At 30.7% G+C, this 65,165-nt stretch overlaps 4 protein-coding genes across 7 annotated transcripts; 3 read left to right on the forward strand and 1 right to left on the reverse strand.

Annotated features, from left to right (window-relative positions):
* Positions 1 to 19,539: 19,539 nt before the first annotated feature.
* LOC137814358 (uncharacterized) lies at positions 19,540 to 25,156 on the forward strand. 4 transcript variants are annotated; one of them, XM_068617054.1, is made up of 6 exons: positions 19,540 to 19,925; positions 20,560 to 20,746; positions 21,242 to 21,321; positions 21,484 to 23,325; positions 24,048 to 24,177; positions 24,302 to 25,156. In XM_068617054.1, the coding sequence occupies exons 2-6, from the start codon at positions 20,608 to 20,610 to the stop codon at positions 25,024 to 25,026; spliced, it is 2,916 nt and encodes a 971-aa protein (XP_068473155.1). In that variant the 5' UTR covers positions 19,540 to 19,925; positions 20,560 to 20,607; the 3' UTR covers positions 25,027 to 25,156. The 4 variants fall into 4 exon arrangements, with proteins under 4 accessions (XP_068473155.1, XP_068473153.1, XP_068473156.1 ...); XM_068617052.1 differs by having other exon boundaries at positions 19,629 to 19,925; positions 24,048 to 24,195; XM_068617055.1 differs by having other exon boundaries at positions 19,706 to 19,925; positions 20,600 to 20,746.
* Positions 25,157 to 34,077: 8,921 nt separating this feature from the next.
* LOC137816200 (GDSL esterase/lipase At4g28780-like) lies at positions 34,078 to 35,976 on the forward strand. Its single transcript, XM_068619281.1, has 5 exons — positions 34,078 to 34,518; positions 34,654 to 34,781; positions 34,897 to 35,139; positions 35,228 to 35,480; positions 35,637 to 35,976. Exons 1-5 carry the CDS (start codon positions 34,194 to 34,196, stop codon positions 35,867 to 35,869), a joined length of 1,182 nt encoding a protein of 393 aa, XP_068475382.1. The 5' UTR covers positions 34,078 to 34,193; the 3' UTR covers positions 35,870 to 35,976.
* Positions 35,977 to 38,172: 2,196 nt separating this feature from the next.
* LOC137816067 (protein MAINTENANCE OF MERISTEMS-like) lies at positions 38,173 to 39,949 on the reverse strand. Its single transcript, XM_068619165.1, has 5 exons — positions 39,716 to 39,949; positions 38,988 to 39,643; positions 38,826 to 38,903; positions 38,414 to 38,753; positions 38,173 to 38,340 (listed from the first exon to the last, which is right to left on the reverse strand). Exons 1-5 carry the CDS (start codon positions 39,947 to 39,949, stop codon positions 38,173 to 38,175), a joined length of 1,476 nt encoding a protein of 491 aa, XP_068475266.1.
* Positions 39,950 to 42,857: 2,908 nt separating this feature from the next.
* LOC137814359 (uncharacterized) lies at positions 42,858 to 52,894 on the forward strand. The gene is made up of 15 exons (XM_068617056.1): positions 42,858 to 43,148; positions 43,237 to 43,296; positions 43,373 to 43,489; positions 43,839 to 43,912; positions 44,502 to 44,604; positions 46,517 to 46,559; positions 46,955 to 47,017; positions 47,701 to 47,930; positions 50,727 to 50,847; positions 50,931 to 51,034; positions 51,236 to 51,349; positions 51,430 to 51,600; positions 51,677 to 51,820; positions 51,901 to 52,046; positions 52,385 to 52,894. The coding sequence occupies exons 1-15, from the start codon at positions 42,976 to 42,978 to the stop codon at positions 52,534 to 52,536; spliced, it is 1,815 nt and encodes a 604-aa protein (XP_068473157.1). The 5' UTR covers positions 42,858 to 42,975; the 3' UTR covers positions 52,537 to 52,894.
* Positions 52,895 to 65,165: the final 12,271 nt, after the last annotated feature.

The following is a 65,165-nucleotide window of genomic DNA, read 5'->3' on the forward strand; positions in this document are numbered from 1 at the left end:
AAACATTAGACGTTTATCGTAACGAATAATATATACAACCATAAAAGCTGACTTCTACTAATCTATGGAAAATATGTATATTAATCACATGTATAATTAATTAGAAGTACACCATACATACCCTAAACTAATAAATAGAAAAGGTCATTGTTTTCTTTGAAATATCATCAACACAATCTAATCAATGAGGGAGTGTTTTCTACTCATGAACCACTAGGACCAATTTTATTGCAAATATATTAAGGTTTCAAAATGTCAAACAACTCAATGAATGTTACACGTCAAGAAATAACCAACAATAATTGAAAATATACACTAATTTAAAATCATGTTTTGATTGTGAAGTAACAATTACCTTCCTCCGATATCCATGTAGCTTATATATTCCAATGGTACTCGATCACCCCTAGATAGCTTAGAAATAACTGTTATTAGTTCCTCAAGATAAGATATTTCTTCCCCAACAAATCATATTTCTTCATTCAAACAGCCACCACCTCCACCCTTTGAAACCGTAAGTCAAATCATATTCAACTAAATTGTCTCTAGACAAGAGTATAAAAAACAGTGCACATTCCAATTTCTGAGTAAAGTCCAACTAACCTGCTGATAAGAAAAGGCAAAACTTGTCATACAAAAGAGAAGGAATTTTAGAGAAGAAAAGTGAAAAGTGGCCATCGACGATCAAATGACATAAGAATATTATCTGAATTGAAGAGTTGTATTATTTTAACATGGCAATTGTTGACTTCTTAAATTGCTAAAAAAGGAGAAGTATTACTTTCAATATTTAAGTTTACTAGTTGAAGCAATTCCCACAAAGTTTTTAAATCAAGGTTGCTAAGAGAATGTGGTATTAGCATTTCTATCTCACTAAATGATATTTATAGTGGAATGATTTATGATGCATTAAGCTTATTGCAACACTTATTCTATTGGTTGACTCAATAGAATGGTAACAATTAAAGTATGGGTTGTTTTGGCTTTTAACAGATCTCCAACTTCTTTACAAGTCTCTTATTGAGTGTTGTAAACAACTTTGGGATCAGCTCTATGTACTTGGGTTTCTCACCTATTTTTCCTGTAAACAAGAGAGGTATGAGCACAAAGAAACAATTGAAAATGAACAGGCTATCATTTACATTCCACTCAGCAAAATCTTTTGTCACACTTTTGGATGAAAAGTGTAATGCCAATAATGCCACAAAAAATTCTTACTGGTTCTTCTATCATACACTTATACATAGAGAACAATAATATCATTTATCAGTAAAATATATTTTCATCTACATCCACGCTTTTAACAGAATAAACGAAAGTGTTTACCATTTCCCCCATTTACACGACATAAAGAAACAGTAATAAATCTTTACCCACCACTTTCACCTTTTCTCTTATCCCCCATATCTCATACCAACTACCAAGCAAACCCCAAAAAAGGCAATGACAACGCAATCTTATATGGTAGCATTCTTGTCTTCATTTACAAGTTCCAAAAATAATTGATGCACAAGTTAGTTAATGGGGTGACGTTGGCTATAGATTAACAACAGAGCAACTATAAAGCAATCTTCTTGAGAAATAAGGTTTAAGAACAAAATGGGGGAACAAAATGCAGACCTTCATTTGTGCCCCTGTTCACGCCTTTGCTCACACCTCCGCTCTCCTTCGTTCGCGTCTCTGTTCGTCTCTGCTCGGGCCTCCGTTCCGGTCTCCATTTGTCTCCGTTCGCGCCTCCGTTCCCGTCTCCGTTTGCGGCGACGCCTTCCACCCGCAGCTTCCTCCTCCTCCTCTCGCACCTTCACCTTCGTTCGCACCACAACCACGACCTGCAGCTTCCTCCTTCTTCTCCAATGGTTCTTTGTTTCAATGCCCTAAAAGCAAACACTAACTCTCTGAAGCTTGAAGAAGAACAGAGTGAGAAAACTTTTTTAAAACAATAATAATAATATTCAAGAATTTATTGTAAGAAATTATGTAAATTAATTTCTATAAAGTGACTCACATGACTTAGAGTTTGGGCTTTGGGCCCAAATATGATTTAATAATAATAATAGAATTAAAGGCCCATTGGTTAATGTGAGAAATATATATATGATGATATACCTAATGAAAACCTACATCTGATGGAGATTGGGTACTAAAAGCTATAGGGTTCTGTCTCTGCAAATAATAGTTGTCTCACTGTTAACCATCACGAAAGTGTGTGACAAGAACGGAATTGCAAGAGATAGATTGGGATAAAGGAGATAAAGTAACTGCTCAATTAGGATCACCCATGGATCAAGGTAAGTGCCTATTCCTCCTTGATTGTATGATTGTGTGAGAATCATGATATGATAAGATCTATTTGTGAACATAAATTGTATGTGTTCAATTTACGTTTATTCATGTTTTGACTTACAAGTGGTATCAGAGCCTTGTTGCTCATTTTTGTGATTCTCCATTAATGTTTTTCCAAAATTCAAAGAACCCTAATTTTAAAATATTCCCAATTTAAGAACACTAATTTTAAAATTAGGATTTATAGATTAAGGTTTCCATTCCTCTATAATAGATCCCTAATTGTCCTAAACCATCAAAATTAAAGAACCCTAATTTTAATTAATCCCAATTAAAGAACCCTAATTTTAATTAATCCCAATTGAAGAACCCTAATTTTAAAATTAGGGTTTATGGATCAACGCCATTAACGGCGTAAAACCTTTTGAACCCAAACGCAAGAACGGTGGCTGCTGCGACGCGGTGGTTCGCACAGAACGGTGGCTGCTGCTGCTGCGGCACGGTGACTCATTGTGAGAGGGGTGGTTAACGGCATCCCTGCAGCTTAAGCAATTTTGCTTCATGAAAAAGAAGCAAATTTGATTTACTGTGCCTTAGGTTATCAATTTTATTAATATTATATTATAATATAATATAATAAAATGCATGAAAAGAATCCAATTAGTGAATCCATGTATGAATTATTCTCTGCCATCATGAAATGCATGAATTCTTTGTTGCACCCCATATTAAAGTTTAATCGATTGTTACTTTTCTGTAATTTAGGTTATGTTATAATGTAATTAAATTTACATTTAAATTAAACTTTAATTAATTAATTAAAAGTGAGTAACGAAAAAAATTATTTTCTGTTTTATGTATCATGTTTTAATGTAATTTTATTTGCATTAAATTAAAGTTTAATTAAAGTTTTAATGAAATTTTATTATGTTTTAATGTAATTTTATTTGCATTAAATTAAAGTTTAATTAAAGTTTTAATGAAATTTTATTATGTTTATTAAATTAAATTTTAATTAATTGACTGAAAGTGAGGAATGAAAAATTATAATTCCGCTTTATGTATTTAATTTTAAATTGAAATTTTGAAATTATTTGTATGATAGATTTGTAATCACCAAAGTGATCAAATCTTTAAGTTTTATTTAATTCCAAATTATGGATGAAATTTTATTTCATATAATGATATTATTTATGGAATTATTTGTATGATAGATTTGTAATCACCAAAGTGATCAAATCTCTAAGTTTTATTTAATTCCAAATTATGGATGATGAAATTTTATTTCAATTAATGATATTATTTATGAAATTATTTGTATGATACATTTGTAATCACCAAAGTGATCAAATCTTTATGTTTTATTTAATTCCAAATTATGGATGATGAAATTTTATTTCAATTAATGATATTATTTATGGAATTATTTGTATGATAGATTTGTAATCACCAAAGTGATCAAATCTTTAAGTTTTATTTAATTCCAGATTACTGATAAATTTTATTCCAATTACCTATAGAATGGATGCTAAATTATTTATATATATGGGTAAATGGAAATTCATTATTATAGGGCATTATGGATCACCCAAAGGTTGATTAGTTGTCCTTATAATTAATGGATATAATTGTTGGTAGTGAGTATGTGTTATTAGTTTTGCTTGTATATCCAAAGATAACAAGTGTTTCTAGTTAATGCATACATCTTGCCAAATAAAGTTAATACTATTAGCATCATTATGTTTTGTGTATTAATGAATCTCCCAAAGGAGAACATTAGTATACATAGAATGTTTTCTGAATCTGTATAGTATGTTTAGTTTATAACTCAAAGTATTAATGTTAAGCATGTGTAATCAAGTATTGTTCCTGTATCTTTATGCGAATGAGCATAGCAAGTAATATTAAGTCTGCTCTTCCCAAAACTAATGGTGCAAAAGAATTTATGAAATTTGTGGAAGAGCGCTCCCAAACTACTGATAAGTCTCTTGTTGGGACATTAATGAGTATATTAACCACCATGGAATTTGATGGTTCTCGTACTATGCACGAACATGTCATTGAAATGACTAATATTGCGGCAAAACTTAAGTTTATTGGATCTGGTACTCTTTATGATGGATTATATAGATTGAATCTCGATAAACTATATGCTGAAACTCTTATGACCTCGCATCATAATGTTGGCACTAAACGAAGTTTGGTGAATGAATGTTTTGCTTTCTTGTGGCACAAACGTTTGGGACATATTTCCAAGGAAAGAATGGAGAGATTGGTAAAGTATGAAATACTTCCAAGTTTGGATTTTACTGATCTGAATGTATGTGTGGATTGTATTAAAGTCAAACAAACAAAACACACAAAGAAGGGAGCCACAAGAAGTACTCAGCTTCTTGAAATTATACACACTGATATATGTGGACCTTTTGATGCAAGTTCTTTCAATAAAGAAAGGTATTTTATCACCTTCATTGATGATTTTTCACGTTATGGTTATGTCTATTTACTGCATGAAAAATCGCAAGCAGTGAATGTCTTGGAAGTTTATATAAATGAAGTGGAAAGGCAATTAGACAGAAAGGTGAAAATTGTCAGGTCAGATAGAGGTGGTGAATATTATGGAAAATATGATGAAAGTGGACAACACCCTGGTCCGTTTGTTAAGTTCCTTGAGAGACGTGGTATTTATGCTCAATACACAATGTCAGGTACACCACAACAAAATGGTGTTTCAGAAAGGCGTAATCGAACCTTAATGGATATGGTTAGGAGCATGTTAAGTAAGTCAACTGTACCTATTTCATTGTGGATGTATGCTTTAAAAACGGTCATGTATCTGTTGAACAGAGTTCCTAGTAAGGCAGTTCAAAAGACACCTTTTGAATTGTGGACAGGAAGGAAACCCAGTTTGAGATACCTGCATGTTTGGGGATGTCAGGCAGAAGTTAGAATATACAATCCGCAAGAAAAGAAATTGGATGCAAGAACAATCAGTGGATATTTCATTGGTTATCCGGCAAAGTCAAAAGGGTATATGTTTTACTGTCCTACCCATAGCACAAGAATTGTTGAATCTGGAAATGCACGGTTCATTGAAAATGGTGAAACCAGTGAGAGTGATACTTCACAAAATGTGGAGATTAAGGAAGTTAGAGTACAAGTTCCTTTAACTAGTACCTTTACTTCAAGTATTGTTGTTCCTAATGTAGTTGAGTCACTCAACAATGAAGAAGAACAACAAATTAATGATCATGAAGAGAACAATGAACCTGTAGTAGAACAACCACAAGAAATAGTATTAAGAAGATCTCAAAGAGAAAGAAATTCTGCTGTTTCAAATGATTATGTGGTTTATCTACAAGAGTCAGAAAATGACTTAAGTATTGATAATGATCCAGTTTCATTTTCAGACGCCGTCAATGATGATAATTCTGATAAGTGGTTAGATGCCATGAAAGATGAGCTTAAATCAATGGCACAGAATGATGTATGGGACCTTATAGAATTGCCAGAAGGATGCAAGAGAGTCGGGTGTAAATGGGTCTTTAAGACTAAACGTGACTCTCATGGCAATATCGAACGTTACAAGGCCCGACTTGTTGCCAAAGGTTTTACTCAAAAGGATGGCATTGATTATAAGGAAACATTTTCACCTGTTTCTAAGAAAGATTCCTTTAGAATTATCATGACATTAATAGCTCAATATGATCTTGAGTTGCATAAGATGGATGTCAAAACTGCTTTTCTGAATGGGGATTTAGAAGAGGATGTTTATATGGACCAACCAGTGGGGTTCATTGAAGAAGGAAAGGAACACATTGTGTGTAAACTTAAGAAATCAATATACGGGCTTAAACAGGCTTTTAGGCAATGGTATCTTAAGTTCAATAATACTATTGTGTCCTTTGGGTTTAAGGAAAACATCGTTGATCGGTGTATATACCTGAAGGTCAGTGGGAGCAAGTTTATATTCCTGATTCTGTATGTTGATGATATCTTGCTTGCAACTAATGATCTTGGTCTATTAAGTGAGACTAAGAAGTTTCTCTCTAATAACTTTGAGATGAAAGATATGGGTGAGGCATACTATGTGATAGGAATTGAAATATTCCGTGACAGATCACAAGGACTGTTAGGTTTGTCTCAGAAAGCATATATTAATAAAGTTTTAGAGAGATTCAGAATGGATAAATGTTCATCTCCTGTTCCAATACAGAAAGGAGACAAATTTAGTCTCATGCAATGTCCAAAGAATGACTTGGAATGGAAACAGATGGAGAATATACCTTATGCATCTATTGTTGGGAGTTTAATGTATGCTCAAACTTGTACACGACCAGATATTAGTTTTGCAGTTGGTATGCTTGGTAGATACCAAAGTAATCTAGGATTGGATCATTGGAAAGCTGCAAAGAAAGTTTTAAGATACTTGCAAGGAACGAAGGATCACATGATTACTTATAAAAGATCTGATCATCTTGAGGTGATTGGATATACAAATTCAGATTTTGCTGGCTGTGTGGATACACGAAAGTCTACATTTGGTTATGTGTATCTTTTAGCTGGAGGAGCGATTTCATGGAAAAGTGCGAAGCAGTCAGTCATCGCTGCGTCCACTATGGAGGCTGAATTTGTGGCATGCTTTGAGGCCACAGTTCAGGCTAATTGGTTGCGGAATTTTATTTCAGGACTTGGAATTGTTGACAGTATTGCCAAGCCGCTGAAAATTTATTGTGATAACTCCGCAGCAGTCTTCTTTTCTAAAAACGACAAGTATTCCAAAGGTGCTAAACGTATGGAATTGAAATACTGCCGTTAAAGAATAAGTTCAGAAACATAGAGTGTCAATAGAACATATTAGCATTGATCTTATGATTGTTGACCCTTTAACAAAAGGGTTACCGCCCAAAACATTTACTGGTCATGTTGTAAATATGGGCATTATGTCTACTAGTGAATGATGAATGTTGTTATTAATGCTTATTTGACACTCTGAGCTCATTGATAAATAAAGTTTCTGAAATTTATGTTGTTTTCTACTTTATGTATATGCATGCAAATTATGTTATTATGGTGTGGAAAATAAATTATGTTGTTATTGATGACAATGACATTATGTTTGAACCTATTATGGATTTCTCACTATAAAGTCATATTAATGAGAAAGAATGATATAGTAGTACATGGAAGGAAATGTGTTGATTCAAATGACATGTAACCGCCATGACTCTTATCATTTATGTATTCTTGATTATGAATAATGATAGAACCAATTTATGTAAGGCATTTTAAATGCGCATTTATGTCATTATTAAATCATGAAAGTATTATAACTCATATGAGTCAAGTGGGAGAATGTAAGAAATTATGTAAATTAATTTCTATAAAGTGACTCACATGACTTAGAGTTTGGGCTTTGGGCCCAAATATGATTTAATAATAATAATAGAATTAAAGGCCCATTGGTTAATGTGAGAAATATATATCTGATGATATACCTAATGAAAACCTACATCTGATGGAGATTGAGTACTAAAAGCTATAGGGTTCTGTCTCTGCAAATAATAGTTGTCTCATTGTTAACCATCACGAAAGTGTGTGACAAGAACGGAATTGCAAGAGATAGATTGGGATAAAGGAGATAAAGTAACTCCTCAATTAGGATCACCCATGGATCAAGGTAAGTGCTTATTCCTCCTTGATTGTATGATTGTGTGAGAATCATGATATGATAAGATCTATTTGTGAACATAAATTGTATGTGTTCAATTTACGTTTATTCATGTTTTGACTTACATTTATGACATACAAATTTTTCAATAAATAAAATAAAATTGATTTTGAATCAACATCCCAATGTTTTATCTAATTACATTATTTACTTTTTCAATACGTAAAATAAAATTGATTTTGAATCAACATCTCAATATTTTATCTAATTACATTATTTATTATTAGAAATGAATAAAACTAGATAGCCATACACATTAAAAAAATAAATATTAAATAAGTATTTAAATACTCATAATAATAAATATGGATATTTTAATCATTTAATTATTTTTCATATTAATACAAATTTCATAGTTTCTAACTTGCATATACTTATTATCTCTATTAATAATTTTTATTTAAACAACTTTTTTTTTATAGAAACAAGTGATAAAAGTGCTATTAATAAAAAATATTAATAATTAAAAAATTATTTACAATTTAATTATGAAAATATATTTATTTTTATAAAACTAAAGTTATTTTGAAGAAATAGTTTTATTTAAATTTAATTATGTGGCGTAATTTTTTTTTAAAGAATTAATTTTATTAATAATAATTTTTTGTTACGTAATTTTATTTATAATTTTCATTTGAGCTGATATTTTAAAAATAATATTTAATTAATTTTATTTAAATTTAAGAAATTACAAACTCATGACCACTCATGAATATATAGAGTGTGATCCTTATATAGTTTTTTAAAATAAAAATGAATTATTATTATTATTAATAGTAGTAGTAGTAATAAAATAAACAATTATATTTAGCGACCAAAAGAAATTCGGTGACTACGAAATATATGTATTTGGTAGCTGATTTGGTGAACAAAATAAACAATTATATTTAGCGATCACAAACAAATCGGTGGCTAAAAAATAAATAAATTTGGTGGCTGATTTAGTGACAAAAATAAACAATTATATTTAGCAACCAAAGAAAAATCGGTGGCTAAACAATAAACATATTCGGTGACTAATTCGGTGGCAGAAAATAAGCAATAATATTTAGCGACCGAATTAAAATCGGTGGCTAAAAAAGAAACATAATCGGTGGCTAATTCGGTGCAGATATATTTTTCCAAATTATTCAAAACAGTCACCACTTCAGCGACCAATTATTTTGTCACTCTCAATTTCGGTCGCAAAACTAACTAACATCATTAATAATTCAGTTAGTCACTATTTCGGTCGCAGATTTGACACTACGGGTATTCGGTGGCTATTTCGGTTGCAAATTGCGACCACTTATTTTCGATCGCTAAATTCGGTGACTAAATTGCTATTTTCTTGTAATGTATACTTAAAGAAAAAAATGGGTTCCTTACCTAAATCAATTATATATCCATCAAATAGAATAAATATAGGGACAAACATAATAGTGAGGTTAGAGACACCTCCCTCGACAAGAAGAATATAATAGTTTATATATAATAATTGTTTCATTCACTCACTTTATTATTTTTGAAGATGAATGTATTGATCTGGTGTTGCTATTATCTTTTATGATCTCGTCATTTCTCTTGTAATAGTGTGTACTCATCTTACAATGACGCTTTTATTTACAGTGTAACTTTGTAATGATTACACTTTTCTCAATTTGAATTCTATTTTTTGTATTTTTGTTCCAATTGAATCATGACTTCAATGGTTAGTTTGTAAAAGATAAATCATTCATGTCATTGGTAGAAAGATAATTCATCAAATTACTCCTAGAGAATTTTTAATGGGGTAGAATATTTTTGCATTTACATTAAAGTTGTCATATCATAAACAATAATTTTTATTCTTACTCTAATAAGTGAATTTTGTAATAAAGATTCTAAGTTATATTTCATCTTATTCATTTGTGATATTAGATTATTTGTAATGATTAGTTAAGACTATGATAGTCTTATTATATTTTGATACTTAAATCAAATAATCAAGTTCAAATAAGGATAATTTTCATGATAATTTATTTTTTTACATTATTTGTTTTTATTATATAATTTTTTTATTTATTTTATGTATAAGGGTTGAGTCTCACCTCTTTAATGATTTATATTTATTTATTGTTTCTTATTGATAAAAAAAAAAAATTGTTTCTTCAATCTAATTTGTTTTATGTTATAGTTTATTCAGAGTGTAATAAAACATTTAATGTACCGAATCAAACTCAATATTTTCAATGAACTTGTACTCTTCTAGTTTATTCTCGAAATATTAAATTCTCTCGCTTGTAAAATATTAAATATTTTATCGTAAAAAAAATAATTTTAGAATTTTGATAAGGTTGCAATGCTGACTTTATAGGTTCGCCTACATGTTTACGTAGCCCTTAACAAAACCGCGATTAGAATGATAAAAAAGTTTGGCAGTGGAAAGTTGTTAGGCAGAAACCTTTGTTGTATTATTAAAATTGTCGACTGAAATTAATAGTTGTTGTGTTGTTTTTCTTTTTCCTCAGTGTTAAGGTTTTACAGTTATGGAAATTGAAAGTGTGAAGAGAAAGAGGATGACGAAGTCCACCTCATTATGGTCATGAAAAGGTGCTAGTAGTTGGTGGTAGGTCGCTACCATGCGAACACATATACTATTCTTTTTCACATTTTAACTACCCTAATTTCTTTCACAAAAACTATTACCAAACTCCTCCTATTTCAACTTCCTGCTTCAATCACCACGTGAGAGTTCCTTAACTTGTATAAAAAAAAAAACATGTTAATCGACATTTGAAATAAATACCTAAAAAAATATTCATTTTGGACAAATCTGCACTTTCTTTAATAGTTTTTACTATATTAATGGGATTGATTCATTTCAAACACTTTACGAGTAATAATATTCATGATGATTTAAAAAAAAAAAACTAATAATAATATTCAAAAAAAATTTACATAAACAGAAATTGTTTTTTTTTAAAGAAAATAACTAACAAGCGTATTCATGGATACACACTGTGGGTTTGGTTGGTTTGGTTTTTAGTTTTTAACCTATACGTATATTGGGAGATGGAAGAGAGTTAGAAATATTAGTTGGTTCTTTTTCATTTTGAATTGTTACTTATATCATAAGAGAATATGTCCGAATTTAGTTATAGTGAAAAAAACTAATTTAAATTTAAGAAATTACTATTTTAAGAGGATAAGATAATTAATTTTGTAGATTCTCTTGAAGATATTAGACTGATTAGAGATAAAAATGTTTCGTAGTATATAACTGTTGCAAATCTCACATTTTGAACCAGTTTTATAAGTTTTGATTAAGTTTAAAGTACATTTCTTAATATGTTATCAAAAGTTCTATAGAGTTTATCCTAACAAAAGTTGGTTCGATAGATTAGGAAATCATCCATAAATATATAGTCTCACACACAACTTGGTAGGTGTCATTGTAAGATGTTGTATTGGAGATTTCACATCAATTAGAGATAAAAATGTTTCATAATATATAAATGGGTGCAAACTTCATCTTATAAACTGGTTTTCTAAAATTGAATTAACTTTAAAGTTTACTTTTAACTATCTTTGTCTAAACAATATTTAAGTAAAAGGACATAGTGATTTAATGTTGGTGGTGTTTGATGATAATTTGAAGAAGAACCATTTTTCATATATGAGGAGGAGTTTGGTAGCTAATGTGAGTTAATGCAGCAATTCCAAATGTTAAATGACATCATATAATTTCCATGGGTCAATAATGGCTTATATAAATTCAGCTGGCACATTCCTCATTTAAATATGAAAAACATTTGCGAACGAAGTAGAGTTATAATAAATGATAAATAAGTAGTAAAATTTTATTCAAATATTCAGGTTCGAAAAAGGAGAGGTTAATCACTTTTTAAAATGTTATGTTTATTTTATATTTGATAAGGTGCTCATAACTTCATCTTGTTTATTTATTGTGTATCCTTTCTTAATATAATGATTTCATGTAATGTTTTTAAATATTATCAAGTAAATATAAATGTAGCAAGTAATCATTTTATATATATATATATACTCAATGAAATAGGAAATTTATTTTATAATTTATTTTACATTGTAAACTAAGGTATGGATAATTTATAATATTTCTATTAAAATTTGTATTAAATTTAGTTGAAGGTTTTTTACTTGTAATAAATTTACCATCTAGTAGAAAAAGTTCATTGTACACGTCATAAACAATAATCTATATTTGTATCTCAATCATTCTCCAACTATAAATTCAAGTTTCCACCCACACATCATTTTGAAATCATTTAGCTAACACAATATATATACAAATTTTCCTTTCTTTACAAAATTTTTGTTTTCATCTTCAAATGGACTATAGTTGCATAACATACCATGAGAATTTTACAATTATAATCTTGTTGTCTTTGCAAATGGTCAGATAATACAAAATGATGAAGGCGTCCACCTCCTAAATTTGTTCGCATCCCTCATAATAATAATTCTACCTTCTCCCATTTAAAGGTTAAATTTTGTGGCGCTTTGGGAGTTGTACTGTCGCCAACCTCAACTAACTACACAAGGGCAAATTAGGTACAATGTTGTTCAGATAATAACAGATGAAAATGTTTATGAATTGTTAACTTGGAAGTCTCAATTTTCATTTCCTACAATGATTGAAGTGTATGTCAAGTTAACAAGATCTATCGAGAAAAAGTTACATATTCTAAACGCATTGAATGCTTCAAACTCTACCATAAATAAAGACTCCATCAATTCAATTGAAACAATAATCTATTGTGGATGACTTATTCAACGGGTCACCATAATATAAAGTTCAAATGGTTATGGTCTAACCTACACATGTGTCAACCCTAAGAGAATGTCAATCCTACATAACTACTATTTTAATAAATTATTTCACAATATATAAAAAATACTACAATATGGAGATAAAAAAAAAGTTACAAAAATAAATTACTATCATCCAACTAGAGTTTTCAATCAGAAAACTTGTACACGACACCATACAAATACAAAATGATGTTGACGTCCAATAAATGATTAGCCATTGAAGAAGTACTCAACTTCTTAATCTAATTTATGCAACTTGAAGATTCAACTACAAAAATAAATTGTTTGTCTAAACTAAAAATTTACACAATAGAAGACTTAAAGAATTAGCTCTCAAAATAGTACATCAATTCATTATAATTTTTTAGTCAATTTAAAGTTTATTAAAAAATAATAGTTACAAATTTATTATAATTTATTCTCCCCAATTCAAATTTGTTATAAAAATACAAAATCAAAATAACTTTTCATTCCCATTATAATTAGTTAGTTTGAAATATCTATAAAATATTTCATTTCATTCTCTTTGTATTAATATTATTATTTATAGTTTTAATATTTTATATTTTTTTCTATTTTCAATTTTATAAATATTTTAATTTTCTACACAAACAATTCCAAAAATATTTTTGTTGTGGAAATGAAAAACATTGATGAGAATTCACTTTCATGGCAACTGGTCTCACCTGGCACATGCACAGTAATCAATTATAATATAAAAATAAAGATTCCACGGTTCCAGTTGGGAGATTAATTTCCATGTCCGTAGTTAATTCTGAAGTCCTGTGTGAAATGTCTTTTTCTAGCTTTTTATCCAACGGTATCACTTGTCAATTTTTTTATTTTTGATATAAAGTATCATGTTAAATATTATAACATTTTAATTAGACTAATATTTTAAATAACAACAATCAGAAAAAAAATATTATTAAAAATATCATTTGTCAATTTTATACTTCTTTTCTTTTAAGACGCTTTTCAGATTTTTTTATATTAGATCCATAATCATATACAACGTAATGTGTTCCTTTCATTAGATAATTAACATGGTAAGTGTTAAAATAATAAATAAAGTAACGAATTATCTCAAAAATTGGTGTAAATGAATATAATTATTGTTCTTTTGTAAATTTTCTGACGCATCTTTTGATGACTGGAGTCCACACGTTCTTTTAACAAGATAACCTTTTTCCGTTAGGTGTGATTTGTGTAGTACAATTATCAAGATAGGAGAGAATATTTTATTAATTATCGAAATAAGAAATAAGGTTAGAAAATGAAGAAAAAAAAAGTATTTTGTAGTCAGAGGGAATATATTGAAAAAGTAAAACTTGTAAAAAAATAATAATATATAGTTGTAAATTGAAGATGTGTATTATAAATTATTATTATATACTGAAATTGTCAAAATATTGATTTTCTGTTTGATCTGGACCAAAACATTCCCTGGTTTACATAGGCTCCAGCTGTTTATAGGATAATAAATTATCTTCATTTTTCTATTCCTTCTAATAATGAAAATCAGGCTTTCAATAATTATAATTGGACTAAATACTGTAAAGGGAGACTATACCTTTTTATATAATTTTATTTATTTATTCTTTTATCTTCAACAATTTTCTGTTTTTATATTAAGTGTTTGTGGCATGACTCATGCAATATCTGTATTTGGAGTATATTAATCCCAAAAGCTCCGATTCAGATGATATGACTTAGTATTTATTTTATTGTGAGGTGTCAACTATTTTTTTTTTAGTTTGTTCCTTATTTATTATAAAAAAGGTTTGACAAATTATTATACTTCACATTATTATTGTAGGTCTATACAGTATCCAAAAATCGTTACATTTAAAATATATTTAATATTAATAACAAGATTAAAATATAAATTAAAATGTTAAAATTGAATATATATATTAAAGTAACGTCATAAAATTTAAAATTCATGCATAAACAAATAAAAATAGATTATAAAATTCTCATCATGGCACACTATTATACAAGGAAACGTATAAAAAGTTACTAATAACTTATTAGAGAAATTACTAGTAACATATAAAAATATAAACTTATTTAATTAAAAAAATAAGCAAAAATGAAAAGTGTTTATTAGAAATAAAGAATTATAATTTGACTACGCAGGACTTAGCATTAATATTTATGGTGAAAAAAAATATTATTTAAAGAAATAAACGGCAAATAAAAAAACCTTATATAAGAATGCATATAAAAATAACTTAATATTTTTTTATAGATAAATTATAAAATAAATTATCTGCCTCATAAAAAAATATATTGATTATTATTCATAAATAATATAAAAATGTTCATATATTTCATTAATTTTCTCTAAAACCAATATAGAAAATATCATATATATTTTATATAAATTTTGACCATAACGGGTATAGTATTTATTGTTTTTATCAAACAAATAATTTGACTTAGATGTTTTCACAATTTGTAATTGAAAAAAAAAAACATTGTGAAACAATAGGTATATATATAGTTAAATAAATTAAAAAAATATTAAAATTCAATAATAATTATTTTATTCTTTTAGAGTTAAATATAAAACATAGAAGTAATATTTTGGTTTACTCTCTTTTATCTATATAATGTACAATATATATTTTTAAAGAAAATTTTAATATTTGTTAATCTTATATTATAGTTTAAATTATTTTTTAATATTTAAAATACAATTTATAATCCAAATGCATTAATTTGTATTAAGTTTTGATTAATATAATTTATATTTAAACTATTTACAAACTTTAATTATAATATAAGTTAAATATTAAAAAATATTTCTAATAATTTGATTAGAAAAAAAAATCAATTATCACTTGTAGTGGAATACAAATATCAACTAGTTAACATTGTCTTCAGTACATCCTTTTTCATAATTTAAATTTCCATTTTTTATATTTTTCTCTTTTACCAAACAAGTAATTAACCATATTATTATTATTATTATTTGTTTTGATCTCACTTCCTTTCCTTTAATAGTGTTTTATAAAACAAAATACAATGTCTGTGCTTACCTAAACTTTGGTTAGGGTATTTGTTATCCTCACCCATAAGTCTGATATTTAGTGTATACCTTTGTCATTCTCTCATTGCCTGTAAATAAACAAGGTAAATACTAATTAGGACATTGGTAAAAAGTTATTTTTTAAAAAATTTATAAAAATTATTTTCTATAATCTTTTAATATGTTTTGATGTGACCTATAATACAAACTTTTACAATAATACTGGTTACCAAGAGCCAATTAATAAATAGGAATGAAAAAAAAACCTACCATTGCAACTCTCCAGTTAGTGGTTGTAGCTACAACAATCCCTTTGCACATTTGAAATTGTTGTCCTTCAATCAATCTAATTTCAAGTGAACACTACAAAACATTAACATAGATTGTCCTTTCATGAGACAACATTTGAATTTGGTGTTTCCGAGTCTGCTTTACTTACCTACCTCAACAATAATTAACAGACATTTTTACAAATGCTCAACTGCAACATTCAGTTTTGGTTTATTGTCTGCGTTTGGTGTTTTGAATATTTACTCCCTGAAATGTTTGGATTGGTGTTTTCAATATTTACTCCTGAAACGTGAAATGTTCTGGAGAGAATAGTTAAGGAAGTTGATTTGAAGTAATCTGAAAAGAAAGAAAAAGGGGAGTTGTTTGGATGGTGATTTCTTATAATAGATTTGTAGATAGTTGATTAGAATAGGTTTGTAAGTGATTTGATATTGTGATTTTTTTTTTAAATGTATATAAATTTGATAAATAATAAATTTTTAAAAAATTATAAAATAATTTATAAATATAGATTGGAATTTAAATAAATTCAAATTAAAAAATTAATATTAAATATTAAAAAATACGTATTAATAATTATAATTAAAATTAATCTTTTATTTATTATTTATTTTATTATAATATGAAAATTAATATTAATAATTAATAAATAATAAATAAATGTTATATATATATATTAAAATATAATTTGTATATATAATTAGTATATATTTTATTAATTTTTATAAAAAATAATATATAATTATCTTTCTCTGCAAATCTCTTTCATAAATCTCTTTATGAAAGAGAATAATTTTTAAAAAAAAATCTCATCGTTTTCTATATTTTTATCTTTGTTTTTCCAACTTTGATTGCACTCCCTTTTTTTTCGCCATTCTATGCTTGGATACAATTATAAAAGTTAGTTGAAGTCTGATATTACAATTGAACTTAGTTAAGATGTCTTCTACATTATTTAAATAATTTCTTTGTTATATTCTTAGATTATCAATTTCCAATGAATCAGAAAGTTTTCCGCTTTCTTTTATCTCTCACCTAACACTTTTACTATTTTCATAAGTTATTTTGATCAATTTATTGAAATAAGCAAATTTGCCATATATTGTTCTTATAAACGAAACTTTTCTTCTAGTCTTCTCGCTAGGATTTTTGCAATTTTTCAATGATATTTTAAAGTTCAAGTTAATATTAAAGTAGGAGTATTGTATATTAGGATAAGAGTTTTATGAAGTAATTTTCTATTTATAGTTTTAGGTTTTAGGATGTTATGAACTAATGCGACCTAATTGAGTCTAATTTGTCCATTAATAATAATTTCTATGTAATTATCATGTAATGTCTATCTGCTAATGTGTTGCTAATTACTGATGTGCAGTTGTGCTAAAACATGTGTATGTTGACTGGTGTCTAAAACCTTTTAGGTGTTTGGATGTTTGGCAAAGTGATGGTAGATTTAAAGAGTTAATGAGTTTGAAGTGGTCTAGCTACGAAGTCTATGATTCACAATGATCTTGTGTATAATTTTTTTCAGCTCGGGATGTGCAATGCTTCAGATTTGGTTAATAATTTTTGGAGAACAATTTGGGTTGGATTTGTGAGTGAAATTTGAAAACACAAGAACAAAGTCATTTTTAAAAGGAAAGTGACTGATGTGTCAGAAGTGTTCGCAATGGTTCAAGTCAAAGTTTGGACTTGAATTTATTCAAAGTTTCACTTCGTTCTCTTATGCTAACTGGTGTTTGGACCTTATGACTTGCATGAAATTGATTTTTTGATGTTATTTTTGAAATTTTGTTTCGTTAGTATTTTTAGTTTCGCCTATTTAATAGTAGGAAGAAGATTAAAATGGAAAGATATTTGATCACGTGAAGTAATTCATATTTATTAATTATTTATTACTTATAAAAAACAGTAACTAGGTGCTTGTGTGTATGGGGTAGGTAATACATATTAAAATTATTTCAATAAAATTTTCTGAAATACTAACCTATGTTTTTTTCTGTTATAAAATATGTCTTTTTATAATCAAAGAAAACTTAATCATTTCTCCATATGAAGTCAAAATGGTTTTGTATTCAAAACTAAATACTAATTTTTGGAAGGTAATTTTCTCCATAATAATTGCATAATATTTGTTTTATCCTCTAAATCGTGTTTTCAGTGGATCTCCAAATCATCACAGTACCCTCGGATTTCATAAAATAAAGACAAACAAAAACTAGAGCATTTTTAATAGTGAATATTGTCGGAAACTTTTAACTTTTTTTTATGAATCCTAATAATTAACTTTACCACGGGTAAAATTTATGTCTCTCCTCTATTTAGGTTGTTCAGTTTAAGAATCCATGTAAAATTACTGATATATGCCTTTATTTTTGGACAATTCATTGTAAGGTAAATGTTTTATCTACACTGTGGATGATAACATGGCACAATCATGCAACAACAAAACTGGACCCTAATCATATACACAACAACCAAATATGAACCTAATAGAGGAAATCCTACCAGATCAACCATGCATGTCACATATCCCAGGAAGAGGAACCTAATGAAAAATTAACAAATATAAATAAATTTGCATAATAAAAACTTCATAATCTTCCTGAATTTTAATTTGTTCTGTCACCATAAAATTAGGTATGAAGTGTTTAAGAATTATGTGTCAGGGTACAATCTATATTTTATAAATTTTAACAATTTAAGTGTTAATTTTTTTTTCTAACTAATTTTATTGTCACAAAATAAAAATAAAAATAACTTGATGAGATTTGAGAAGATCTCATATTATTTAGATATATAATTAAATTATATATAGGTAGAAACTTCATCTTATCAAGTCATGTTTATGAAGTTGAATTAGATTATAGTTTAATTTATTAGACTCATATTATAATATATTGATGTCGATTTTAATAAAATTTATTAGGTCTATTGATTTCTTATAAAGATATGATTAAATAAATGATTTTTTTTATTAAATCAGTTATACCAAATTATAAATTAGATTTAAATTCTTTTTATTAAAAGACAAAAAATTATAATACGATGATTAAGTGTAGATATTTCATATTAACTTGTTTTAATGAATTTGAGAATGTTAAAACTTGTTATGATATGGATGGATACTATGTGAAGTTTTGAATATTCTTTTAAATTAGAGAGATACTTAATAAGAACAAAGATCACGATAGTAAAAGAAAAAAAATTGCTAAGGAAAAAAAAACATTATATAAAATAAAATTAGACTAGTAATTATTGAAATTAAAAAAAATATTGTGTTTTTAAGTAATTAAAAAGAAAACCCTTGTCATGGATAAAGTGTATAATTGGTGAAAAGGTGGATAGTAGAAATAAATATGGATAATATAAAATCTTAAATGAAGTGAGTAATATAAGGTGGACTTTCCTGAAAAATACTTTAGAAAGAATGAATCTTCCTTTATACTCCAAAAAAGGAATTAAAAAAGAGAAAGGAGAAGTGATTAATTTGTTATTAATAATTAATGTTAATTAATTAAGTTAAGGAGAGGAAGAGGAAGGTGATTATTATTCTGCGTGTTACTCGTAATCCAAATATGATATATTACCAATCGTAGTTCAGAAGAAAGGCTTTGAAGTCCGACAAAGAGAGTCGGTGGACGACGCGCATACCTAAACCACGCCACTCCACTCACCAACGCCATTTCCCTCTTTCACTTTCTCTCGCCGTCGCTTCCGCCACCGTCTCAGCCGGGAATGCCACCGTCGCCGGTCACCGCTCGCCAGGTCCGTTCTCTCTCACCTTTTCTGCGCTATCCAGCCACTTTCTTCTCATTTTCGCGCCGTCTCGATCTCGCCGTTCTCGATTCCTCTGCGTTTCTCTTTCCAGATTTGCTTTTCTAGCAGCTTTTCAATTTCTCCGACCGAGATTCCGCTTTCATCATTTCTCTCTTTTTCGCTGTTCGGGATTCGGGAAGAGGAACTACCTCCTCTTTCCGGGAGCAAGCACTGTTAATATAGGACCTATCATGGCTGTGTCGTGTGTGTTTCTGTTTTAACAATTTTTTTTGTTTTATTCTACTGCTGACGCACGAGGTGATTTAGTTTTTCATGTGAATTCACTATAGTGTTTGAGCAATACTGGTTATTGTGTTTCGAGATAGTCGTGTCTGTGTTCTCTACTCACCCTCTCTTTCGCGCATGTTTCTATTTATGGATATTTATTGAAAATCACCTCAAGTTCACACTCATCAATTTTATAACACTTGTTCTAGTTGTCTTATAGGTACCCGAAATTCTTCGCATTAGTGTTTGGATCTTGTGATTTTCTGTTGATTGCATCTTAGTCTACTTTAATGCATTTGGTTATGTCTTATTTTATTACGCCCGTGCTTACTCTTTATGGAATGTTGTGTTTCAGTGCCCTTCGGCTTACAGATCTAGGTGATTTGTACTTGCAGCTGTTGAAATGAATGGGGCTCAGAATAGGAAGGTTCACAATATTGAGAAACCTTTTCCAGGATGCTTGGGAAGAATGGTGAACCTCTTTGATTTGACTGGGGGTGTCAATGGAAACAAGCTACTCACGGACAGGCCTCACCGCGATGGTAATCCCTCTCTTTCTCTATCTGTGTTAACTCTTTTTGGTTTTTCACTTCGCCTTGGGTTGTTTTCTTTTTTTAACCCCCAAAATCATCGCCTTGCTTGCTAGGGAAATTTTTGGATGATCTGCTATTTTACCATATTGACTCTCTGTTTGGAGTTGTCTCTGATGGTTATCTTAAACTTGGTTTTTGTCTATTTTTTGTTGTTAGTTTTGGGGTTTGGTGGAGTGCTGCTAGTTTTCATTTGGAGCTTGCTTCCTTTTGTTTTTTTTTTATCGAACTTCAGATAGACATATCTCTCTTCATGATCTGTCTGGTTTTATATATTCTTGGGCATTATGAAACCCAGATGGAGGTTTCTCTAAACTGTCAATTGCTTTTCTTTATTTTCAATCTGACTGGAATGATTTTACTTACTATTTTCAGTGTTGAAGTTTTTCTATGCCATTATTTTATTATAAAAATCTCATTCTCAGTAAATTGTACCTGGATTTACAGCATCATCACTTTCAAGAAGTCAATCAGATGTTGCAAGGATCACAAGTCCTACTTTGGGTGACCAGATAGAGGATAAGCTGGTAATTTTGGAGAGGCATTATTTTTTTTATTGTCATTCAAGCTAACTGAATCCAAATTAATCGAATGTCATATGGAGTGTTCTTCACTTTTTCAATTTATGATGTGCTTTCTGTACTTGTTTTTACTTATCTATATATATTCCTTTTTCACGAACTTTGCAGATTGTTTCTGACTCAATGAGAGCTTTGTCAAATAAGAAAATAAATGGAACACCCATTAAGATGCTCATAGACCAAGAAATGTCCAAAGAAGTTGTTTCAAAGCACAACCCACCACCAAATGTAGTTGCAAAATTGATGGGGCTTGAAGCCCTTCCACGGGGCGATCCTAATTTGTCTGTGGAGAGAAACCATAGAGGAGATTATTCTCAACATATGTGTGATCATTCAGGGACACCATTCAAACACTGGCAGATGGATGATAGGTTTATGGACAAGGAAATGCTTCATGAAGTTCATCTGAACACAGAACAGATTGCTTACAAGGATATTTATGAAATATGGCTGCAATCACAAAGAACAGGCAATGTAAGAGACAAGACACCGGAGAGAGAAAGGTGGACTGAAGATGCTAATGGGAAGAAAATGGCTCTCATTCGTCAGAAGTTTATGGAAGCTAAACGTCTGTCTACAGATGAGAGACTACGCCAGTCCAAGGAGTTTGACGATGCCTTGGAAGTTTTAAGTTCAAATAATGATCTGTTAATCAGGTTATTGGATTCTCAAAATCTTTATGAACTTCAGTCTACTCCAGTAGCAGAGACTAAGCGCATTACTGTTCTTAAGCCTTCGAAGATGGTTGACAACGAAAATTCTGTTGGAAAGGGGAAGAAAAATGACAAGCAGATTAGGAAACCGGCAAATGTTGGTGCTGCATGGGAGAGATACAGTCCTGGATACACTCCTCCCTCTCAGAAAGTGGATGAGTTTCCAGTACAACCTACTCGTATAGTGGTATTGAAGCCCAGCCCTGGGAAGACACATGAGATTAAGGCTGTGGTTTCTCCAACAATGTTATCACCTCGGAATTTGCCAAGTGGAAATTTCTACCAGGAACCTGAGGATGATGTACATGAATCAAGAAAAATGGATAGTGAAATTACACAGCAAATGCATGAAGATATGAGGAGCCATCAAAGAGATGAAACATTCTATTCTTCAGTATTTTCCAATGGCTATACTGGCGATGAGAGTTCATTCAACAAATCGGATCATGAGTGTAATGCAGGGAACTTTAGTGATTTGGAAGTTATGTCACCATCTCCAAGGCATTCTTGGGATTACATTAATCGCTGTGGCAGTCCTTTTTCTTCGTCATCCTTTAGCCGTGCATCCTGTTCTCCTGAGTCGTCTGTATGCAGAGAGGCCAAGAAACGACTTTCGGAAAGATGGGCTATGATGGCATCAAATAAAGGTCTTCAAGAACAAAGGCACATGCGCAGAAGCTCTACCTTAGGTGAGATGCTTGCTCTTTCGGATATAAAGAAATCTGAAATATCTGAGCTTGAGGGTATTCATAAACAACAGGAACAAAGTGAATCTGTTTCTTGTAGTCGAAATTTTAATGCTGAAACATGTATGGATGGTTCTCCTAGAAACCTTTCCAGGTCAAAATCTGTTCCGACATCTTCCACTGTCTTTGATGATGCTCTCAGTGTTGGAGTTTGTGATAATGATGCTGGCAAAACACACGTGTCTGGGGAGCTGACAAAGTCAAAGAGTATGAAATCATCATTTAAAGGGAAAGTCACCAGTTTCTTCTCAAGGAGCAAGAAACCAACCAGGGAAAAATCTTGTCTATCTCAATCTAAAAATGAGTCCCAATCCACACTCACTGTAGCATCAGATTCTCCAGTACATTTATTTGGAGTCCTTAGGGATGATGTCTCTCAAAGCTTCAAAAGTGGATCCATTGGAGAGTGTTCTCTTCCAGCACCATATGAATCATCAGGCAAAATTTTCTCAGATTCTATCTCTAATGGACAAGGTGCTATACCTCTCGAGGTAATAGCTTCTATTTTTCGGTATATTATGATCCACTTTTTGTTTGTGCGTTATACACATTTTCTTTCTATCTATTGGCTTAAGATACATCAATGCTTTATAAATTTTCCACCAACTCTCAGTCCCTTACTTCTCTCTTTCCTCTTGCAAAGGGAGGAAAGAATGGAAACCACAACAAAAAAGGGAAAAAAGTATTGAATATCTATTGATTCTTATTGTGAAGCATGTGGTTGGGTTGTACTGCTGTTTTCCTTTCTTTATTATCTATATATATCTTGCTAAGTAACTAGATAAAAACTGTCTTTTAATTCCAGTTGTGCCTTCTCTACCTAACTAATGAAATTAGTCCCTTGAAACTTATGCATGAGTTGGAGGCTGCTTGGTGTGGTGGCATGGCAGGTTCTATTTAAGCATAGTCTATATGCTTGACCAATTTTTTAGGTTTTCTGCTACCGCTGGAATGGTGGAACAAATGAAAATTTCACCTGCCTATGGACGTCATTGAGTCCTAAGAGCTACTTGATAGATAATAGAACCGGCTTTTTTCAGTCAGCATAACTAGTACACACAACCTCTATGATTTCTTGTTATTGCAGATTGTGGAATTGTAAACTGAATTCCTTATGTATGTCGTAGGATCATAAATTAAAATCTTATATATGTACTGAAAGTTGGTAAATAAATAGATTGGAGGATTCTGAGACAGTTGTGTTTGTTTTCAGTCTGGATTGGCACTGTCAAAGCCCGTGGTGCCTTGGATTTCAAGTGAAAACCAGGGTCAGCCGAGTCCAATATCAGTTTTAGAGCCTCCATTTGAAGATGATAATGGTGCTAACGAGTCCTTGGGCTGTGGTAAGGGTCGTCACCTGGGTATTGCTTAGTCCTTTCTCTCACTATTTCTTCTATTTCAGGAAGTTCTTATTGGATATTCCTTGTCTTCACTGTTTTTTTTACCTGACTTCGATTTTTTTTGTAGGATTACGGGGCTCTCTGAAGTCTAATTTAATTGACAAATCACCACCTATAGAATCAATAGCTCGGACCCTCTCATGGGATGATTCTTGTGCAGAGGTGGCAAATCCATACCAATTAAAGCCCTCGTTGGGTTCCTTAGATACCAAGGTAGAGGATCAAGACTGGCTTGTCTTTGTCGAGAAACTTCTATCAGCTGCTGGAATTGATGATCAAGTGCAGTCTGACTCCTTTTACTCTAGATGGCATTCCCTCGAAAGCCCATTGGATCCATCATTGAGGGACAATTATGCCAATCTGAATGACAAGGAGCCTCAGCAACTCCATGAGGCCAAGCGAAGGCAGAGGAGATCTAATCAGAAGCTTGTATTCGAGTGTGTTAATTTGTCACTGATAGAAATTACTGGTTATGGATCACAGAGTTACTTGATGGGTAGGTTATGGAGTGGCAGCCACAGCAGATTCCAAGTCCCAGAGGGTGCACCTCCCCCTTTGGTAGACCTTGTTGTGGCCCAGATGAAGGAGTTAATATCCGGTGCTGTGAGGTCTGTTTGGGGGGACTGTGGGGACAGTAACAGCCTGGGGGTAGAGAGTGTTGTCAGGAAAGAGGTTGTGGGAAAAGGGTGGGTTGAGCTTATGGCATTAGAGATGGATATTTTGGTGAAGGAAGTAGAGGGGAAGTTGCTAGAAGAACTTGTGGAGGATGCGGTAGTTGATTTGAATGGTTGAAACCCTGACATGGCTTTTCCGCTTTGGCTTCGCTTTTTTAATATTGTAACTCTATTATTGTTGTATTCGATTATCAACACACGGCCCTACTTACCTAATTTTATTAAATGCTTCTGGAAAATTATTTCAACTTGCAGCTATTTCACATCACTGAATCTGTAATAAATTAATCACCTATTCGACTGCTCAAAGAAAGAATAAAATGAATTTCACAGGTGATCAAAGGTCGTGCAACAGACACACAAATGCAATTCGGTTCAAGTTCAAGACGTTTCACAAGATTGTTCTATAACTGAACAGGAGATGTCTTTTCTCCTTGAAAAAAAGATTTTGTTCTATGGAATTTGGCTAGTCCAGAAGAAGTCTATCAGTGTGACGTCTGAGGTTGCCACCACTCCAAACTTTAACCCAGAAAAGGAAATTCAGATTTTGGAAATGGCTATCCTGAAAAGCAGGAAGAAGAAAGAAACATCAAAAGTAGATCGATACGCTGTAACAATCCACTTTGCAATAAGTGAGTAATCTAATTCAGTTCTGACAGTAGAATAAATTAGTAATACACGCTCGGTGTTGAGTATTGAATGATGAAGAGTGTATATGGAGTTTCGTAATTTTGTCAGCGTAGACATATATGTGGGCCTATGGTGCTGCACCATTTGTACAACCTGTATGGAACAAGGACCCACCATAGCCCCAAACAGGTCAATCCTCTATTTCCTGTCTCCCCCTTGCAATGATCTGCTGGCAATCACAATGCATGATGAATGATAGAATGGATTCACGAGTCACACTAACAATAATGCTTTTTCCCTGATCTTCTTAATTATAATTTCCCAAAACCACAGAACAAACCTAAACTCAGACCAAGTTCAATTTGCCTGCTCTAAAACAGTTCATACACACCTTTTTTGTGATCACTGATTCACTATACTAGCAGTAAGTTACAAAAAACATCATACAATAGCCACACTGTCTAATCAACATTCCCTTTTGGCCTAATAGTTCTCTCCCATCTTGTCATTAATGAAAGAAAAATGTGACACTCTTCCAAAAAGTTACATTCATTAACAACCCACTTTAATAATATAATAATATATTTTAGAATTTTAAATTAAAAAATAAAGTAAATATTATTATTACAGATGTCAAAGATATGTTTTTTATTTGGTGGGTTATAAATTATCATCAGCCAAAATAATAATTTATTGGATTGTGTAATAATAATAAGAGGAATGATAGGATGTGAGATTATAATAATCTCTGGTTATGTTATTCTACTGTTATAATTACTCTCCTCTGTATTATATTTTGTGCTCAAACTACAATACAAGAGATTCTGTATATGCAAATTTCGAGCTTGTGAAATGCTTGTGCAGCACAATAAAATAAAACAACACAAGAGAATTGTTAATTGTTTTATTCATAGTATTATATAACTATCTACTCGGCTTCCAATGTATATTTTCTTTTAGCTATACCTTAATCAGATTCTCCTATAGCCCTATAACTCATGGAGTGTACTAAGAAAAGTATGTGGTCCATGAAACAGGTCACAAATTGAAATAACCATGTCCTTTTATCTCTTTCTCTGTTTTAATCTTCTGTCATATTTGAGGAAAAGGGGTTATTCAGGATCAAACTGATCAAAACAGGAGTAGATATTTTATTGTATATGATAAAATGAGCACCAATTAGAGTCAACAATTGAAATCAATACAATAATGACATATTGGTGTAAAATCTTGCTTGACAAGAAGGCAAATTGCAGAACATTCTTTAAAAATAATGATAGCTGATCTAACTCTGAGGGATAATGAGGAGATAGAAGTGGTCAACTTGTATTATTTTTCAGTGGTGGAATGCAAAGAAAGAGAAATAGAGGAAAAAGATTCTGGGGTGCATGCATATGATAGGAGCCAGGTAATAGTCACAAGCAGCTGAGTCTGAAACAGAATCAGAAAAGGACAAATATTTTCAAAATGTAAAAGGGTAGCAAGAGGAGTTTGTCAACACTGTAGAAAAGTGAGTAAAAGAAAGAGAATATTCGCTGATGACAGCCAATGGCAGGTGTTGTGTTGTTAGTATGCAAATTCTAACAAAACTAGAAGCCAAAAATGTGGCATCTTCTACTTCAAAATTGAAGCTTGCACAACCCAGAAAACCCGTGACAGCTTTATCTATTACACTGTGTTCAACACACACAAGATAAGGTTTTAATATGATCAGCATGGCATACATGTAGAATAATCAACTTGAGGCCATTCTTGAGATCCCAAAACTACTGCACAACCCAGAGTAAGCATGATTCTTGAAAGGGACTAAGGTTTCTCTCTTGCTTGTCATTTCACTATCAAATTCAAAAAGAAAAAAGATACAAAGATGCCTCTGGGTCATACTGTTATAAAAAGCTTTTGCTTTTTGTTCATTTTAATGACCTATGATGGCTTTAGTCTCTTGCATGAACTTGAGCAATGACTTGTCTTCATGGAATCTAAGGCTTCACAAGATGTTAAGCACAACACCCCTTTGTGTCCCCAACCATTTTCAGTTGGAAACTAAGTATCATTATGCAACTTACTTCAAAGACTCCACCAATGACAGTTTAAACTTTCATTCAATCATAAATCATCCTTTGAAAAGTCTCCTAGAAGTAGTTATTATAAAGTCAACAAACTTATTATAATTTCAAATTCAATTGAATCTTTTTTCTGTCAAACTTTTGCTATTATTGTTTTTCATTTTCAATTAAATTGTAAAACTTAATTTTAATAGTCATGAAATATATTATGAGTTTTATTATTAACAATAAGCTCTACAAAAATCTTTTATAAGAAAATTATTACCATTGGTAATGAAAGACAATAAGGATGAAGTTTGAGCATGTTAAGTTATCACAAAAAAGTTTCATCTAATCAATCATTTTGTCATGCAAATCTTATTTTAGTTAAGTTATAAATATTAGGTTTTAAGTATTTTTTTGTTATTTTTATGGTTAACATTGTAATATCTTAGTACATTTACACAATTTTAAAGGAATTTGATTTGTTTTTTTATTTATTTTGACTCTGGATTTTATTATTTGTATAAATTATTATTTTTTCACTAATTTATAAATAAAATGTAGTTCAAATCTGTTAGAGAGTAATGCAGCATTTCATAAAATAAGTGAAATGATTAAATGTTTCATCTAATTCGTCTTTATTTTGGAAAATTCTTTTCATAATACACTATGAAAAAAAATTATTTCAGAAAATACATTCTAGGATATGAAAAAAATATATTCTGAAACGTATTATATAAGTTCTGGAAAATTTATTTTGAAAATTTTGATCTAGAAAATGTTTCCAAAAAAATGTTTTTTGAAAATTCTGAAAAAACATTTTCCAAAAAATATTTCATGAATTCCATAAAATATGTTCCTGACAGCTTCCAGAAAAATAATCTAAAAGTCATTAAAAAAATGGTAAAACATTTTTTTAATTGATAGGGTGTAAGAAGAATTTTGATAGGGTGCTATAAGAAACACCAACATCAAAACAAGGAAGTTGGGCTCAGTGGTTCAGTACACAGTGGAAGATGGGAAACTATTATTTATATGTCTCATTTTTTATTAATATACATTCTATTTGTATTTTCTTCAAAAAAATATTTTCCAAATATGTTAAATATTTAAAACTTCTGAAAATCTTTCCAGATTTAAAAAAAAAAAATATATACTACAAGAAAATTATTAAATAAAAATCAATTTTATAGATAAAAATAAGTAGTTGCTATATTAACTAAATTAGAGAATATTTTATAGATTAAAAAAATTATTTATTCTTAAATTAGTTTCTATTATTATAAATAATTTATAAATTATTATTTAATTAGGTATCTAAGTTTTTTTTACCAAATTTAGAATATAAATAATTGGTACTTAAAATCTTAGTAACTAATTAGATACTAATTTAGAAACTATTTATCAATAAAAAAACTAATTTAGAAATCAATAATTTTTGTAGTCTCTAAAATGATTTCTAATTTGGTCAATATAGCAACTAATTATTTTTTGTCTCTAAAATTTGTTTTTATTTAATGATTTTATTGTAAATAAGAATATCTTTTAAAAGAATATTTTTAACATAAAAAATATATCTATCCAATTTAAATTATATATTTTTTAAAACTAAATTAGAAAACCGATCTAATAAAAATAATTTATAATTTCTTTTAATTGTAAGGTTTCAGGCTTTCCCAAATGATTAGCTATAAACAACTTTTTTAATGAGAGCAATGTTTATGAATGTGATTGATAAAAATATCAAAATGTATTAAAGTATGAAAGAAAGTATAAAATCATTATTTTAGTCTTATTTTAAAATTTTAATTGATTGTGCTATAAATATTATACTCATAAATTTTATTTTCATTTTTTAACGGTGAGACGTAGTGATTCTCATTATTATTTCTTGCCACAAATACTTTCTTTTTTTAAATAAAAAAAAATCAATTTCTTGTTATTTACTTATGCACCTAGAGAAAAAAAATAATAATTAAAATAATGGTATAATTGAGAAATAAGTAATAAATTGTGATTTTTTTAAAACGGCAAATAAATAAGAAATAAAAATTTCTTTGAAATGATGAATTTTATAAAATACAAGTTTTATGGTAAAATAAATATGATAATATCATGAAGATAATATATCAAAGGGCAGTCATTAAAACTCTGTCAAAAAATTTGACCTAAATTTATACAAACTAGTCAGTTTCTAATCATAAGCTTCGGTTTATGGAAATAAACAGCTAGTATTCTCGAAGTCTTAATGCAAAATCCACATTATTTGTTTAATGGATATTTAATGCTGTGCATGTGAAAAGTGATATATATATATATATATATATATATATATGTATGGAACCTTATTTCCATTTTTTAAAATTTGAACACGTGGCATGAACTTGGATTTCAAAACTTGTATGTATCACAATCTTTATGTATTTATAAACATTTTTTAGAATATCATAGCTTCTATAAAACATTCATGAAAAGATTGACAATTTTATCGTTTTTTTTAAGTTTCACCAAGAAAGTGAAATCTACAACTTTAATCACATTCTTTATTACAGAGGATAAAATTCAGCGTGAAAAATATAATATATATATATATATATATATATTCATTTACACATTTATAATTTAATTTTCTTCAACTAAAAGTTAAATCCTAAATCTTAAACAATTTATGTAGATATCATTTGTTTATTGTGCTACAAGAATTCATTAAGATGTCGAAATTCATTAGTTAAGGTTTTGTTTAAATGAAAGCGATAATATAAAATAAAATAAATAAGAAAAAAAATAAAATTGTTTGGATATATAGAAAATGAGTTAAAAGTTAATGAAATGAGTAAAAAGTTTGTAGATGATATGATAATATAAATAAGATTTAATTGTATAATTTATTGATTTGTTACTCTTATTTAAAATTGTTAAGATTAGTATAATTTTATTTAAAATAAAGATGAATGTTTATATGATATTATTCGTGGGAGTATGGGGGAATTTATTGGAGCTTTTTCTGCGTTTCTTGAAGTTCAGACTGCTCTGGTTGCTGAGTTTTATGGGGTTATACATGCTATGGAGGAAGCTCAAAAGATGGGGCTTACTAATGTCTGGCTGGAATGTGATTCTGCTTTGGTTTGTGCTGCGTTTACTGCTAGGACAAATGTTCCTTGGATGCTTCGTAATCGATGGAATGCTTGTCTTAATTACTGTGGGAAAATTAGGTTTACAGTTACTCATATTTTTCGTGAAGGAAATGCGTGTGCTGATAAGTTGGCTAATTTAGGATTTTTTCATAGAGAACCTTTTCTTTGGTATAATAGGCTTCCACCTTGTCTGTTCTTAGAATTCTTTATGAATAGGTATAGTCTACCTATGTATCGTTTTTGTTAACATATGGATTTTGGTCTAGTCCCCCCGTATTTTTGTATTTTTTTTTTCTTTTTTCTTTTGTTTAATAATATTTTTTTTTCATGTGATGGTAAATGATTGTTGTTACTTGAGGTGTCAGCCTAGCTGAGATCTTAAGTGGCATAGTGATACCTAACATGAAAGCTTTTATTTAAAAAAGATGAATGTTTATATATTTATTTATATATTTGTGTTTTAAGGTTTTAATTAAAGAAAAAAATTGACAATTATTTTGATAGAACTAATATTATATGATATAAAGAGAATGATAAGTATAATTTCTAACATGTTGAAGGAAAAACATTGAGAATAGACTTGCATGAAATCTCATAATTGCAAGCTAAATAAATAAGTCCCAGTACAGCAATGAAAAATGAAATAAAAAAGGTATGAGTAGAAGCATGCAAATAGTACACAATCAATAATTAAAATAGTACACAACCAATAATTAAAATTATAATAACAAATGTTAATGAAGTCAAAGATTATTGTATAATATCCAAACGTTTTTTATTTTGTCTTTAACTTATTAATCATGTCATGGACATGGTCAAAATCATGAGAAATGTTATTCATATATCTAATAATTCCTTCAAACATTCTTGTATGTCCGGTATATCTCATCGTATTTACTTTAACATCTTAGAATTGTGTGAGAACTCATCATTATGTTTGTCAACCTCCAAGTTTTCATCTCCACTTTTTGGATTTTGTTGTGGACGATGGTTAATAGTGTCATGCTGTCGTTGACCATGTTCAACTTCTTCAAAGATTTCTCATTCAGAAAATGTATACCCTCTAATATGAAAACTCCTTCTCCAACCTCAAATTGTAGCCTATATACAAGAGTATATGAGTTATCAGAAGAAGGTAAGAAAAAAAATATTTCATTTAACTTGCATTTTTGCATAAGACGAATGATATGATCAATTAAAGACAATGTTATGTTTCATAACCCACGTCATGAAGACATCATCCTAAATGAGTTACTATGGCGTAGACTGATAATGTGAACACATATGTACACATAAATATTTTTTTTCATTAATAATAATCTTAATAAAATTAATTTTGAAATAAAAAATAAAATAATAATTCTAAGAATACAAATAACAAATAATTTTTAGTAATTAATAATATGCATAACAGATATTCTCACACTATTTAAATTTTTAATACAAAAAAAAAATTCTGCATTTTGTCATCCATTTCTTCAAATGGTCCACCTTAAAATTTGAACACATACCTATTTCTTCATAAATCAAGCCCATTTGTGCCCATTTGTTTGTACTTATATAACATTGTAAGACCTAATCTCACCTTAACTTAATAGCAAGTTAATAAATTAATAATTTTTTTTTAAATATAAGGTTCATATATTATAACATTTTTTTCACTTCTTTCTTAACAAAATTTAATCACAAATTTATTAACCAACATGTTCATCTTTCAAGGTCTAATTTAGATTAATTTAAATATTCATTTTGAAAAGAAAAAAAATCAAATTAAGTGAAATTGAATGAAAAATAAAATTGACAAATTATATATAAATAAAATTATAAAAAAAATTGAGAGTTAAAGATATCTCTTATCTTTTAAAAATGATTTAAATTATGTACCTTCTTGTCAATATAAAATATATATATATAATCATATTATATTATGGTATCACACACTTGATGTCTAAGTTGTTTCTGAAATATATAACCAAACACTTGATCCCAAAATATATAGTATTGAATTAAAAGTTTACACACTATATTTAAAGTGAATTGACATAATAAGATAAAGATGAGTAAAACATATAAGAGTTTTTGTAAACTTATTATTTTAAAATTTTAGGTTAAAAGAGTATATTAATTTTCTTTATATAAATTTATTCATTTATAAAGTTAATTCAATATTAACTTGACTTATATATATGTTATGATATGTGTGAGATTATATATTTATAGATGATTCGATAGTGGTTCGATGATGGATAACCTAATAAACCCAATAAATTCTTATTAGGATATGTTTTAAATAACTCTAATACCATATTAAGTGAACTTTAAACCTAATTCAATTTTATAAAATTAACTTATAAAGTAAAGTTTACATTCACTTATATATTTCAACAAGTCTTGATTTTTGGTCGATGTGAGGTCTCTAAGAAGAATAAATATATTATGTAATAACAACCAACTCTTAGGTAGATCCAAAGCTAAACTCTATCACTTTTTTCTTCCGCATGAAAAACAAACGAGGTATCTTAAAAATCTCATTAGAAATAAGCAACATTGTGACAATATATATAAATACGAAAGACTTACAAACTTATTATTTTTATTATTTAATTTTTTTAAATTAAATAGAATGTCAAGGAAAAGAAATAATCAAAATCACAAACGAGTCAATAAAGGATTAACGAATAATCTCTGAAATAAATCAAATCATTCCCTTTGAATAGCAAAAGGTACATAGCAAATTAGGTTGCTTTGCTGATAAGAAATGCAAATTAGGTTTCTCACCTTCAAGAAGTGAGAGAAAAAGTGACAGAATCCACGATAAAAAAAATAGAACATATTTACACAATATTAAAAATCTTTCATTGATATGAACAACCAAAAAAAGTTAAAACTGAATAAAAGTTACGTGTGAACAATTTATTGAGACTTTATATTAGTCATACAATATGCTTATTATTAGATGATAGTTTCTGCTAAATAATTAAACAGTAAAAAGTAGTGTTTGGTGTAGTGCATATAGAACAAACAATTGTCCTTAAAATGGATGGTCATAATAACTTTCCAACTATCACTGAGTCTCATGTATTAACTTTTTTTTGCAGAAAATCATAGGTTCTCATCTTCAGTACGCAATAACACTATTCCTTCTTTTAGAAAGGGAGGAAGATTCTTGTACATTAAATGTATTCAAACCAGCACACATCAAACCAGTTAACTGTTGATACCAATTAGTTCTCATTACACAAAATTTATATTCACTAGTAATAATTATCAGAAAATTGAATACATTATCAGAAATTCTCGACAGAAGAAAACAGATGCTGCATGTGTATAATTAGTTAACTGGTGTTTAGAAAAGTTGCATTTTCACACAGGTACAAAGATAAAATAAGAGTTCCAAATAAACTCAATCACTGTGTTTTTGATTGGATGACTCTATAAAACATGAGTATTTCAACTTTCCAGTTACATTACATATGACCAATGATGTTAACCTAGGATTTCACTGCTATATAATTGCACCATTTGGAAATAACAGTGCTAATTATAACATGATTAAGCTCATGTGTAGTACTGTGAGAATAATTTTGGTGGTGGCCATGGCAGTGGTTGTGGTTGCTCCAAAGAGAATAGAAGCATCTCGTGCTTTCTATGTGTTTGGTGACTCACTGGTTGACAGCGGCAACAACAACTACTTGGCAACACCAGCACGTGCTGACTCTCCCCCTTATGGCATCGACTATCCCACTCATCTCCCCACTGGACGCTTCTCCAATGGTTTCAATATCCCTGACCTCATCAGTACGCCAATCATATAAACCCTACAAATTGCTTTTACTTCAACTTAATGTTCATGTTCATGTTCATACATAACTATATAGTTATTTAAAATGATTTGTTTTCATGTGGGTGTGTGAATTTTGAATGTGATTGTAGGCAAGGGAATTGGATCTGAACCCACATTGCCTTACCTGAGCCCAGAATTATATGGAGAAAGGCTTTTGGTTGGGGCAAACTTTGCTTCTGCTGGGATAGGAATCCTCAATGACACAGGCATCCAATTTGTAATAAACTTTTGCATGCTGCATATATTTTCCCTTGTGCTGTCATTTTTCTTACCTTGGTTCTTGACAAGGTTGTGAATGATTAACTTATAATTGAATTTTGGTACTATGAAAGGTTGACATCATCAGAATGTTCGAGCAGTTTGCATTTTTTGAGCAGTACCAGGTTCGGTTAAGTGCAGTTCTAGGGGTTCCACGGGCGAAGAACGTTGTGAATGAAGGTCTAGTGCTGATCACACTAGGTGGCAACGACTTTGTCAACAACTATTTCTTGGCTCCTATCACTCCAAGGTCTCAACAATTCACTGTCCCTGACTTCTCTCGCTACCTTGTCTCTCAGTACAAAAAAATTCTTATGGTGAATATTCTCCTCTTCTCCTCGTTTATTTTGAGTGACTCGATAATAATGTAGATTCTAAATGGTGAATGTTAATGAATGAGTGCAGAGGCTGTATGAGTTAGGGGCTAGACGGGTGCTGGTGACAGGAACTGGTCCATTAGGGTGTCTTCCTTCTCAACTTGCTACGAAGAGCACAGACGGGGAATGTGTTCCTGAGTTGCAAGAAGCCATGAAGATTTTCAACCCTCTCCTCGATAACATGATCAAAGATCTCAACTCCCAACTTGGCAATCAAATTTTTATTGCTGTCAATGCCTTCCTAATCAACATGAACTACATCACCAACCCTCAAAAATATGGTCAGTTCAACATTTAATTAATTTCTGGAATCATGTAGCAGATTACAATATGAAAAATAAACAACTTTTGGTTGACATGATCAATTTTAAGATTGCATGGTTAAATTACAGTTTTAATGTTGTCAAAATAACATTTTTTCTTGTTGATTAATGTAGGTTTTGTTACGGCGAAGGTAGCATGTTGTGGACAAGGCCCGTACAATGGGCTGGGCCTGTGTACCCCTCAGTCGAGCCTGTGCCCGGACCGAGATGCTTATGCATTTTGGGATGGTTTTCATCCAAGCCAACGTGCAGTTGAGTTCATTGTGGATGCCATCTTTAATGGAACAAGTGAGCTTATGAGCCCTATGAATCTCACCACCATCATGGCCCTCGACTCAAACATCTAATAATAATAACACCTTAATTTACATAATGGTTGCCCATATACATTGCATCTCTGTAATCTGTTCAACTTTCAATCTTTGTTAAACAAATTTTCAATAATAATTGTTTACATTACTCTGCTTTTAATTTCACCAATGTATTAAGTTTTTACAACACAAAGTGCATCATTATGAGTACTTCAAAGCCTCACAAAATTATTCACATCAAATTAATTAGGCCAATATCCATATCAACTTCCAAAATTAAATTTCAGAACTGAAAATAACTTCTGAAAGTAATTCTTTACATAATTTTGAAACTTATGAATGTTCAAAGCACGAGGTCACACTAATAGAGGATAACAATGAATGTTTGAATAAAGTACAAAATAAAAGCGGAAAATAAACATTTTAAATATTTGGAGCTGCGAAAAGAAAAATAAGAGGTGAGGAGGTGAAAATTCCTATAACTAAGGCTATTTGAGAGCCCATATTTAACTAACATGAGATGGTTCTTTCTAGGACATTTCTTCCTGCACCCGATAATTTTCATATACACCCCCATTAGGTGATGAAATGACTAATTTGCTTTTGATTACATATATTTTAAAAGTCTTTTACTTTTCTTCTTCTTCTTCATTTCTTCTTCTTTCTCATCGAAAAACTATGCCTGCTACCACTGCTCATTCGCTGGTTGTTTCAAACCCACTGCTAGAACCCTCTATCGTTACTAGGAACTACCTTAGTCACTCATTGCCCTGCAAACCGGTATTATCCTCGGGCCAATTGCTTCCTGCACCCGATCAATTGTGACTGACACCCGACACACTTTTAAAAATCCTAAAATGCCCTTGTCTTCTTCATTTATGAAAACATTGAATGGTGAGAAAGAGGAAGTTCATGAATGTGTGAAGCTTTGCTTTGAGCTGCAAAAGAGAAGATTGTGCTTCGTTCATTGTTGCTAAGTTGAGTGTAAGCTTCGTTTGCCAAAGTTAATGAGGTAAGTAATCCATTTTCATTCGTTTTTTGTTTTTTTCTCGAGCTCAGCTGGTCCCGGATATCGGAATCCGGAATTCTTTTTTTTTTTGCCTATGGATATTAATATCCAGAAGTCAAAATTTTCAATATGGATATTAATATCCGGAACTAAGATTTGCCTCCGGACGCTGATATTCGTAGTTCATAATTACCTTACGAATGAAAATATCCAGAACTAGTATTTTCCTTATGGATGAAAATATCCGTAATTCATAATATTGCCTTGCGGATATATATCCGGAAGTTAACTGTTGATATTTTTTTGGTTATGGATTAATTTATCCGGAAGTGAAGTGTTCATTTTTTTCAGCAGCCGAATGGATACAACAGAGTCATACATGGGAGTTTTAGGGGAGATTGATGTGTGGGATGGATTAGATGATGTTGATCTGGAGCAGTCAACAAGTTATAACGCATTAGATAATGAACACAGGGCACATGAATGTAGTGAGGCATTTTCTACAAATGAGGTATGGTCAATGTTGGGTTGTGAATGTTTTTTTTATGAATTATTTTTCCTTTAAGAATCCAAGCACCAAGTAACTTTCGTCAACACCGAATCATTGCAATTGGACATGTCCACGGAAATCATTTTGTGCAGGTATAAACTAAACCAATAAGATTGATGTGGTAAATCAAGATTTGTGTACCTTATATTTATTACCTTTATAGGTCAAGCTCAAAGATGGTTGTCCAATTCCACCTACGGATATATTGTGGGCATCACATCGTTATCCAGCGGCCCAAACTTGGTCAACATACTACACTAGCCGGATACAAGTTTATACCCAACTAATGTCCATTAGACAATATTTGTAATTATAACATTTGTAATAACATAATTTAGATTTATGCATGTTTAGTACATTTGCAGCTGTCCTACGGATAAAAATCAGATGCAAGTCTCACTCACTTACGGATAAAAATATCCGGAACTCTCACTCACAGTTAACCCTACGGATAAAAATATCCGGAAGTCACAGTTATGCCTACGGATAAAAATATCCGGAAGCCACAATTATGCCTACGGATAAAAATATCCGGAACCCACATTTGTGCATACAGTTATGCCTACGGATAAAAATATGCGTAAGCCAGTGATTTGTGTACTAAAATAGAAGGTTCAGATACATTGAAACATATAGATAAGGTTCATATTGAAACATATTGAAACAAGAACCGATAAGGATCATATTGAAACATATAGATAAGGTTCAGATACATTGTCATGGATAAAAATATTACATAAAAAGAAATCGTAATACATCTGACATAAAAAGAAATCCTAATCAATCATTCCTACGTGCATGTCTTCTGACATAAACAACTCTTTCATCAGTCGCTCCTCGTGCTAACATAATGGCTGCTTGTATGCCTTCCCAAACAGGGCTGCCCTCCACGACATCGCCATGATCAAGTAATGGCTGCAATGTCTCTGTAATTCTACGACAAATACCCTACAAGCATGAATGACATACTATTAGAAAAAAAATAATACAAATTAATACGTTAACAAGGTTAGAAGCATACCAGAGCAGGATGTGACTCCTCAGGATGACTTGGCACTGTTTCGTGATCACGTGCATCTGAGGGTACCGGTACAGGACGGTCATCCTCATCCGTATTAATCACATATGGATGTAATACAGCCCTAAACCAAGCCATGTACTCTTGAATGCAAGCGTCAGGATGAGGTGCTATGGCATAGTCATTTATGACATAATCATTGAAATGTAACCATCGACGGTCAATTTCATTTGTATCCGGATGACCATGTCCAAGTACAGATGGGTTGCAAGGGATGATCTGTGTATAGCCATACTGACACAGAACACGTTCTGGCATGTGCAACTGTGTCCAATTTCCAAGCCTCAAATAACCACAGAATAAGGATATCCACTCGAATGGACGTTATTCCCTATGCTCGTTGTATGGACAAAACCGAATGGAAGCTGAAGTCAATGTATCCAACTGTGATCGAACAACAACAATTGAAGTACCTTTTCCAGCATCATACAACCTACACCGAGGTTGGTTTTCAGAATACAATGCTTGCATACGTCTCATCCCTATAGACGGGAAGTGCTCATAAATCCACCCCTACAGCAATGTCGCATAACCAGCTAGTTGCTTGGTGTTTGCATAACTACGATCTCCTAGCTGCTCATACATGTGAGTTAGGGCAGCTGCTGCCCAAGAATATCCCCCGGTAAGCCTCAAATCAACAAAAAATCCAAGATAAAAGACACTGACTGATGTAACACTCTTGTCCGCAAAAATAGTGCAACCGACAAGGTGAAGTAAATATGCTCTGGCAGCCACAGTCCACTGCCTCCTTGAGCATGCGTCTCCATACACATCTCTTAGCCAACTCAAGCGCACATGAGCTCCCCGGCAGTGTCTTGTTTCTTCAGATGCAAGTGCACGATCAACACGGAGGGATTCTACCAATAAATCATTCGCCGAGTCTGAATCTAAGGTTTCCTGCGTGTAAAATTGTCCGACAATGGGTAAATGCAACAAATTTGACACATCATCAAAAGTGATGGTCATCTCCCCAACCGATAAGTGAAAACTGTTTGTCTCTGCATGCCACCTCTCTACAAAAGCACATAGCAGTCCTCGGTCTAAACTCTCATAACTAGCATGAAGCAAACCACCTAAGCCAGACAATTCTACAGCAGCTTGTATGCGTTCATGAGGTTCTCCTAACTTATTTATCTTCCTCCCATGTGAAACCACCTTCAACTCACCACGATCCTACAATAATCAACATATATCATCAATAAATAGATACATACTAAATTCAAAAAATTATCTTTCGTTACTTACCAAACCATTCCACAACTGTCTAGCTACATGATGTTCATAATTAACGAGTAAGGACTTATCTAATGGCCCTCCTGGATAGCCTTCATCATCCACTTCAACTTCTTTTTGTTCAATATAATCTTCAAACTGTTCATTTAGAATTGACGTACTTGGGCCACCCCGTTTTCTTCTCACCGATGCAGTTGATCGCACAAGGTCCAAATTAGAACTTCCTCCACCTCTAGTCCTCACCATCTAACATTCAATCCAACATATATAAAAGATTATAACACATATAGCATAAAAGAACATATAAATTAATCCATACAAGCAAAACAACAACACTAATACGGATATTAATATCCGCAAGACAACAACAAATTTCGGATAAAAATATCCACAACACATAACCCTATTCCGGATAAAAATATCCGTAAGTCAAAACACACTTACGGATAAAAATATTCGGACCCAACTATATTCCGGATAAAAATATCTGTAAGTCAAAACAAACTTACGGATAAAAATATCCGGACCCCAAACTCCCTTACGGATAAAAATATCCGCACCTCTCAAAAGTCACTTGCGGATAAAAATATCCGCAACTCTCACTCACTTATGGATAAAAATATCCAGAAGCATGACGTACCTTCGAATCTGGTGCTCTGCCTGCGATAATGGAGGTCATGGTGGGTGCAGAAGAATGGAGAAGAACGTCGCTCACGGTGGTTGGACAACAAGCTTGCTCACGGTGGCTGCACAACACGGTGGCTTACGGTGGCTCGGTGGCTGCGGCAGGCACAATGGAATGGAAGAACAGAAGAATAGGGTTGGTGCAAGTGATTGGGTGCATATCACAATTAATAGGGTTGGTGCAAGTGATTGGGTGCATATCACAATTATAGTTTTCAGAATTTCATTAAGAATATATTCGCCTTTTACTATTAAGTGATTGGGTGTCAGTTAGAATGTGTTGGGTGCAGGGAGAATGTGCCTATCCTCGGAGAGGTTCGGCTTTGAAAAAAAATTCATTTGTTGTTGTATACTTTTATTTTGGATTCACTATTTTGAAAAGTTTTTGGATTGTTCAGTCTATAATTTTTTTTTTCCAGTATTTTATATATATATATATAAATTTAAAATTTATGGATTGTATAGTTTAGAATGTTTTTCTGGTACAAACTAAAATATATTATGTTATTTAAAAATATATTTCAAATTATGAAATTTAAAATGTATTTTTGGGTTCATAATTGTACAAACTAAAATGTATTATGTCTTTGGAAAATATAAAATGCATTTAAAATTGCATAATCCATTATATTCTTGAAAAAGTCATTCGAGACTTTGCGAGAATGTTTCTTTTTTATTTTTTTATTAAATTGTTATTATTAATATATGAAATATTTTAATATGCATATATAATTATACAACAAGAAGTGGTGTGTCTCAAGGCGATGATAAATAGAGACCTATGATATCGTTTTGTAGAAAAGATCGTGAATAAGTTTTTCATGGTAGTGATAATGATATTATGGGTGCACATGCAATAAGATATGATTTGCAAGATGAATTTCTTAAAGGACTTATTATACTTTTGTACTAGTTAGTTTTGTTGATCATGTTCTCTTAGCACTATGAGATGGTGAAGTAAGAATAAAAAATTTACTTAATTATGATATTCGGTCATGTGGTATTATTTTATTTACAAGTACCCATATTTTTGTGTTAGGATAAGGAAATTTGGTTTTACATGGTTAAAAGTTAAGTAAATTTGGGATCTCGCAATTTAAGATGACAATCGCATTTTATTGTATTAGTTGTAGTGATATCCAAATCTTTTTTGTATTTCCTATACTTATCACCCATTTTACAACCTAACAATACATATGTTTTTCTTCTTTATTGTCCATTTGTTTTGTCATACCTTAAAATGATGATTACAAAACCAAGTCGAAAAAGAATACCCTATACATAACTCAAACAAGTAATCTTGCGTATCAAATACCTATACAAATACATTACAACACAAGTATATGTCTTATGTCAAAAAAGTTACACAAATAATATAAAATTCTACTTAGCTCATCTTTTGTAAAAGGGTGAACATAGTCTCCTCCAACCAATTTATCTTTTGTTGTCATAAAACTTCATAATATTATACTCATCCATGTCAAACAACTTATTCACTTCACTAGATATTTTGCTCAAAAATGAATTCCATTTTTATATTCAACAGTCACCACCAAAGTAATCGGAAGAGTGAGTATAAATCAATGTGATACTTAAGATTATGTGCAATACACAATTCAAAAAAATCTTAAAATAAATTATATTCCAAAAGATACAATTTGTAAGTCATAATTTATAATTTATATTTCAGATTGTGCAATCAAGAATGATATGTTCACTTCTAGTTTGACCAATCAAAAACTCGAAAAATATTTAGTTTAACAATTGCAGATTATGTAATCTAGAAGGTCTATGGATTATAAAATTTGGAACTGAAAGTGAAAATCTTAAATAAAAGAAAACTACAACAAGAGGCTTACCAAAATCCAACAACCAATACACCCCCCAACACCAAGTACAACCAAGTATGCCACTACCTTCACAATGTTCACAAACAAACATTAATACAACTAATGACATAGTAATAGGGGTGACAAAATGGGTTAGTCCGATTCGTTTTTGCCCGACCCACCATTGATATGCTTAAAGTAGGGCGGGCTGAACTAGCCTGTCAAGGTTATACAGGCTGAAATTAGTAATTTGTCCCATCATAGGATGAGTTGGTGAATTGACGGGTTGACCCCCCACTTTTTAAAAAAAATCATTTTTTTATGTTTTTACAATTTTTTTGTTTTGGATTTATTTACTTAGTTGTAATAATTGACATCGCTTTTTTCACAATAAAAAAAAATTGAATCAAACTTTAATATTGTAATAAAAAAAAATTAATACCTAACAAAATAAAGTAAATATCAACAATACTTTAATAAATTAAAAATATAAAAAAATTAATATAAATAAAATCATATATAAAATATTCACCATCACAAATTTTAATTTAAAAAACATAAAATCTATTTTAAAAATGTTAAAAATAAAGAAGTTTAGACGTTCCATTCCCATTTTATCTAACCCACAAAATTGACATATTAAACGAATCCAACCAATACAAATTTACAAATTCAAAATGTCCCCTTTCTAATGCCTTTTTCAATTAGTGAACTTGGTGCAGAGGTGAAGTAGAATCGTTGTTGGGCAGTGAGAGCAGAATGGGGGAGACTCCGTCTCTGATTAGTCTCTGCATGGACGCTCTGACGCAACAACTTCTCCGTCCATTCGACGATCTTCTTCTTCCTTCTATCTACCTCCTTCCTTCTCACTTGCTCAACACCTTAATCACGCGTTTGCCCCCTTTCGCACTCCGCATATTCCACCACCACCTGTACCTTCCCTCACTCTATCATTCCACCTTCAAACCTTCTCCTCTCTCCCTTCTAACCGTTTTCCATTTTCTGTTGTTGCCGGAACAGGCCCTTCGACGAGGAAGGCTTTTCTCGCGATCACTCAACCAACAAGAGGAAACGCGCGGGGTTCGTAGGATAAACTTCGTTCTGTAAGTAAATTGGGTTATGTTTATTGGTGATGGAGAATGTTGTTTCGTTTCAGGGATTGGAATCTGAATTCAGCTTGGCAGATATTATTTCGCCTACGCTGGCCTCAGCGTGTTCAGCTGATTCAGCCAACGGATTGGCAGCAACTCTACTGGGAAATTCATTTGCAAGAGTATGTTATAAGCCATGTATAAATTAAGTTTTATGCAATGCGTATGTTTAGATGAACATCTCTAGAAAAAGAAAACGAGGAAGAAAAAATGAAATGTGTTTTTCTACAAGTTAAATTTAAATCAAGCATGTGTTAATTTGTAAAAGTTATTTCATATTAGTTTCTTCAAAAACAATTTTTTTACTTGAATATGAGCTAGTTTTAGTTTATGGAGACATTTATGCTACTTTATTTTCTTTATTTTCATTTTCTAGAAGTGTTTGAAGTTTACTTAAATAGGTCCCGTGTTTAATTGTGTTTATTGGTTAATGTGGGTTTCGTTCTAAACTTAATCAACTTGAAATAACAGTTGCTTAGATGAAGCGGCGGAGGTAGCACTAATCCCATCGTTTAGTGGGTCTATTGGTGACATACAGATTTCAGGTACTTTGATTATGGATTTTTATTTGCGTTATTGAAAATTTACGTCTGAATTTGCCTTCCACTTCCAGCTTAGGCTGAAGTATTTTCGCTTTTGAAAGTTGTTATGGAATAATTTAAGTTTGCTACTCCTATGATACAGTTTCTATTCTTGTTATCCACGAAGAAGAGATGTGATTGTGAGTCTGTGACATGAGAATGATATGTTAGTGTTTTGTTAACTTTTAGGCATATAGATAATCTCTGTGACTTTGACGTATTGAATGTGGTCCGGGATGTTGTTGACTGATGACAAAGAATGATTGAGTAATATGAATGATTGGAAGTTTCTTGAATTGCTTGATCATCCTTTTTTGCATCAACCGTTAATTGTTTAAATAATTTCTAATACATCTCCTGCATTTTGGGAGAAACTAAGTATTTGCTTTTCATCAGTACCATTACAGTGTCTGTATGTTTAAGGTGTCCTCAACTTTGTGAGTAAATAATCTTATTATCAAGCTGCACAACCCACTTCATTCTCCCTTTCTATCCTTTTAGTTTGTTATTGATAACTTACTGGATTTTCTTTACTTTGGCCCTCTTTTTTCAGACAGTACACTAAAACATATTGGTTTTGTGGGGGATACAAGCCATTCAACATGTGACCATTCAAAATTGTCTTACCATTGCCTACAATTTGGTAGCCATGCGAGGTTAGATATAAATTTTATAGTGTCATATTTTATATGCAAATGATTGGTTAGGGTTGCCTTTAAATAATAAAGGGAAGAGCCATGGATTTCATTTTTCTGTTCTTTGATATAGTGAAATACTTTTCTGATGGAAAAGTTTAAGTGTTGAATAGTTAGTTCCATCTTTCTTTACTTATCTGTTTCAGATTCATCTCACTAGCTAAGTTGAGTTTTCAATCAGTGTTGTTGCCCGGTGATAAGTAAGATATGACGGATAACCCCCAAACTACATCCATCACTTTAATGAGGTGAAGCATTGTAGTTTGGTCATATCATTGGAGTGATGTGTATATGTGCACATTAAAAAATCTAAAATCACTCATAATGCCTATTGATAACTCACTTATGATTTAAATGCAAATTAAGTCAAAAAAATTCTTTAAAAGCTTAATATAAAAATATAACTATTGAAGAGCTCATATTAACCAGAGATAAAGTCAAATTAATTATAGTATATTAGTGGGTGCAAACCTCATCATACAAGTTAGTTTTGTGAGGATGAATTAGGCTTAAAGTCTACTTTCTTAAGATGGTATCAGAGTCATTCATCATAGTCTATTCCAACCAAGTTTGTTGGGTCTCGTGTCACCTACTATCGGGTTTTCCCTAGTCACATGTTGAAGATGTTTAGTTCTTAGCGTGAGGGAGTGTGTTGAAGAGCCCACATCAACTAGAAATAAGGCCAAATTATAGTATATAAGTGGGTGTGCTCACCTTACAAACCAGTTTTGTGAGAATCAGTTAGACTTAAAGTCCATTTATTTAAGGTCGTATCATTTAGAGTCATTCAAAAATTATCATAGTAAAGTTGTTGGGTCTTGTGTCACATGCTATTGGATTCCTTCTAGTCACATGCTATCGGGTTGCCCCTAGTCACACGCTTTAGATGTTCAATACTCGGCATGAAGGAGTGTGTTGAAGAGTTCTCATCGACTAGCGATAATGTCAGATTATAGTATATAAGTTGATGAAAACCTCACCTTACAAGTTGGTTTTGTGAGGATGAGTTAGACTTAAAGTCTACTATCTTAAGAGTAACAATGAAAATGCACACCCAAATCCAACCGAATGCAAGTCAAGAGGCCAAACAAGTTTCAAAGGCAAATATTAAAGAATAAAGGGAGATGTTGTAGACCAACTCTCCCAAAACATTAATTCATAGGTGAAGGCTCGCGAATGATTTTAATCTAACACCCACTCACACATGATTCCTTTGGGATACCAAATTCCACCCTGCCTTTGGGCAATGATGATCAACTTCCTCAAACTTTAATACTGTCACAGATTAACTCTCCTAAAAGCACAATATATTCAATGAGGATCATGAATGATTTTACATCTAACTAGAGCAAAGGGGGAAAGTCAATAGTTTCAGTCCACAACAGGGCTATGAATAAAGATCATGGAAATTAGAGGGTAAAGGGAGCTTTGAATTCTGGACTGTGGCTTACACAAAATATAAATTAAGATCCTTTTTTAGGGCTTTTTCTTTGATTGATAGGTAGTATAAAGTTCAGATGGTATTAGCATACCAGAATGCTCCTTTATATTACGTACCATTGGCTATTGAGTATTTTAAACAAGAGTAAATTGACAAGCTATCTGAAATGGCAGGATCTGGTTTGGTCCCATTAGGGACACATCAAACTGGTTCTCCTCAGTCTGTCTGAGGCAGTGGGCTGTTTTTCACCCTGCCTAGATGACCAGATGAACCACTTACAACACTGTTTTCATCATTAGTTCAAAGTTTAATGCTGTCTTTTGTCTGTAGTAACAATATATGATTATAGCCATGGTAGTAACTATGTTATATTTCTGCATTTTATCTTGGCCAATTATTCTGCATCTTATATCACTTAATCTCTTAATGCAGTTGTTTGAGGCTTCAAAATGTTCTATGTACTGCAGAAGCTAGTGTAAGTTGTATTTTATAGAATATTACGGAGTTCATATGGCTTTTATCTTTTTGGAGTTATGGTCATTATATTTTCATAAGGTCAACACATATTTAGCTTTTACAAGCTTACAACAAATGCTAACCGTTATTATTGTCAATTTAAAAAATTAACATCATCAATCAATTAGAATTACCACTTTAATGACTTTAAAGGTAGTTATTGTAATGACCTTATTGTTCATGAATGGATGACAATAAAAAAAACCTTTACATTGATAGTGCATGCACCAGCTACTCTTTATATTATAAAATTCATAACTTTGTGTAGTTTACATTGGGAACTCTTATAATTGACAATTTTTTAGTTTAGGATCTGTTAATAAAACAGTGTTTGTCTTATACTCTGACTTGTAGGTTTTGTTGAGAGAATGTAAGCTGCAAAGTCTGGTACTAAGATGTATCAGATCCAAGGAACAAGTAGGCTTCCCTCTTCCTATAGAGCTATATAATCTGTATTAAAGAATTTATATTTTTGTACTTGTCTGTACATGTTATATCTATCCAAATCTTTAACTAATTGTATTTTTTCAAGTTTTGCTATTCCTGTGATAGTGCTACACTGAGCTAAAGCAAGATGTTCTTAGAGCATTTTTAGAAGTAAATCTCAACAAAGATCTTAACATAATATCTCTTATTTACAAGATCTTGCATAGAAGGAGAGATAATATTTTCTCCAAAATAATAAAATAATTATATTTTAAATTCTCTCCTATTATAAAATTATTCATTGGTCAAATTACGTATGTTCAAGTTACTTGAATTAATTGGGTTGTCATATATATTATATGATGATTGAAGTAAAGGTGAGATACCATGGCCCTTTTGTGAATAGTTGATATTGATGGTTACTATTAAAAGTAGAAAGACATATCTTTCTCTCTCTCTCTCTCTCTCTCTCTCTCAATGGGGCCTGATGATGATTTATAAATTCAAATTCAACACCTTTCGCTCAAAGAGGAGAATGTTCAAGTTTCCTACTTGGTGAAGCACCTTCTAGATCTGGTGTTAAAATATATCTTACTTTGCAAATATAATTGATTATATCAATACTTTGTCCAAGTGTAAAATGCATCTTTGTGACCTTATCAATGGTTTCACAGATTGATGGATTATGCAAACTTCTTGCGCAACATTCAAGAACGTTAACATCTCTGGAATTTGTTCACTGCACATTCTCCGCAGACTTTATTAATGCAATATTTGCTTCTTTAGTCATAGAAGGTGTACAAAAACATGGGATCCAACATTTGTCAATCATTTCGTCATGTTTTCTCGAACCATGCACAGTTTCTCTACCTAGTGGACTTGTGTCATTTTTGTCTTATGGAAGGTACACGAGTGTAAATTCACTTTTTTATTATTAGCAACTTTATTCACACTTTGTAGTTTTATTGATGTTTGACGTATTCCCTGAGTATTCATAAATACTTCAAAGACTTAATTTGATTTTAAGGTAACTTTTTAGGAGGTTTTGCTAAGTAAGAATAAAGGATTCTAGTATATATCCAGGCTTGGCCCATATGTTTGTATATACTTAACCTAGTCATATAAATAAGAGAGTTGCTCACATTGTAGTGTATCCAATTACATTTGAATCATATACCTCTATTTTTTTCTCTCACTTTTCACAATCTACATAACTAAACAACTGTTGATACATGTATTTCTCAAGGAATTCTGTGTCTAGTTGTTTCTTCATTTTTCCCCTTTCTCTACCATTTAGGGTTAGATAAGGAAATCTTTAAAATAGCTTCCACCTGAATGTAGTATTACAAGACAATATGATTGTCATGTCAATTTCAGGGTTATTGAAGAAATTGACTAACTTCTTGGGAATCATTCATCTTGTGATAAGTGTTAATTATTTGCTTTTGGCCTGTTGCATTATGTTGCCTTTTCTGTTTTACTTTTTAATGCTTCTGTTTTTAATTTTTTACTTTAGTCAAATAAGTGATTGCTACACTTAAGCAGCAAAGCGTCGGTTATACAAGATAGCTAAAATCTTGGTAACGTTACTTTTTTTGTTTCTATAGAAATATTGTACATGTAGTGTTGTTGATGAATAATAAATGTACTCTCCTCATTCATATATTCTTATGCGTGCTATAACCTCTCTATTTTTCCTAAAACCAACAAATTGGTATCAGAGCTATCTTCTTAAGGGACCTATATAAGGAAAATGGAAGCTGAAATAGACTTTTCACATTTTACTCCTCCCATCTTTGATGGAGAGAGCTATGAACTTTGGGCAATGAAGATGGAGTCCTACTTGGAGGCTTTGGATTTATGGGAACTTGTGGAAGAAGATTTTCTAATACCTACATTGATTGACAATCCCAGTCTTGCCTAAATTAAACATCACAAGGAAAGAAAAACAAAGAAATCAAATGTGAGATCAAGTTTATTTGTTGGTGTTTCACAAACCATCTTTACTCAAATTATGATTCTCAAACCACCAAAGAAGGCAGGACTATTTGAAGGAAGAGTATGCTAGGGATGAGCAGATTCAAGGCATGCAAGTTCTGAACTTGATTTGCGAATTTAAGCTTAAAAACTGAACGAATCTGAAAAGATCAAGGGTTACTCTGACAAATTACCGATCATTGATGACAAGGTTAGATTGTTGGGCACTACATTCAATGATTCCAAAGTTGTCAAAAAAGATTTGTTCAATGTGCCAGAGAGGTATGAAACATCAATAACCACCTTGGAAAATACAAAGGATCGGTCCAAGATCACTTTGGCAAAAGAAGTACTACATGTTTTTCAAGCTCAGGAGCAATGTAGGCATATGAGGCAAGATTATGTGGTTGAAGGAGCTTTACATGCCCAACATAATGAAGTGGGAAGTGCCGCAAACAACAAAAGTAAGGGTAAGGGTTATCGGAAAAATTACCAACCTTGTCAACATTGTGGAAAAATGAGTCACCCACCATTCAAATGTGGGAGGAGGCCTAATGCAAAGTGTAGCAAAAGAAATGAGCGTGGACAGAAAGTTGTGATTTCAAAAGGAGAAACTCAACAACAAGAAGCCAATGCCTAATTTGAGTGAATGGTAGATTTGATAACAATGCATAATTGAGCATTAATTTTCAACCAACGAGAAACCTCATTTTCAACAACGTTAGGACGGGTAACATGATCAACATAACCTTGACTCTTAAGCCATAATTTAATATCTGAGGCCCAAGTGTCATAATTGGTTTCATCCAATTTGTCAATGGAGAGATGAACATTGACATAATTAGTATAAATAGACGAATCTGGCATAATGGCAGCGGAAGAAGCCACTGTGGCAGTGGAGGAAGCCATAGTGGCAGCGGAAGCGGAAGAAGCCATAGAGGATAAGGACAAATCCAGTCACCGGTCAATTGGCGGCAACAGCAAAGATGAAGGCTCCGACAGCATCTCTGGTGGGGATTTCGGTAGCGTCCCCGACAGAGTCTCCGATGGCTGTTCCGACGGAGATTCTGCGGCGAGGCGGTAGCGGATCCGGCGAGGCGGTGGGGCAGTGGCTGGAAAATTTCAGTGAACAGTGGGTTTACCAATAAAAATTAAACCCTAACCCTATACTCTAGATACCATATTAAAGGAAAAGAAAGAATAGGGTAAATCCCTTATATATATTGAACACATAGGGTTATGTTTATATAGAAAAAGAAATATGAGTTAAGCCCATTACATAAATATGAAATATGTAACAATATATATAATATCTCATAATATATAATAATATCTAATTATATCTAACAATACACATTGAAGAATTAAATACAAGTCTTGTAGAGTGCAATTAACTTGAGCAATTTTAGAATTCTAAGCATATGTTTGTATATGAAGTGTAGTGTAAGGGGCCGTAATTGTGGGGAAAACATGAAAAAAGGGTGTGAAGGAGAGTTGCTTCACTATGACATGGAAACGTAATTGATTTTCTGAACACCACTCCAACACACACTAAGTTTATTAATCTCTTCAAAAGTACTATTTTAAACATTTTCAACTGTTTGCATAATGTTTTTTATACCGTTTGCTGTATTTCACTTGGACATCTATCTGGATAGTAGATTTTCTGTTTGTTGAATATTTGTCTTCATTCATGTTACACTCATGCTAATGCTGTTACTAGGTCCTTGTGCTCATTAAAATTATCTGACAACCACCATGGACGAACTTTTGCCAAAGATCTTTTAGTGACTCTTCTCGATCTTTCCTCTGGCCTATCTGTCCTTGACCTTTCTGATAATAAAGTAAGTATTTCATCAGCATATACATTCTATATTTTTTCGTTGTTACTGTTGGCTGACAAAAAGTTCGGTGCACATGCTTTAAGATAGCTGGATGGCTTTCTGACTTTAACAGGAGATTCTTGAGTGATTCACATCTGTGCTTTGGAAGTGGAAAGTTGTTGAAAATGTTGCGAGTACTCAATCTAAGGTAACACCGTACTAAATAATATAGTTGTATTTTTTTGTGTAATGTTAGAACTATAATAATCATCTTTTATTGGCTATGAATAATAGAATGTGTACTGAAAATTAATGAAGTGGTTTCTCTATAAGCTTTTTGCATTTATATTTTCATGGCTATCAGTATGTGACGAAGAGACAGATTTTTAATCCATTTATAGTGTTGTAGGGAAAACAATTTAGGAAAAGATGATGCAGAAAATCTTAGGTATGCTCTTGAACATTTGCCTAACTTGGAGGAGCTGGATATAAGTGACAATTCAATTGAAGATGAAGGAATCAGGTCAATTGAATTTCTATTTCTAGTTATAGTTTGAAGTTATGAAATTAGAATATAGTCTCTAATTGTGTATCATCTTACAGGAATTTAATTCCCTATTTTGTTGGAGCATCTGAAACATTTTCTCCCATAAATTGTTTGAAGTTAGAAAACTGTGATCTGTCCTGCGTTGGAGTGAATCATCTCCTACATGTCCTTTCTTCTTTCAAAGGGCCATTGAAGTCTCTTTCTATTGCTGACAATTACCTTGGCAGGTTTGTCTACAACACTAAAATCTCATTTCATCACTGAATTCATCCCTCCATTTGTATTTTGACTTTTCTTACACAGTCAAGTAACCGAAGCATTGGGAAATTTTTTTAGTACCCCAATCGAAGTACTTGACATTGCAGGGATTGGCTTGGGTTCTTATGGTTTTCAAGAGCTTAAAAATCTAATAAAAGAAGAGCTTAAACTGGTGAAAATTAATATAAGGTAAAGATTTATGTGTAATGTTCTTCATTGCTTTTAATGTTGCACATACAATCCCGTGACATGTTTTCTTATTTGTTCAGCAAAAATCGTGGTGGGATTGAAACTGCCAAATTTTTGTCCAAGCTTTTGTCACAGGCTCCACAACTAGTTGAAGTGAATGCAGCCAGTAATCTTATGCCAATAGAATCACTGGCCATCGTCTGCTCTGCATTAAAGTTTGCAAAAGGTATGTTAGTGTCAGTTCTTCTGGGTGACCACTTGGCCCATTGATCCTTGCCTGTGTTTGTAACTTTGTGCTTATTAAGTTTGATATGCTGCTTAAATTTACCCACTAAACTCCCATTTTGGCCTACGTGGTCGCTAGCTACTAGTATAGTAATATTATGGTAAAAAGAAGCTACTAACTTCAGTTAAAAGACTCGTAGTTCAACCTAGGCTTTTACTAGAAGAGTATATGTGTTTCGTCTCAGACAGTGAAGCCATTTTAAATCTAGATAACACAAGTTTGCTCTGAAGTCAATACTTATGTTTTCTTCTGATTAACTGTTTGTTATCTTGCTTTAGGTAATGTTCAGCACGTGGACTTGACAGGACATATATGGGACTGTAAGTCAGAGCACGTTTCTCTATGCACTGAATTTGTACATAATGAATTACCTATATTGGTTCTTCCATCATCATCAATCTCTGCTGCACTTCACGACCATGATCCTTAGTATTAGAATTTTGTGTGAGTTCAATTTATGTTGCTGGGTATATGCAATTAATAGTTGTTTCTATTTTTTTCTTTGTAACTATGTATGTTAGCCCAGTTTTATGCATAATGCTTTCAAATATTCTATTGGATTTTCCATGCCTTGATGGTTCACTGTAGAAACAAGTTAGGGAGGTAAGTTTAACTTCTGTAGATATTGATTGAGCCCTTGTGTTTTGTAATTTTAATGTATATTTTAGTTCATCAGATGCTGTGCGATATAACATGCACAATCTGATGTATCAACTAACAAGATGCAACAAAAACACTTGTTTTGGGGTTATTTTTTAATGTGAACAGTTACCATGGTGCTTTGGAAATCTATTGTTCGTTTCTATTTGAACAATTACCCTTGTTGCATTTGTTTTGTTCCGAAGCATGTGACTGGTTTCCAATCTCCCGAAATTGCAATGTATCCTCTTCTGGATAGCAAATTAGTCCATAAACTGATTTAGAGGAAGTTGCAATGATGTCAAATCTCAGGCTCAGATTCATTTGCATTGGAATGCAAGTGTCAATGTTAAATGGTTTTTAACACATGTGAATGCGGCCCTGCTGCTTTGTTTTTTGTGCGGTTTGTTGAAGTGTTTTCCCTCCCTCTCCCCACACTTTATTTGGAAATACTCACTTAACCTTGTCTGTGATCTCAACCCATATTTGGAAAGTTTTGGAAAATCCTGTGAAATTTTCACAGCGGTTTTGGCATAAGATTAATTTGTAATAACATATCATGCACCAACCGGACCACCACAACTCATGCAATAATTGAATTGCTGCACATTGATAGTGACATTTTAGATACTTAGGAATCTTAATTAGCAACAAGTTAGATTTTTGACAACTAATGTTGTGTTTAACCTCTTAAAAACTCTGATATGACAAGCATACAATTTTACAAGGTTAAATTTGTGTGTTTTTTTCAAAGTTTTCTGTACAGTGATTATGTCGGAATCTAGGTATTTGGCCCCGGGTAAAGGGGGTTTCTTAAATGTTAGTTTTAACTTTAACATTCGTGCGGGTCCCCTCAAAGTTATTGGTTTCATAATAGACCTCACCTCATTATCCTTCATTGTCGGATCTGGACCTGCATCATCTCAGTAGCAGAAGAAAGTAACTATCTTAGTCCATTGTGATGTGAAAAATGAAAAAGACATCCTACCCATGAGGGGGTGGACAGTGGAATCCCTGAAGAACAGTACGAGGAAGCAGGTGCACTGTGACAAATTAATTGTGTTCTTACACTTGGTCCTCTCACTTCAGTTACGCTATACCAATTTAAACATTCCTTTGTTAAACTTAATTAGACTGACTCAACTATACATGTGTGGGTGGGTCATAATGGAATGGGGAGTAACAATTGTGCAAGTACCTAACTTTTATGGGTCGTCCCTTTCTTTTTATTGTATAATTCTTTTGCCCCTCAAAGCAAGTGAATTCCATGAAGGTGACGTTTGACCCTTGTAACATCATCAAAGTGCAGTTTCCATCTCCATTCTTTTCATAGCAATCAAATTTCTCCCCATTCACATGTCTACTGTCTAATTCAACATGATGGGTAAATTATATATTTTACACAAACAGTACAAACATGAAATGACTTTTTAACTAGATTAAATTAAGTCCTCTATTATCATGTCATGCAGAAAATCTTTGACCACATTCATGAAGTCTGTTAAGGGAAGTTATGTTTCAGATATAAAAGTTAGATATCTGATGGCTGTAAAAAAAAGTTTTGAAGAATCAAAATGACCACATGGGTTTTGTCAAAAAGTATGAGGAAGTAATATGTTTATTTCATAAAGTCCAGATTTCATGTATAAAGGTTGGATCCCAACTTACCAACTGTATAGATTCTTAAATCATAAGGAATTAGTTTGAATATAGTAGACAACAAACGTCTCATTCCAATTTTATGATATGCCACAAAAAAGACTATAATATGGTCTCCCTACAGCTTAAAATACACAACACTGCCAAGAACTCCCTTCAGCCAACCTGTAAAGATGAACACTTTTTTCTATTTTGGGTTTTAATTTAATCGAACTCGAACATTGCTAGTATATAAAAGCTAACGACTAACGTGAGCAAGCAAAACCAAAAGTGGACAACTCTTTTTAAGAAAAAAAAAATCGAATATGCTTTTAATTTTCTAAAATCTTGAAGTCTGTCCAAAAGGGTTGTTAACTAGGCTTCGTCATGAAGCTATCCCACCTTTTTTTCTCTTGGCTGTTTTCATCATCCAATCTCAATACTCATTCCTTCTGAAAAATTCCTTTCAACATTTAACAAACTTTATATAATAATGCCATTGAGAGACCCGTGAACAAACATTTTTTATGTTTTTTTTTTCTTTTGTTTATCTGGTGGAACTTCTTATCTGTTTTAATTGGAGTGTTAACCATCATTACATTATGAAAATAAGAAGATGATGCAATGAATCAAGGGACCATCTTAATGTCTAGTTTACACGCTGCCATTAGACGACAAGAACAAGTGAGACTTTTTTTCTATGTTTGCATGTTTGAATAAATTTCATAAAATGATCACCTACTAGAAACAAATCAGACATCATTCACACTTTTCCCTTCACAAAGTTTTCTTCTATTTTCCAATGACATTATGAACTTGTTTCAACGTGTCTTATTAGAAACAGAAGTTGCACCACAATTTAAGAGATGTGAAATCTAACATCTCCAACGAGTGATAGTAGTGTAGTTTCCGTGTAATTTTTCTTGCCTTTTTTTTCAAGTCACTCTCCAAAAGCTTGCTTTCAAGCCTAATAATCTTTTTAAAAGATATGCTAAATAATTCATCGATTTGTGTGAGGGTTAATAGGGTAACCGTTGAGGGTTTTACTTTTTAGGGTGTGTTTTCTTTCAAAGGTGGATTCGAGGAAGGGAAAAATGATAAAAATGAGAGGTAAGAGAGTGATTAGAGAGATTGTATGGATAAAAAAAAGTGAAAAATGAAAGAAAATAAAGAAGAAGTTTGTGAATAATTTTATTGATGTTATAAATAAAAAAATAATTTTTTAATTAATAAATTTGTAAGATTATTATGTTGTCATTGTATTAAAAATGAATTTAGAATGAATGATGATAAGTTATTATAACTATTAGTTACAAATATTATTTCACTTACAAATATTATTTCTTTTAGGATATATGAACTCGACTAAAAAATAAATGCAAAATTATCTAACATTATACATGTAAAAATGTAGAAAAAATATTTTCATAAAATGAAATAAAAATGATTATAACATAAATTTCTTGACTAAATTATCTTTAATCTTATAAATTAATTTTAATTACATATTAAATTATAATTTTATTATTATTTTATAAACACATTATTATTATTTTATAAATTTATTATATGTAGTAACATTATTTTTTATTTTTTTATTTTTACAATATTTAATTTATATACTATTATTATAATTGTTTTTAATTTTTATTTTATTATTACTATTTATTTATTTATTTATTATTATTATATTATATCGATTATGTTATATGTATAATATAATCGATAATCTTGTGCTTCATATAATTAATTATGGAAAGTTTTCCAATTTCATGCGCTTCATTTGTGTTTTAAGGTATGAAAACTTACCTTAACACTTACCATCACGAAAGCACTACTATAAGTACCACCTTTCTTCCAACGAACGCCACCAAACTACACTCAATGGATCACAAACTCAAGTCAACATTAACCAAAAAAATCAACAAGCAAAATAGAAAAGAAGGAAACGAAGCAGCAAATAAAGACATAATACACTTTCCGACACCTCACTTTACATATATTTGTTAAAATAAACAACCATATTCAAATTCACTATTTATCAAAATTAATGGTAAAAAATCTCGTATCATTTTAGACTTCAACTTAAAATTAACTGGTATTAAAAGAAGCTCTCCAATCAATATATAAATATACAAGTCTTATTTCAAAATTAAGACCGATGATGAAAGACTTTTGAACATTGTTTTATATATCAAGGAAGTATTTGAACTATCTCATATGATTCACTTGCTAAAAAGATAAAAGTGAAGTGATTAATGTTAAAGATTTTATATTCACTAGAGATAAAAATATTTGCAAACTTCATCTTATTGCAAACTTCATCTTATAGGTCTGATTTTATAAAATTGAGTTACACTTTCACTTATTCTTAATATGGTATCAAAGTCATTTCGAGTCTATCTTAGAAAAAGTTTGTTGAGTTTATCAGATCATATGTTATCGGGCATCTATCGGATCATCCATAACTACTCATAATATATAGTCTCACACATGAATTGGTAGGTCTCAACGTGAGGCTGTATGTTTGGAGTTCCCACATCAACTAGAGATAAGAATATTTCATATTATATAAGTAGTTGTAAACCTCATAAGATTGAGTTAAACTTAAAATACACTTCTTAATATAATTCATGAATTCAATATTTAAGGGAAAGTGTTGCTATCATCCGATAATTATATTCTTGAGATTGAGGTAGTAAAATGATAAGAAATTTTATTTGAGTGAAACCCATGACATGTGAGTAATGGATGATTATTAGGTGAGGCTCCATAGTCAGATTTTGTTGATAAATTGATGTCAACTGTTGTCATCAGAACTATTACTTCTCATCAGCATAATAATTATTTTGATTCTGTAATAATTTGAAAAGTCTTGTGAAAGCAATTTGAAGGGTGAACTCTTATTTGTGTCTCTCACACTTTTAGAATTGCTGCTTCTTATGGGAAATTCGTTCTGGCAATGCAATGCGTGACATCTAAAAAGAAAATGTTATATCAACCGACAAAGCCTTTGCAGTGTCAGATTTGGTTAAAGCTACAATTGTGAACAAACATAAGATCTGGAAACAGATTTGTTAAAATGGACATAATTCATTTTATTAGGTCAAATATCACTCTTCATTCCCCAAAAAACTAGAAAAATATCTTCCAGCTTTGTCTTTTGCAATTCAAATTAATAAATGCTAGACTACTTCATAAGTTCATAATTCTTTTTGGATGCAGGTTAAATTATGAGTTAAAGTGGACATGAAATATATACTGTACGTTTTGTTTAGTTTTTGGATAGGCTAGGGGTAAATAACATCAATAGATTGTTTTATAAAAAAAGACAATGAAGTTGTAATTATACAAGTTTTTACAATTTTCATCGAATGAATACGTATGATTTATTTAGTTAATAAACTTTCTTCTTTCTTGATTTGTTTTCTAATAATTTTAAATGAAATTGTAAGGCAAATTCTTAGTGAACCTCCATTAATTGATCCTCCTCGTATGCAGTAATGTTAAATTATATTTTTATCCTTTTTAAAAATTTAAAAATTCTATTTGTCTTTGACATCAGAGCTACTACACCTGCTTTCACTCCTTATTTTTTCTAAACCAACGTATCTCTATTTCTTTCTCCAATGGTGACACCCCTATTGTGCAAGAGAGCTTCCATTTTTTAGCGTATTAGGCGAGACTTGAAGCGAGTTAAAGGAAGCATGGTATTGATTATAAATTTCCTTTTCTGTTTTGTTTTGAATGTCAACACCATTTTTAGAGGTTCTGTATTTTTTTCTTTTCTGGTTGTGTTGGTCTCAGATTGTACAAGTCGGTATTCATTTTGTAGTAACATACCAGATTGTACAATCGGATTTAGATATACAAATTGGATTGACAATTTGATATGTTACAAGAAAATGAACATCGAATTGTACAATCAAGTATGTATATTCGAATCTGGGATATGCATACTGTATTGTATAATTTAGTGTTAAATTTTTGAAGACCATACTGATTTGTAGAATTCGTTTTGTATTTGCAATAGTATATCAGATTGTATAAGAGTATATTTGACATTTCAAAATTATATGGAGGTGCAGGGAGAATTCGCCAATTTTAATTATCTGAGTTAATGGAGTGAACTGAGAAAATCACATTATGTAAGATTCCCTTTCTCTCATTCTCATATAAACATTTTTATTTTGTTTAAAAAAATGTTTTTTTTCTTATTTTCATTCATTCGAATTTTACTTTTTTAGAATACGATCATGTTTACAATATTTGAAAGATTATAAACATAACCTCAACTCTTTGTAAAGATTCTTGTAGCATGACTCTTCTTTACATGCTAAGTTTAAAAATCTCGGGTTGCAATTCAAAGTTTTAGGATTACAAGTAAGAGTCAAATTTTTTAGTTAGAAATTGGAAAACATCAATTGCATTAGGATATGATATTCTCCAGTGATCCAAGAAATCTAAAGAACATCGGTTGCATTTGTATTTGACGTTCTCTAGTTGCATGCAAGACTGAATTATAACAATTGCATGTGCATCTAATGTTCCCGAATAAGCATGTAGAATTTGAGTAGCATCAGTTGTGTGCATCTAATGCTTCTCATGATCATGTTAAGCTTATAACCTTTGTTGTATTTGTAGAGCTAGTGTTTCTCCTTAAATGTCTAAATCCAAACCTCTATAAAGCTTCAATATGTATGTAGGAACTAAATCCCAAATTTAAAAAGAAAAGTGTAGTCATTTTGAGATAGGAGTATATTTGAAAAATATAAGGAGATAATCACATTTAAGTGTTAAGTTGTCAATACTAAAGACTTTGTTTGAATTTCTTAAGTGAGAATATCATCTGATACATTGTTTAAACAAAGGTAAATGTGCTTAAGCGAAGGTATCATCTGAGACACTCTATTGAGTGCTTCGTCTGATACTGACACTTAGCGAAATTATTTTCTCTCAAATGGAAATATTATTTGATGTTTTTATCTATGTGACATTTATTTGATCTACCTGAATGTATTAGTTGTATATAAGAGTGTTTTGTGCATTGGTGTTTTGATTATGTGCTTGAATGATTATTGTTTTAATTCAATATATGGTGATGTATGTGTGTGTGCATGCACAAGAAATTACATACTTATGTATGATGTGTGATTTTGAGATCACAAATCTAGGATGATACGTACAAATCATGGTTGCTTTACGTTGTAATAAAGATTATGTTGGAAAATATTAGTATAATTTAGAAGAAAAAAAAAATCATACTTTCCTATTACTTTGTGGGTGAATGTTGCTTTTTTAGGTTTACTTTTGTGAGTAAAGAAGTGAACATTATTGCACTTATTCTATTTTAAACATATGTATTACTAGTTACTCATTTCTACCTATAAACACAACATATCGAGAGCAAGAAAAGACAATAACAAACATAACAACTCATAAAAGTTTTCAGTCTTTTGTTTTATATTAAAAAAATATTAATGTTCATAAGTGATAGCTGTCGTTTTGCTGTCAAATTAATATGATTCTAGCGTAGACTTGTCTAACAGTAGAGAAATGATAGTATAATTATGGACAGATGACCCCAAGTCGTCTCCCAACGAATCCAATAGTGATTCAGTTAATCGAATTCAAAATCTATCTATAAGCAATGAAAAGTTAGTAATAACAATAATAAAAAAAAGGGAGTTAAGATAGTTATGCAGAAAATATAAAAAAGATTAAAATAACAAATAAAAAAACGGTTAATCCCAAGTTCTTCCACCATTGAATTCTTCACAGGCTCTCTAAAGATTATTCTTTTCCCAATCCTCAACAGAGCTAAACTAGATTGAACATGCGCCAAACCTAATTCAACTGAAGCTCACCAGTAAAGCATGCGTCTACCGGTTTAATCAATACCCACTTTGTTCCATGCGTATACTCCATGGGAATGTTTATCTCCTCTCTCTTGAATCATGCGCCCAAGAAATTAATTAGAACAATACGAACTAATTAAGAAACCAAAGTTTAAGATAAGGAAGACTCTTAATCATGCGTTCATGTACAACCTCTCACAAAAACCAGTTTTCCAGAAGATTAGACAATAAAAACAATTGCTATAGAGAATTAAAAATAGAAATTTTTATTGATCAAAACCTCATAGCTCAATGGGGAATCACACAAGAATCAACCAAAAGGTTTAGCTTTCCATGCAGAGGCAAAAGAATTACAAAGAAGAAAAGAAACTAAGAAAACCCTATGAAGCTCTTCTTTTCTCCTTGATGCTTGTGTCCTTTTATAGACTTTTCTGCTCCAAGGATCTTGGGAAAATATTGGAGTTTAGATTTTGTAAACAGTTTCCACTTTCCATAATTCTTTTTATGTTGCAGAAGATTTGCTTCTAATTCTGTTTCTGGGATCTTGTAGCTTTTATTTTCTCTTTTTTCTCCTCATAATTTATTTTTTGTTTTGATTCAAAGAAGCAACTTGGACTTTCAAAGAAGCAACAGAGATAGACAACTTCAGATCATTTACCCTAAAAACAAAAAATTACATACAAAAAATAATAGTTAATGCCCAAATAAACCCAATTATATGAATATTAATTAAAACAACAGATTTATTTATTATTATAGTCCAATAATCTATGATTAAAGTTATTAAGTGTGAATAAATATATGTTCAACAATAAGGTTCAAAGATCCTTTAATGCACTTGATCGATTTGACAAGTTATTGTATCTTGTAAAAAAATGCATATTATTTTGTTTTTTCCCATAGGGCGTTTCCTATGCTCTACATGTTTCAACTCAAAATCTTTCTAATTCATTATTTACTAATAATTTTTTATCTTGCACTATAAGAATTGTTTGACTTAATCAATTTCATTTATTCACGTCTTCATTTTTTGCTAATAAATTCTCTAACTTTGTTGATGATCTAAGTCAAGTAAATTAAGACATCTAGTTATGAGAAGCTGAAAGGATACTTATTATATCACCAAATCATATGTTGGAATTTGAGAGAGTGAATCAAAACATAAACGCACCATGATTCATGTAATCAAGACTGCATATACCCAATGTGCTAAAATTAGTCATGTGTTAAATCTATAGTAGAGAATGCTTAATATGGATATTCTAAAAGACGTTTGTAGATATTCTTTAATGAATACTCTAGTTATGTAGTTTTATGTGTGATTCATGTGTCTTTATGTATAACGGGAAAAAAATAATTAATTATGTGATTATATAGTTCAATATTAAATTATATAACCTTCTAATTAATAAATTCTTTATAGTTCATTTCAATAGCATAATATATATTGGTAGTTGTCTATGTGATAATACTATGAATGTAGAAGATTCATGATCACACTCTAAATCTTCATATTATAATAATAAAAATAATAATAATAATAATAAGATAACATTAAAAGTATGAAAAAATAACATACTATCACCTGTCTTCCCTGATGGTTTACAGATTTTTTTTTCTATATCAGATGTGTACAAATTCAACTACAAAATACATCCATTAGTTGTAGTTATCTTAATTAAAAACAATCTTAGTTACTCTAAGTAAATAAGTCTTGATTAGCCGTAACTTTAATTTCCTAATTTATTGTTGAATTATCAAAGTAAAATAATGTAATTATCTTAATTAATTTAAAGTAATATTAATTAATTTAGTTAAAAACATATCAGTTATAACATTATTAAAAAATTATTAAATAAAAATAATTTTAGAAAAAATAATAATTTATTACTATATTCACTAAATTAAATATTATTTTAAAGATTAACAAAATTATTGATATCTAAATTAATTTTTAATAATTTTTAAATTAATTTGAATTATAAATAGTTTCTATTACTTCAAATTATGACATATCCGTTAAATTGTCTTAGCTTTTATAAATTGAAAGGATTAATTTCGATAAAAAAAAATCAATTTTATCTCATTATCTTTTGACACCAACATTTGAATCAAATTATTTAATTAAATACACTGTAATAAGAACTAAAGTTGACTTTAAAAGAATTACACCACATATATGTTTTTTTAATTTATTTTAGAAACATTTCCTTTTACTATTAACTTTTCCTGTTTTAGGAATGAATTGGACAAGCCAAATTTAGCAACTACATGAAACGAGAATGAAATAAAACTCTGTTTAACAAAAAAACATCAAGTTTTTTTTTTCTAGACAACGACAAAAACATCAAATTAGTTTTTTTGAAACAGTAATTAAAACACATTAATTACATATAGTTTTGAGAAGAGATATATAAATTAAAATATGACAAAAAATATCTAATATTTTTTTTCTGTTTTCCGCGAAAATTTATTTATATTCGGGTCAAAACTTTATAAGATTTTTGGTTAACTCTTCCTTAGTTAGAGAATGAACAAAATAATATTATACTGTCATATTATATGTAGCAAGGTGATGATTAAGATTAGGCAACATAATCTTTGTGTTGAGTAAATCGTTAATTCTTTATAAAAGATTTAATCTTCTTGAGTATTTTGTACACGGAGAAATGTTATTGGTATATGATTTAATACTTTAATCTTACTAGTTAATATATTGGATTTCTGGTAGTATATAGAAAAAGAATTGCAAAGAAATTAAGTTTTCTCGAATTAATTGCTACATGTATTCATTATGAAATTGAATATATGTGTGAAGGAGATAAACATATATGATAGATAATTTGTACATGTTTATGTTCAAATATATTATGTGTGTGATTATGAATAATTCAAAAATAAACAATTCAAATATGAAATTGAATAGATGTGTGAATGAGATAAGCATAATTGAGAAATTATGGATGTTAATTTGTATCCTACATTATAATCTATGAATGTTATTATGAATAATTTAAAGTAAAAATTTATGGAGTATGTTGTAAAATTGGTAGATTTTGGAATATATTTAATGTAAAAGTCTTAATGAAATTGTATGTTTTGTTATTGATTTATACCAACGATGAGTTATGATTACATATATCCGCTCATTATCGTTTAAGTGACAATATAAATGTTTAAGTGAAAAATTATAGTTTGAGAAAGAGATAGGTCAAAACAATTCTTTTTCTTCTCAAAGTGATGATTCTCAAGTGTCAACAATATTGTTCAACTTGGATTATGACGATGTATAAGTTTTTAAAAACTGTAAAACCATGAAACTATCCTATAACATTCAAGCTATAGTATGATCACTTAAAATGCTAATGGAAGAATGAAACTTACAATTATGGAACTTGTACATGTATAGGCAAAGAAGACCTAGATAGTATTTGAGATTGGTTGTACAATTGCTGATGTGCCAGTTATCTTCTTATTCCTTCCTTTGAGTCTTCTTTCGCAAATGTTGATGCTCGATCGAGGGTGACTTGAAAAAGGTACTCTGAAGATCAAGTAAGTACTCAATGTAAAAAAATGTATATTTGTGATTGATAAAAACATAACGTATACATATGTAGAAGGTTTATTTATAATGTTGATTATGAGTATTTGTTGTAATGGACTGAATATCAGTTATTCAAATATGCATCATGATCCTGATTTGTAGGAAGATATATCTGTATATATACGTATGTTGGGATATCTGGAGAATATCTCTACCATCTTTCAGTTAATCATTAATCAATATTTAGTTGATTTATCGAGGATCTGCATATTTTAGAACATGATTACGACTCATTACGTGTTTTGAAGTGTTATAGGTGATAGAATAAGAATATGACTCTAGTATTGAAAGAACACATTATGAATGGAAAGATTAAAGTATTGAAAAAAAAAACTCATTTAAAAAAAAGAGAGATCTTGTATCTTATGTTTTTTTTACTCATTATATGATAAAATAATAAATTAAATTAAGTTTATGAATAAGATTATAAAATATTATAAAGTAGGTAATATCCTAATATAAGAACTTATAACAAATTTAAGTTATCCTTTATTTATTTATATACACACGTTGAAAGTGCTATGTATATTATTATATTATAACTTAATATTAATAGTATTAATTAAATTTAAATTATGATTTTTTAATTGATTTAAATTTTATTTATTTATTTAATCTGATCTAAACCAATACCCCTATTTTTAATTACACAAACTAGATATCATTAACTATTTTTTCGTCAAACATAGAAGGAAATTGTAAATAGCCACGAGTCCCGTATTTTTTTTGTCTGTTCTTCCACTTTGAAACACTCAAAACATACCAAATCTTAAAAAAACACATCACTTACGTTTTCTAAGTGTTATTTAATTATATTATTTATAATTTTTCTTTTAGTAGTATACATCTCATTCAATGTATTATTATTAAAATAAAACTTTTAAATATTATCGGAGGACCACATTTACAGTATTTAAAAATTTCCATAAATAAATACATTTGACCTTGAAAAAGTATAAAATTTGTCGACTCATTATTTCAAACTCCAACCCATTTTGCCTATATGATGTAATATGTTGGGTTAAAGGTAATTTCAGAGGAGTTGAGTTGTCTTTTTTTTTAAAGCATAACATTCCATGTAATTTCTAATTTATTACAACTTGATTTACATCTTTTTATTTTTTTCTAAATGTTGTTGTAAGACACTAAATTGATGGGACAAATTGAAAATTTTAAATATTTTTTTTTATATTCCTGCATTGTTTTGACAAAATAACTTACTAACACATAATTCAGTAACATTTTTATTTATATTTTTTTAAATGAATATGGTAAATTTTTAATCTTATTGAAATCAATATGGTATTGCACCTTTTATAT

The sequence above is a fragment of the Phaseolus vulgaris genome, chromosome 1 (genome assembly GCF_000499845.2).
Source record: "Phaseolus vulgaris cultivar G19833 chromosome 1, P. vulgaris v2.0, whole genome shotgun sequence".
In the NCBI taxonomy this organism is placed as follows: Eukaryota; Viridiplantae; Streptophyta; class Magnoliopsida; order Fabales; family Fabaceae; genus Phaseolus; species Phaseolus vulgaris.

Coding starts and splice junctions, on each gene's coding strand:
- LOC137814358 (XM_068617052.1), top strand. CDS start 20,608: ATGAATGGGGCTCAGAATAGGAAGGTTCACAATATTGAGAAACCTTTT. Junction 20,747..21,241: donor GGACAGGCCTCACCGCGATG/GTAATCCCTCTC, acceptor CTGGATTTACAG/CATCATCACTTTCAAGAAGT. Junction 21,322..21,483: donor ACCAGATAGAGGATAAGCTG/GTAATTTTGGAG, acceptor CGAACTTTGCAG/ATTGTTTCTGACTCAATGAG.
- LOC137816200 (XM_068619281.1), top strand. CDS start 34,194: ATGACCAATGATGTTAACCTAGGATTTCACTGCTATATAATTGCACCA. Junction 34,519..34,653: donor CAATATCCCTGACCTCATCA/GTACGCCAATCA, acceptor ATGTGATTGTAG/GCAAGGGAATTGGATCTGAA. Junction 34,782..34,896: donor ATGACACAGGCATCCAATTT/GTAATAAACTTT, acceptor GTACTATGAAAG/GTTGACATCATCAGAATGTT.
- LOC137816067 (XM_068619165.1), bottom strand. CDS start 39,949: ATGGTGAGGACTAGAGGTGGAGGAAGTTCTAATTTGGACCTTGTGCGA. Junction 39,644..39,715: donor GACAGTTGTGGAATGGTTTG/GTAAGTAACGAA, acceptor TGATTATTGTAG/GATCGTGGTGAGTTGAAGGT. Junction 38,341..38,413: donor AGGAGTCACATCCTGCTCTG/GTATGCTTCTAA, acceptor TCATGCTTGTAG/GGTATTTGTCGTAGAATTAC.
- LOC137814359 (XM_068617056.1), top strand. CDS start 42,976: ATGGGGGAGACTCCGTCTCTGATTAGTCTCTGCATGGACGCTCTGACG. Junction 44,605..46,516: donor CAATTTGGTAGCCATGCGAG/GTTAGATATAAA, acceptor CTCTTAATGCAG/TTGTTTGAGGCTTCAAAATG. Junction 51,350..51,429: donor ATTGAAGATGAAGGAATCAG/GTCAATTGAATT, acceptor ATCATCTTACAG/GAATTTAATTCCCTATTTTG.